Below are 71,158 nucleotides of genomic sequence, written 5' to 3' on the forward strand. Positions count from 1 at the left end.
AAATAGAAACAAAATAAAACAGATTTGAATAAAAAGATGCCAAACCAAACTTTACTAAGACAAAAGATTTGATGCCATATTTGACCAGATGTTCCAAAAGGCCCTGGTTAGTCCTATTTATACCTTATCCTACCACCCTAGATTTTCTAGAATGTTCTTAGGTGGTAGGCTCTACCTAGATAACTGCATTAAATTTCTTTTTTAGAAGATTTTATGATAGGCTCTATCTAAATAACCATCTTAAATCCTTTTTAAAATATTCTATGGTGGATCCTATCTGATCAACTAACCTAACTCCAATTCTAGAAACTTCTATGCTTCTAATTATCTATATAATTATCTTATCTATACCTTGTTATAATTAATTCTCTTCTACTAATGCGGAACGTCTTTATTTCACTCAGGATGGTATTTCCAAATTGTCTCTTGGCAATGGGTGAGATTTTGTGCAAGTTCCCATATTGCATCATGAATGGGATAACCTTTCCACAGAACTTTGCATTGAAGTTGTAGAAGTCCTTTGCCACAAAAAAAATAGCAATGCTCCAAAACGTTGTCCACTTTATATTCTTGTTGGTCATCAATTACAACTAGTGGTGGTGGTGGTTGGTGTTGATCCAAAAAGTACTTTGGCTTGATATAAAATTACTTCAATTGTAAAACATGAAAGACTAAATAGACTCAAATATATAGTGGAAGCTTAAGGCAATATGCGACATTAAATATCACTCCAAAAATTCAAAAAGGTCTAAGCCACTGAGGTGTTAATTTATAGATTTGGATTGATGTAGCAAGTGGCAAGTTGGCATTATAGAGTAATATCTGATCACCTTTCCAGAAGATCTTGTATTGCCAATGGTTATCCGCATACTACTTCTATCAATTCTGTGCAGTAAAGATACAATGTCATGCCTCTTATAAGGCCATTATAAGCTGTTGTATAAATTCTTCTTTTTTCAAGTTGTTGGTGTCAATTGGACAATAGAGAATTACTGGTGTAATTGAATTCTGACAGATATTAAGAAAAAATGGCGAATAATTGGGACTTGCTTGAATATTGTCATTGTAAGCAAACTCCAAAGGTGTGAAGTATTCATCTCAATCATTATAATCAACCACCTTAAATATCCAGAGCATATCCTCTAAGGTCCAATTTACATACTCTGTTTATCCATCTATTTGAAGATGAAAGGTTGTAGACTAGATAAGTTGTGTGCCTAGTAGCTTGAACAAGACTTACCAAAAATTTCCCATAAAGCATGGATCTTGATCTAAAATGATGATATGAGATAATCCATAGTAACAAAGATGATATCAAAGTTGGCGCATCGCCGCCAAGTGAAGTTGCTTCAAGAATTGATCCACAAAGATGGCAATCATGATATAATTATGATACATTTGTGGCAAATACATAACGAGATCTATAGTCACCTGCTCCCAATATGCTATAGATAGTAAAATTAGCTATAATAATTCAAAAGTTATTACGTTACATACTTTATTACATTGATATGACTCGTAAGAGCATATAAAGATTTGAACATCACAATCCAAATCTGCCTAAAATCATGTCCTTGGGATCCATTTTTAGGATCTTCTCTTGACTTAAATGTCTAGATATTGGGATGTCATATGCTTCTTAAAGTATACATAGCTAGAATTTAGTATTTTTGAGTACATAAATTTACTTCTTAAAATAGAACAAGCCTTCACTCAAAGTATAATCTTAATATTGTATATTTTCCACCTTCAATCGATTGCTAACCATCTTAAAATAAACATCCCATTCCGTAGCTTACTTCTATTCTACCTCTTTAGTTAGATTTGAAATCATACTACTAATGGTAGCAACTTTTACCTTTTCTTCCAATTTGTCTTTCAAGTCTGGTCTTGATGATAAACTATTTGGCACAGTATGTTGTCGCCTTTGTTTGTATTCAAGCTGGATATCAAAAAGTTGCAACTGTTCGTTCCAAAAGATGATGTCGTAATTTCATATTTTATAGATACAAATCATATAGCAAGAGTTGATGGTCAGTCCAAACAATCACTAGCTTTTCTAATATATACTGTTGCGACACCTTTATAGCGTGTACAATTGCTAATTACTCTCAATCACGTATAGAGTAATTGCGCTCTGTCCTTCTGAGCTTGCATGATTCATACGCCATAGGTTGAAGGCCCCTATCAAAGTCTTATTGAAAGACAATTTTAATAGCAAAGTTGAAAGCATCAATGTCAAGGGTAGAAGGGAGATTAGGATCATATCATTGTAATATTGAAGCAGTATTGAGTCTTTCTTTCAACTTATCAAAGGCATTTTGCTACTCCAGTTTTCATTCAAATGAAACACCATTCTCTAATAGGTTTGTTAATAACGCAGCAATGTGAGCAAATTGCCAAACAAAATGGTCATAATATCTAGCAAGGCCTTCAAATGAGCAAATTTTAAAAGTATTCTTTGGGGTTGGTCAATCCTCCACTACTCTTACCTTATCTTACTCCATACGCATGCCTTTGGAGGACACCACATATTCTAAAAAGATGTCTTTTGACTTCTAAAGTTCATATTTTGATTGCTTGTAATAAAAGCAAATATCTTGCAACCAACATACCACCTCTTATAGGTATTACTCATACTCTTCAGGGATTTTATAATATATAAGGATATCATCAATGAAGACGACTACATACTTATTGAAAAGATCTCAAAATAATTTGTTCATGTAACATAAAAGAGGTTGGAGCATTAATAAGGCCCAAATATAAAATTAACTATTTGAAATGTCCAAAGTATATATAAAATGTCATCTTTTCTACATCCTCTCTTGTAATAGGTATTTTCTAATAGCCACTCTAAAGATCTAATTTACTAAAGATGGTCGCATCTTAAAATTGGTCAAGAAGATCATCCACACATAAAAGTAGATATGTATTTTTAACAGTCTGCTTATTGAGATCTCAATAGTCAATGTAAAAGTGAAGTCCACCATATTTCTTAGGTGCAAAGAATATAAGTACTCCCTAGGGTGATATGTTTTCTCAAATGAGGTCTTTTTCCAAGAGTTCGTCCAATATCTTTCACAGCTCTTTAAGTTCTTTTGATGTTAGGCAATAAATTGGTCAACTTGGTAATTTGGCTCCAAAGAATAGTTTTATTTGAAAAGGGGCACCTCAATCAAGAAGTATACCACTAAGTAGGTCAATTGGAAAGACATCCTCATATTTCCGCATGAGTTGCTCTGCTTGTTCTATCTCTTTGGTAGTCTTCTCCACCACTAATGTAAGATTTGGAACTACCATATATATTGGTTGCTCATGATGTAGTTGCTTCTTCATAAAGGTTATTTCTATAAGTAAGTCTTTGATTATAAATCATCTTTTATCTTCATTTGATGTAGAAGTACAAAGAGTCACCTTGCGTCTTTCATTTTTAAAAGAGATTATCTTTGCTATCCAATCAACTTGCTTATTTTTCATTTCTAGCCATCGCATACCAAGAATAACATCATATCTTAGCTTTGTCACTTTGAATATCTCTCTTAAGACATAAGTGTCCATCAATCTTAAGATTTCTTCTTTACATGTCTTCCTCAATATGTTCTCTCGGTCATTTGCAAGATATATACTTCTTCTTTTGATTTTCTTGATTTTAATTCTAAGTCAAGTGGTAATTTCAATTGAGATGCAATTTTTTGTAGAGCCATAATCTAGAAGCACTCAACATTGTTGTCCTCTTAGTAGTCTCGTTAGAAGTACCAATCGACTCTTTTTATAGTTATCCAAGGCTATATCATTTGTCTTTGAGAGGCAATAGCTACATCTAATATTGGCCTCTAGTGCCTTCAGTGAAAAGCCTTGTTTTCCTACTCTGATTCATTATCAACTTGATGAGTTTTAAGACTATGAACTTGCCTTATCTTGCTAGTACTTGTACCTTGATGTTTTAGACAACCTCCAATCTGATGGCCTAGCTTCCAACAATAGAAATACAATCCTTTTTTCATCAATATTTATCATCTTTATAGTATCAATGATCTTTGTAAGGCATCAATTTTCATTGGCATTGATTATTAAGCCATAATATTAGATAGCGATATTACGTGCTATTTAGCTTGAGAATGCACTAGATGTCTAGCTGTAGAAGATAAAATGATATTTTGTAAGTATCCAAGTAGTCTAGTGGGTTTCAACCATCTAAACACAAACTATTTCAGATTTCAATGTAAAAGCTTAATCCCAATACAAAGTGCTTAGAACACTATTTTTGATAGCTTCTAAATATTATAAGCACAGATTCTTTTGTTATTTGTTATTTTTATTTTTATTTCATTTTTATTTATTATTTTTTTTTTATTTTTTAAACCCTAACCCTAGATAATAAGCCTCGACAAGCTGTAATTCTCAATTTGACTGTTCGATTATTGTGAGACTTCTACCACTAGTATCTTTACAAGTCTTCTAAATGCTCAAGAAATTCAATCCAATCCAACTTACAAATTGTAAGAAAATACCGTAAATCCATGCTGAAGTTCCTTGACCGTCGCCTAGAAGATTGATGACAAACTTTAACTTGCAATTTCTTCTTCTCTGACTATTAATTCTCATTCAAACTTTGTATTCAGCTCCATTATTAAGTCTTTGACTAATTGCATTAAAATTCACCTTATTCCAGCTGGTACATCTCAGATATTACAAAAATCCTAAACAACTCCAATATGCCAACTTCTGATACCTCTTTACACTAATGATCAAATATCCTCTATCCGTACCATAAGACTAATACAAATTTTTGCATGCACTTAGTATACTCAACTATCTAGATATCTCTAAAATTTCAACTATAGATATCTCTCTAATTTTACAAAACAGTCAAGAGTACTAGCCTTTTTTTTATTGCAAAAATCCAATTCACCAATAAAAACACTAACTTTGAGCAATGATTGCAAAGTCCTCTCAAATCCTATGAAATCCAATTCTACACCTTTCGAAGGAGCTTGAAACTAGCTTTTTGACCCCAAAATCTCGATCTCCGAATGCCCTCTTCCTTTTCCTCTCCTTTCCTTTAATTCTGTGAGGTCTCTTATTCTTCCGCCCTGGATTCCGAATTGGATTAACAGACCCGCTTCTATAGAATTTTTGCCTCTAAGAGGATCTTTCTATGGAAAGGACGTTTCCCTGAAACAGCATAGAGAATAGAATAGCTTGAAATGGAATCGAAGCCTTTGTATTCGGGACCTCATTGGGTTGCCCAACCGAGTCAGGTCTCATACTGGATAAGAGGCTTGTAATAAGACCTGGATTGGATGTCCTCGTAATTGGGTCAAATTGGCCCTTCACATCAAACTCACCCGAATATTGAATTGGTTCTTTCTCCTTTTGCCGACCTGATAAGAACAACTCGGACTCATTCCATTCGATTTATTGGAGAGTCTTGAGGACCTCGATTTATCCCCTCAATTTTTTCCTGGCTTTGGATCTGTTGATCCCGATTATTGAAATTAAATGGAGCATTACATTGTTGATAAGTATGTCAGGAATGCTTGCTATTCCCACACTGGAACTTAATTGTTATTGGCTTTGGGATAGGGACATTCACTAGCATAATGACCAATCTGTCTGCAACAAAAACAACAAAGTGGTCTTCTTGTACCCCCATCAGGCATATTGGGTGTTTCCATCGGTATATACCTACTAGGCTTGTTCCATGTAGGGTTAGAAAATGATCCCGGTCGTCCCGTTGGTACGGAGGATACTTGATTTGATGATGCCAGTGGAGCATATGCTGTTGTCACGTTTGATAGTACAGCTTACAATGGGATGACATTAACTGGCCCCTGAATATTGGCACTAGAATTGGCCACTGTTTCTAACATCCAAGATGACTAAATATTAATAAATCTTTTCTATTTATATTTTTGCCATATAGACATATTACAACACGATAGTGGCATAAGACTTCATGCTATAAGTCATGCTCTATAATTTTTGAAATCTATAGCATTGACTTTCTTTACAATTTGAATTGCCTCTTCAAATGTTTGTAGATTCCTTAATTCCATGTCTTGCTAGATCCCAGATTTCAAACCTCGTAGGAATTAATCTATTATCTTTACTTCCAAAATATTATAAATTTGGAGATATAAAAACTTAAATTGCGAGACATAATCTTACACCAACCTAGCTTGTGTAAGATTTGTCAAGTAATTATGAGTTATCTTGTCCACATTGATGGACCAAAATTGATTCTTAAACTCAGTTTCAAATTCCTCCCAGTTGCAAAATCTACCTTGAGTTCCATAACTTTGAACTCAATGTCGCCACAAAATAGCTGCCGCATCTCTCAAACAACTTACTGTATATATAATTCCTTCAGTGGTATTTGTTGTAAATAGTTGGAGGTATTGTCGCATATTCAAGAGCCATTGACATACATCTTCTTGTCTTAAATTTCTAGAGTATGTACTAAGCTTATTCAATTTTAACCTAGTAGATGTCAATTCTCTTATCCTCAAGGCTTCTATTTGCCCTTGCAAAGCAGCTATCTGGCCTAAAAAGTGTTATATTTGAGCTTCCATTTGGAATTGCTTTTCCATATCTCCCATATTATAATTTCTCTACTAAACTCTACTATTCTAATGTCTTTTCACCTCTCGATTGACTTTTAAAGAGTATCTCGTGGTAGCCTCAACACAGTATTCAATGTAACCACAACTATTGATCTTAGAGTAAATCATGACTATTGACATGCTATCAAAAGTAAACAATCTAATACTTACTCTGGTACCAATGAAATAATATTAGACTATCTCAAAAATTCAAAATCCTTCCAATCCACAATAATATAAGGCCACTTTATAAAATAGGATAAAATAGACTAGAACAAAATTGAATAAAACTAAACAGAATAGGACATGAAAGACAAAACTGAGTAAATAGAAATAGAATAAAATAAATTTGAAGAAAAAGATTCAAAACCAAACTTTACTAAGAGAAAAGATTCGAAGCCATATTTGATTAGATGTCCTAAAAGGTCCTAATTAGTCCTATTTATATCTTGTCATGTAACCCTAGACTTTCTAGAATGTTCTTAGGTAGTGGATTCCACCTAGATAATTGCCTTAAATTCTTTTTCTAGAAAGTTTTATGGTAGGCTCTACCTAGATAACCACCTTAAATCATTTTTAAAATATTCTATGGTAGATCCTACTTGATCTACTAACTTAATTCCAATCCTAAAAACTTTAATGGTTCTAATTATTTATATAATTATTTTATCTGTATCCTGTTACAATAATAATATTCACTAAGGCCTAAAAATAAGTAGACTTCATAAGCATCCTTGAGGTTGGTCAATCTTCTACTGCTTTCATCTTATCTTACTCCATATGCATGCCCTTAGAAGATACTATATGTCCTAAAAAGGTGACTTCCAACTTTTAAAGTTCACTCTTTGATTGCTTACAATAAAAGCAACTATCTTGTAATCAACGCAATACTTCTTATAGGTGTTGCTCATACTCTTTAGAAGTCTTATTATAGACTATGATATCATTAATGAAAAAAAGTACATACTTATCCAAAAGATCTCGAAACAATTTATTTATGTGAGTCATTAAGGAGGTTGGAGTATTAGTGAGGCCAAAAGATAAAACAAGTCATTTAAAATGTCCATACCACATACAAAATGTTGTCTTTTTTATATCCTCCTTTACAATAGGTGTTTGCGAATAGCCACTGTAAAGGTCAATTTGCTAAAGATGGTTGCACCTCAAAGTTGGTCAAGAAGATCATCCACGTGTGGAAGTGGATATGCATTGTTGACAGTCTGCTTATTGAAGCTTTAATAATCAATGCAAAGTCATAGTCTACCATCTTTCTTAGATGCAAAGAGTATAAGTACTCTCTATAGTGACATGCTTTCTCAAATAAGGCCCTTCTCTAAGAATTCTTTCAATATCTTTTACAGCTCTTCAAGTTCATTTGGTACTAGATAATAAATTGGCAAACTTTTCAGTTTAGCTCTAAACAATAATTTTATTTGAAAGAAGGTACTTTAATTAGGTAGTAAGCCATTAGATAAGTTAGTTGGAAAAACATCCCAATATTCATGTATGAGTTGTTCTGTGCATTCTGCTCCTTTGGTTGTCTTTTCCACCACTAAGGTAAAATTTAGAACTATCATATGTATCAGTTGTTTATGTTATATTTCTTTCTTCATAAAGATCATCCCTACAAGTAAGCTTTTAGCCGCACATCATTTTGTTACCTTACTCAATACAAAGGCTTAGAGAATCATCTTGCATCCATCGTCTTTGAAAGAAATTATCCTTGCTAGTCAATCAATTTGCTTATTTTCTATCTCTAGCTATGGCATACCAAAGATAACGTCATATGTGAGCTTTGTTACCTTGAACTTCTTTCTCAAGACATAGGTGTCATTCAACCTCAAGATTTCTTCTTCACATATCTCACTTAATACATTTTCTTAGTCATCAACTAGGTTATTATTTCTTTCTTTGATCACTTTGGTTTTAATTCCAAATTAGTTGATAATCTTAATTGAGATGTAATTTTTCATAGAACTGTAATCTATAAGTACTCAACATGATTGTTCTTTTAGTCAATCTTCTAGACATACTAGTCAATTCTTTTAATAATTATTCAAGGTTATATTATTTGTCTTTAAGAGACAACAACTATCTCTAATACTAGCCTTTGGTACTTTTACTAAAAGCCTAATTTCCCTACTTTACTTCTTTATCACCTTGGTGAGCCTTGAGATTAAAAAATCTACCTTGATTTGTTGATATCTGAATTTTTATGCTTTAGACAATCTTTGATTTGATGGCTTGGCTTTCGACAATAATAATACAATTCCTTCTTTGCCAATATTTGTCATCTCTCTAGTATCAATGGTCCTTGCAAGGCGTCAATGTCTATTGACATTGGCTGTTGTACCATAGTATTGGCTAATAGTATAAGATTTTGTCCTATAGATTGTACTCTATGATTTTGGAAATCTATAGTACTAACCCTCTCTGCAATCCTAAGTCCATCTTCAAATATTTGTGGATATCATAATTCCACTTCTTGCTAAACCACAGGTTTCAATCCTTCTATAAATCAATCCATCATCTTTGCCTTTGAAATGTTGTCAATTTAAAGATATAAGAACTTGAATTAGGAGATATAATCTTACATTGACTTAGATTGTATAAGGTTAGCCAATTGATTGCATGATAACTTCTTCATATTAATGGGTCTAAAATTGATTCTTAAGTTCAATCTCAAACACCTTCCAATTATAAAATCTACCTTGAGCTCAATAGTTTTAAGCTTGATGTTGCTATCAAATTTTTGCCATACCTATCAAATAATTAGTTGCATACATAATTCCTTGAATGGTGCTTGCCTCAAATAATTAAAGATATTATTATATATTGAATAACTATTCGCATACATCTTCTTGCCTTGAAGTTTCAAAATATGTTTCAAACTTACTTAATTTCAGCCTACTGGATGTAAACTTTTTTGTCCTAGAAGCTTCCATTTGTCCTTACAAAGTAGCTATTTGGTCTAAAAGGTTTTGTATCTAAGCCTCTATTTGAGATGGCTCTGCCATATCTTCTATGTTGTAATTTCTTTGCCACATTTTGCTATCAAAATATCTTCTATCTTTGTAATTTTTAAAAGTAGTTTATCATAGCTCTAAAATAATAATGACTGTGACCACAATAATTGACCTTTAACTAGACAATGGCTATTAATATATTATCAAAGAATAGACTAATATTCACTCTGATATCAATGAAATAGAATTGAATTCTCTTAAAGATCTAAAATCCTTCTAGTCTATAGTGACATAAATTCCATCACAAAATAGAAAAAAAAAATCAGAATAAAATTGAATATGAAAGATAAAACAAAGCAAAAAGAAATAAAATAGAATAGAATAGAAAATATAGACCAAATTTTATTGAAAAAAATGGACCAAAGCCATATTTGACCAAATGCCTCAAATGGCCTTAGTCAGTCTTATTTATACTTTGTTCAACCATCTTGGAACTTTCTAAAATGTCCCTAATAATGGACCCCATCAAGATAACCACTCTTCTAAAAGATTTTAGAGGTAGATTCTACCTTATTAATCGCCTTTAGTTCTTCTAAGATGTTCTGTAGTAGATCTTATATAAACCACCAATCTGGTCCCAATTCTAAAAACTTCTAAAAACTTCTAAAAACTTTCAAAATATGGTCTCAATTACCTATCTCTATGCATCAATTATATAATTATCTTACTCATGCTCTATTATATCTACTATGTATTCTAATTATATTTATTTGTAATTGGACTTTACTTAGATTATATTTAATTATATATAGACCTTCTGCAATTGTGTACATACTGTACTATACTAAATTTTTTGAATATTTTAATTTCTTTTTAGATACTTCTAAGATACTAAAAAGATATCTATTTGATGCTTCTTAAGATGCTTTTTATTTAGAAATTTATATTAGATTTTCTATATTATATATAATTAATCTATTAATTCTATTTTATATGTATCTAGATTTTTTAGCTAATCTTATATCTAATATTTATACTTAATATTTTAATTATATTTTTTATCCTAAAACAACTTGTAAGTTATTTTGGTGATTTACAACATCCATAATAATTGAAGATAGTTCTAATACATATGTTGGATTAGATCAAATTAAATATGTCAAGAATGAAATCTTAAATAGTTGATCAACTCACCATTGCATCCTACAACATTCAATGCCTTGGCAAAAGACTAGATGAGACTAAAAAAAAGATAAGTTAAGGATTTCTTTTAAAATTACTCACTTCAACAAGATATAATACTATTACAAGAGCACAAACCTACCTTTGAAGAATATATATAAAACAATTTTGACATCCTTAAGGATAGTACCTTTTAAAATGAAGCAATACTTTTAGCATTAGATAATAGCTACTCAAAAAGAACATATATTCTAACATCACCAAAAACTCTCTATTAATCTTTGTAAACATGGCATCACAATCAAAGTTAGAATATAATTTATTATATTATAATTACTACAACAAGAATAAATTGGAATAATCAATATATATGGATCCAATAATCCATGTCTAAGGATAAGCCTATGACTAAAAATCTCACAATTCAAACTACCGAAAGTCAAATAGATACTAGTAAAGAACTTTAATAGCATAGAATCATTAAAAGATAAGCTAGGAGGCTTACTATGAACTATTTGTGGACTAGATAAGGTAGAATTATGATTGAATAAGATAATCCAACTTGAGGTATAAATTATATACAACTTAAGAAAATTTTAATGAACTACAATAAAATCCTTCATATATGATAATAAAATACCAATACCAAGAATGATATGCACAAGAATTGATTGCACTTATATATTAAAAGATTTTATTAAGAAAGGAGATATGATAGGAATATGGTTCAAACACCTTCAAATTTTAGACCATATGAGTATCTTCAGAAAAATAAAAGAGAAAAAGAGAAGACTATTCAAGATATCAACCTTTGACAAACAACAACTCATAATAGAAGACGAGAAGAAAGTATTCATTAAAGCATAGAAAGAAGAAATTTTAGCTTATAGTACCTAGAGTTAGAATTATAGAATAATTAAAGCTCTATATACAATTTAGAGCAAGAATCTTAAAGTTAAAAAATATAATAAGAAGGAATAAGTAAACCTCAATAAAAACCAAATCAAACACATAACAGAGATTGAATAGGTACTTTATGATAATTAAAATGATTAAAGAGCCAAAGAAATATTGAAATTTTTTTAACTTCACTTACAAAAAATAAGGCACTAAAGACTATAGAATCAATTCAACAATCAAGCTACAAAATAGACAAGAATTGGGAACATGTGTATAAAAAAATTCCTTGATTTTTTTAGTACATAAAGTATAAAATATTCTAGGATTAGTAAATTTAATGATAATATCTACATCTTACAAAGACATAATGATATGACAACATATTAACAAAGGTTTTATTTAAATTATAAAATAAAGACCAAGAAGTGGAAGAAAATAGTATCTTTATAGAAGAATGTATTGACAATGCATGTCAACTAATAACAAGGGAACAAAATATAAAATTCCAAAAACCAATAGATATAATAAAAATTTAGGAAGTAATCAAAGATTTACTTATAAGTAAGGTTCCAAGCCTAAATCAAATCTCATTGAAATTCTTCCAAACATATTGAGATATACTGAAAGATGACATCAAAGCACTCATTTAAGAGGTCTTCACTACATACAAGCTAATCTAATGCCTAAATATAAGTAATATTATCCTAATTTCTAAAAATATGAATTTATCTTTTAGTACAAACTATAGACTAATTTCATTATTAAGTTCTATTTATAAAATTATAGCCAAGGTTATAGCAAATAGAATATTTTCCATCTTATTAAATAGATCAAACTTTAACAAATTAGATTTGTAAAAAGAAAGAATATCTTAGACAATGTCTCTTTAACAATAAAAGCCATGATATTGACAAAAAAAAATCAATAGATCTAATCTTTTTGCTACTAGTTTTCAAGAAATTTTATCATAAGATTGATTAGACTTTTTTATAGTAAATTCTATAAAAAATTAAAATTTTCAACATAATAGATATAAATCATAATATTCCTATACACAAAAGCCTTAGCAATAATATCCATAAATAAAAAATAGGAACAAGTCTTTGAATTATAAAGATTGATTAAACAAAGATACCTTTTGATATCTTACATATTTCTTTTAGCTATGGATGTATTTGGATATATGCTTGATAATTCAAAATATGAGATTAAAAGATTCAAAATATCAAATTGCCTATAAATTAGCAATAAAATGTTTGCAATTGATATTACATTATTTTTTCTAAGAGAACTTTCAAATCTTATAAGAATAATAAAAATCTAATATATATATATATATATATATATATATATATATATATATATTATGCAACATCAACAAAAAAAATTAATTGGCACAAAACCTTTGCTATATGAGCCTACCTTTGGAAAAGAATATGAATATGAGGAAATGAAAGAAGGCTCATCTAAAAAAATACAAGAGAATATATACAATAGCTAAGTTTTTCAATGGGCTATAAAATCCCATAAAAAGAAAGACACAACAAGGTTTTGAACTAGATTTTCAAGCATCTTATTAAATGGAGCATACAAAAATTTTCAATAGTTGAGAGGAAGCTAGTCCTCAACCAAGTAAGCTTAGCCTCAATTAGTACCTTACATTTGATTTCTAACTATCTAACAACTTAATGAAAATTACACGTGCCATCTCTAAAAACTTCTTTTAGAGTGGCATTACCACACACACTTTCTACACCAAGGTCAAATGAACAATGGTAATTCATCAACACATGTATGAAAGTATCAAGATAATAGACCTTAGCATACAAATAAATGTATTTTTACCCATATTAATTAGCTAAAAAATCATACTAAGGACAAAACCATAGAAGATACTAATGTGTGATAGATTAGTTTATAAAATATTTTAATAGTGATCATTGATATAAATCCAAGTATTGGATCTTATAGAATGTCAAAATAAACTTAGAAGGCTCACTATTATGGCAAAGCACATTAAAATCATGGATATCACTGATAGAAAAATTATAAGTAATACCACCCAAATACATTGACAAGATATAGAAATAATCCATTTTCAAGAATAGGTAAATAATTGATATAAAAAGATATATATGGAACTCAAATAAAAGTGATAATTTTTATAGTTGAGTAGACAATGGAATTACAATGATTAAAGACCTATGGAATGAATCCAAAATAATTGATATAATGAAGCAAATCTCAATTGCTTCATCTGTTTTCCATGAATTTCTTTCTAGTATTATCAACTCTTTTTAAATATATCTTAGAATCCAAACTGATACCTATCTTTTAATCTTTGAGAATAGTATTCAGTACATGTGATTAAAGAGATAGTTGAAGTATATCATTTTTATAATAAAATTCCAAACAATATATATAGAAATAAATACATTGTAAATTCCACAAAAAAATTGATGCTTATTCATTTAGGATAATTCAAAATTAAAAATAGAAATTATAAAAGAATAAGAGTGCCATACAAGATGTATCACCTGAGATCCTTAAAAAAATTCAATTTTATAGAGTTAATAGACAAAGATTCAATAATTTGGCTCAAGTCACCTGATTATTAAATTCATTAGAATTAGACCATTCTAAATGGTACTAAAAACTACAATGAGTCTTAGCAATAGTCTTATTTTATAGATACAAAATAAAACAAGATTATAGAATTGGCTTAGATAATATAGCAATAAGCAACAAAGCTAATGGGGTACTTAAAAGCCACTAATTTACTAAGTCACAACTCAAAGAATTCTATGTAGAACTCTTGCATCTATACATTCTTACTAAAGAGGCCTTTTTATAATGATTCACCTTAATACAAAGGCTATCTACAAGAGAGTGGTAGATGATTATGGGCCACAATGGCTATTGAATACTATACAACAATGAAACAATTGAAACCATCAAACATCTCTTTTAGAGATGTCTATACATTTTGATAATATGGAAGCATTATAATATCATTCATATTCATAGAGGTCTACAACCAGAAAGATATTACATAGACATCTTTTATTACTCACTCAAATTCAATAGCAAGGAAAAGATGAAAAAACTTGCTAATAGTATCAAGTTGTATAAAGACATATCATTGCTAGTCTTCTAAAATCTTTTAATATAGAATATATGAAAAATAAGATGAAACCATGACAGACACCACATTTCCTTCTACACATGTATAATTTTATATTATGCTTGAAAAACTATAATACAAGTAGACATAGAGGCATGGCAAGAGCTCCATAAATACACCTAAAGTTGAGAAACCTTAGACTAATAAATAACATTATTCTTTAAAATATGAATGGCACATAATAATTTTGAAATATGGATCCTATTTATATAGAAGATACTTCTATTGGTAGATTACTTATTCTAAGGACTGATGCTCTAAGAAGAAATATTTATCATTGTTGTCGTATTACGTGTGTTCTTGCTTGAAAATACATTAGGCATATAGCTGCAAAAAGTAAGTAGAAATGCAATAATAATCCTACAAAGTCTAATAGAATTTTAAAAAAACTTTAAGTAAACCTTAATAATCCTAATCAAACTTTGATCAATCTAATATAATTATAAAAGAAATTATAAAAGAAACACAAAAAAGTCCTAAACTAACCTCAAAAATAAATAATAAGAAATCTTAAAGAAATATAAAAATAAACCTTTAAAGAAATAATAATCTTAAATGAATAATAAAAATAAAAATCTTAAATAAATTCTAATCATATCTTAATTTAATTTTAATTAAAATCCTTATAAATTTTAATCAAATTTTATATTAAACTTTAATTAAAATCCTAATTTAATCTTAATTAAATCCTAAGTCAAATCCTAATGAAATCCTAATGAACCTCAAATCCTAGAAAAATCCTAAATCAAATCCTAAATAAATATTAATCATATTTTAAATATTAAACAAAGTCTTAACAATCCTATAGTAGATATAAACCTCAACAACTAATGATTGAGCCATTGATATCAACTAAAAATTTGCATACTTTTTAATATCTTATTTAGAAACAAATATAAGAAAGATAAAATTGATCGCACTTACCAATTGAGAGAAATCAAGATAAACTAATCATGTGTTGGGTGGCCTCCTACTCCAATCTAAATATTGAACTTCCAATGCCAATATTTCCTTCTTAAATTGTTGAATTGCTCTTAAATTTAATCTAAATATTTAAAATTAAATCTAATATTCATATTAAAAAAATTCACTTTCATCCAATTAACAGATTCCTAAAGACCTTAAAAACACTTACTAATCTTCAAACTCCAATTTTTGAAACTTCAATCCACAAAAACCTACATACTTCAATCTAATTATTTGATTGATTTCAAAATTTGCATACACATTTATAACTAGCACATCAATATATTTTCCAAATTTCACTCATATATACACCACAAAATTTAAAAAACTCTTATTTTTATAAATATATTTTTATTTCTCAAATCGTCATCCTACCAAGAATATTATTAATTTTTAAAATCCTTCAAAATCTCAATATTAATTTAAATGACATAAAATCAATGCCTAAATATCTCTCTTCTAAAGTGATCTCAAATCTCACTCTCCAATCTATAAAAAAATCCTAAAGTCGCCATTATGGTGTAGTTTTGTGCCTTGGGATCTGATATTGACTTTGGTTGACAACCAATCTTTTTTGGATATCAATTTTTGATAATTTGACGTAAGTTTTATTTTAACCTATTGTTAATTTTTTTTAAACATATCTATATTAATTTCTTATCTCATTTACTTTGATTTGGATCATTAATGCTATAGCAAAGTAAATGAAATTGTCTTCTACAAAATGCAATATTAAGACTAAAATTTTTACTATCTTTCTATTATTTATCCTTATTTTTTTACTACGTTTTTTTACTAGGTTTTTCTATAAAAACATCTATATTTTTATTTTTTACTATATAATTATATTACCATACAACACTGCCCTCAAAGAAGTTGAAGAAAACAAGGTCTTACATGTAGGGCCGTTAAGATCTCCAAACCCTCAAACTTTGATCTTTGGCATACAAATCCATGCAATAATTGGAAATACAATCAAAGATTTTATTACCAAAATAGTCTGGCTATACCTTCAATCTTTTAAAGAATATTTTGCAATGGAACAAAGACCAAAATAAACAATCAAGTGCAATGAATGAAAGACAAGACTATAGCAGATGAATTCCAAGAGCATACAAAGAATGGACAAAGAACTTTGAAAAGAAATAAAAATTTTATTTGATAAAATTGATAATCATCTACTTTACAAATGATCAGGTCAAGAAGACAATTGCAAGGCTCAGGAAAGAATGCTACTTCTTATGCTATAGAAGATGCTCTACCAAGTCTTAATCATATATGCTCATTGCATCTGAACATAACCATGCCTCAATTCCACCTTGCAGATCAATGCTAAAATAGCCACTACAAATATTTCAAATCATAATTTTTTTCAAGTTATTAGATAGTTCATTAGGTAGTAGGTCAATGTGGACAAGTCAATTAAATAATAGTATAAGGTGAGAGCAACATATAGCTAAGTTAGGTACCAATTTTGAAAGCTTAATTTAGATTATAAAAAAAGCTTGTTCCCTTGACGTCAACATCCTATTATTAAGTGAGAGATATCCTATTATAAGAATCATCCAATTTTATTATTTTTCATTCAACATGTTGTGTAGTGTATAGACCATTGGATTTTAATCTTGGTGGAGCTTTTTACTAAGATGGTAGAAGGCTTGTTTAGCATGCAAGAGATATGGAGAGTGATATCTCACTTCTCCAATCACCATATCTGATATTTTTATATTAATAGATTTTTATTTGTCTTTATATAAAAATTATTGTAATTATAATACTTTAGCATAGGTGACTAAAGAAGCATTTTTTTTTAATATATAGCTATGTTGATTGCCTTTCAAATTACAAATTATAATATTTAGAGGTATGATAGTTTAATGGATTATAATAAGATATCTTGTAAAAGAATTTATTAAGATTAATGGAATTGAATCAATATTAAAAAAATAATAAATAAATAAAATTCAATAGTATATATATCTTGTGAATATTTGTGGATTTGTTTCTACATGCAATGTATTTTGTAAAGACTTTAAGTTTAATAACAAATATAAAATATATATTTATTAATTATTTTATAATAAATAATAAATAATAAAAATTATTTAATAGTAGTAATAAGAATTTGAATGCCAATAATGGTCTTGAATATGAATTCAACAAAACGTGTTTATTTTTAAAGATGTAGTTTGAAAGATGCATGTATTGGAAGACAAATATGAAATTAATTAGTAGAATACAAAAAATTAATTCAAAAGATATTTGGTGGGAAGATGGATCAACAACCTTACAATTCTAATACTTTACTTTGGTGTTGGAATAATCTTTGGATGGCCAAAAGTATAATGGGTGGAAAGAGATATAAAAATGTATTTGCAGTATAAAGTTATTTTGTGTGATATTATTTTATTTGAAGAAATATATTATAATATAAAAAAAAGTTGCTAAAGTGACATCACAAAGTAAGCACATGACTATTATGAATGTTGCCACCATAGCTCTGGGGAAAGAGTACTGGGAGAGGCCATTGAGAGAGCGGGAGTTGAGGGACGAGCAAGAATTAACCTATTCGGGGTATTGCATTAATAATATGAGTAGTGTTGCTTTAGTAGTTCTCTATTGTAAATATGTATAATAAACATATATATGAAGGAATCAATTTTTCGTTTGTTAGTAGATTCATCCACCATAAAAACTCAAGAAAGTCCCATTACCAATCAATTAATTACACTGAAAGAATGAAATTGAATAGAACCTCACTAAGGATTGCTTCATTAGGAAGAAATACGGATTTTTTCCCACGTGCATGAGCGGGCTGCCCGAAATTCTTCATTATTAGGATTCAAACTGAGACGGCCGCAAACATGTCGGGAAAGGATGAGATTCTCCCTCATCCGGAAACTCACCATATCGATGCCAGGCTTTCCGAACCTGCTAAAGGACAGACCTGGGCATCATCGAACCTACACGGAATGGTGTCGGAATTCAGTTCGGACTACCTCTGTAGAGAAGGTAGATGTTCCGACCTACTGGTATCGGAAAGGTCTGGTACCGAGGCTGCGGCTAGCACGATGGGAGAGTTTAATCACCAGAGATTTTCCTTGCTAGTGGCGTCGACGATGGTTGGATTTTGGGGGGGGGGGGGATTACTAGCGGAAGGCAGGGCAATGGATTTGGCCCTCGAAATATGAAGCTCAGCAGGCTACGGTTAATTGTATTTCTGTTTTTGAGGGAATTTTCTATTGGAAATGGACAGTTCGCGGGGGATATTCCGCATTGGAGTAAGTTCATCTACGTCATATTCTCACTTGAAGACGTTTTCGAGAATCGCAATGTTCGAAACCCTATTGTTTGGAATGGTCGTCTGAAGCTGAGTGAAGATTCAAGAATTAGCTATAATTTGATACCTGTAGTCTTTCATGACATGAGATTATGCTTCATGCGTGCTTATTCGTTTTGATGAAAATTTGATTGTCCAATTTATGAGCTGTTAGTTTCTTGAATACGAATACTAGCATAACTGAGTACTTGTCGTGGGAATGCATATAGAGTCAGCAGCACTAAACTACGACGTTCAGGAAGAGTAAGTGCATTCCTTTTTTTCAAAACTCCTAAAAATTGGTTTGCTTACTGGTTAACAGGTGGTTCGGACATTAGCAGATGAAGTCTTCAAGATTGTTGGCCGCGACCCACTTACTGAGGTTTGTTCATCGAGATCTGTGTATCAATTCTTGAATCTCGAGTTTGCATTAATACGTTACCAAAAAGAAAAGATATCATAGCGACACAGATGATAAAACTTTTACAAGATGTTGGAATTTTTGTCACAAAGAAAATTTACCGCTGTGTTAGCTTAGTTTCCCAGCAAACTGCAGCTTTGTGAGAAATGGAGATGATTGGTAAGAGGTTAGAATTGAAGTAGTGTTGAACGAAGCGACTCTCTAGCCTAATACAGTTGCACTTCAGTTTTGAACTCATTGTAGAGAACCTCTACTTTGACATCCAGACCTTGTAATATTTTTCAAAGCTTCAGCGGGGGATTTCATTGTTGCAGTTGGAATTGCTTCAAGATTTGCAACTGTGACGAACTGTCTGTGCTTTTACTTATTCTTGCATTTAATTTCTCATCTTATGGAAGTGTCGTCGTGTTTGGTGGATTCATTTTGCAGTTAGTAATGCCTGAATGAGGATTATCATTCGGGAACCATTTCGACTTCGAACGGGATTCAGGAAGAGCATGAATCTGGAAGCATCGAAGGTCATGGCTCTTTTGTCGTCACCGTGTCTAGCTCCGTGGTGTGCTATAGATCACAACCACGGTTATCGAGAGAGAGGTATAACTTCGTCGTGGGCTCTTTCCAGGGGCTCTAGATTTTCCCTTGGAAAGACATTTGATGGCAGTGTACGTTCTCGATTCTTTGATAAGTTTGGAAAGGAGTGGGCTAGGTACTCCCAGTCCTTCGTCTGCAAAGGCTTACCTGAGAGGGCACCAATCTTCGAAACAAGTAGGGACAGAAGTTTACCAATTTCTTTTTCAAGTTGGATACGAAACGATCTTACTAGGGCTCATCTCAGAAGCCTTGCCAGGGTTTTGCGAGAAGATTTGCCACAAGGACCCAGTCACGACGATTCGATGACTGTGGAGGGGGGCATCACAATCCAAGGTGGCCAGTTGCTAGTCTATGGACAACCCCTGCTGAGGAATGTGCCTTCCAACGTGACCTTTACTAGCGAATCTAATTTGCATGGTGGCTTTCTTGGAGCCTCTTTCTCAGAGAGCAACAGCCATCATGTGGTCCCGCTTGGTGTTCTTGAGTACGTCAGCTAATCTCAAATCCTTCCCCTCGTCCACAAACTCATTTAACCTTTATGAGCGTTGAAAATTGAGGCTATCCACTATGGATGTCACGGACGTCGAAAACCTGTATAACTTCAGTGGTATTTGTGTAAAATATCATACAGGGAGGTTCGCTTTTTATGCTGCTTCCGCTTTAAGCTATGGTGGATGACGCAAAGAATGGGCTCGTGTGGGCAAGAAGTACCATATGAGACTCAATTCATGCTCTTGGAAGGTCCTTCAAACAAGTATTCTGTCTTGCTGCCAATTCTAGATGGTGCATTTCGAGCCTGTCTTCAAGGCAATGCAGAAAATGAGCTACAATTGTGTGTCGAGAGTGGTGAGTGTGGCATCAATAGCGTCTACCTTATATATTATTTCCTCCTATCTTGTGGCTCTTGCTCCTCTCTTCTGAGCATGCAATTTAATAATTTTTAGTTGGTTTTCTTGAACAGGAGATCCGGCTGTCGTCACAAATCGTTTAGATTATTCAATTTACATGCATGTGGGCAGTGACCCTTTTGAGGTCATCGAAGACGCTGTTAGGTGTGTCCTTTTTGTATTATCCTTAGCCTTAATCTAATACATCAGATATAAAGTTACGTAGTTATTGAAGATTTAAATGCTTTCCAGCGGACCCTCTTCCAACTTTAACATACTTATGCTTTTGGTCGCTAAGTCTGCTAATCAAATTGCTTTTTTTTTCTGAAGAAACTTTGATTTCTATTCACTTGGCTAGGGCTGTCGAAGCGCATTTGCAAACATTCGTTCATCGTGAAAAAAAGAAGGTGCGTGTGCGCATTAAAATTTTAACCTCTTTTTTCTTTTTCTTTCTTTTTCTTATTTCTCACCTTACCCTCCATTAGGCGCAGGGCCTCTGAATATATGCGAAGCATGCATTATCTGTGCGCTTCAAGGTTTTGGGTTATGTACTAGATCTTTATTAGGCGTTTCTAAAATGACATTAAGTAGACTAAACCTCTCCGTTGGTGGGCTTGATGATGGCTTATGCTATAGCGTTGAGTGTCCAGTGTCCAGTATAGATAACAGGTTGTTGTTGGTGCGGCCAGATTCCAGGCATTTTGGACTACTTTGGCTGGTGTACATGGGACGCTTTCTACACGGATGTTTCAGCTAAGGGCGTAATGCAGGGTCTTTCAAGGTACATTATTTTCAGTTTCTAGGTGTTGTGCTTACGAAATTTGACCTGCTGTTCAATGACAAAGAGGAATGAACTACAGCTATCTAAGATAGCATGGCATTCTTATCTTATGCTAATTCATTGTTCAGTTTGGCGGAAGGTGGAACACCAGCCCGGTTTCTGATCATTGACGATGGCTGGCAATCTGTTGCGGCTGGCGACGAATCAGCAGGACAGTCTACGGCTGTTACTCAAGGCACCCAGTAAGCATATGTATCCAAGTTTACATCTTCAGTTTTGTCTATTCACACTATCTGCACTGCACTAGTTATACTCTTCGATTTTCACTCGTTTTAGATGGATGAAATATCAACTTAGCCTGCACTTCTTTCTATCGATTTCAGCAACCTGGAGAGTTGGGATTTTGAAATGAGCAGTAATCTTAGAGTTAGTCATGAATTAGTGCTGAGTTAATGATCCGTAAGTTTTTAGTTTCATTGTCACTAATTTTACGAAATTAGAGTAGAGAATATGTTTTGTATTTTGCAGTCATAATTTGTGAACTTGATCATTTATTGCATATGGCCCCATTATATTGTTGCAGGTATGCTAGCAGGCTCACGCATATCAAGGAGAATCACAAATTTCAAAAGGATGGAGTTGCTGGTTCTTGGCCAGAAGATCAAAGCCTAGGACTTCGGCACACTGTTCTTGATGCCAAGGCCAATTTCAATCTCAAGTAAAACAATTCTGACTTTCAGACCCTCAAACACCATATTTCTCCAAATTGACGGTATTTGGTTTAAGCATTTCCTAAAAATTTCCGACGTTCAGCAGAAGAATAAACAGACATTCCTGCAAAGGGTATTTCCACTTGGTGTTAGAACAGTGTGAGCAATAGTATTATAAGTAAGTTTAGATTCATATGTAAACTAGATTCACTTTTAATACTCTGCTGACATCACTCCCCAATTCCAAATGGGAATGATTCGTCCAAGAAAATTACAACCATTGAAAATTACTTGTGTGGTTCTTAGGTATGTGTATGTGTGGCATGCGCTGGCTGGTTATTGGGGTGGAGTCCAGCCTGGGGGATCCAATACCAAGATATATGATTCAAGCCTTGTTTATCCTGTTCATTCTCCAAGTGTGTTGGAGAATCAGCCTGACATGTCGGTTGACAGTCTCACTGTGAACGGCCTGGGCTTAGTCAATCCAACGGAGTTCTTCTCTTTTTATGATGAGCTTCACCGCTATCTAGCAGACGCTGCTGTAGATGGCGTCAAGGTTGATGCACAGAATATTTTCGAGACACTTGGCGCAGGACTTGGTGGCCGAGTCAAACTTGCGCAGCAGGTTCATCAAGCTTTGGAGGCTTCTATAGCTCGCAACTTCCCAGAAAATGGATGCATCAGCTGCATGAGCCATAGTACTGATAATCTTTACCAGTGAGCTTTCACATGCAGCTATTCACATTTTGATCCTCTTTTCCTATGACTTCAGATTCCGTATTTATTTTTGTACATGAAGAAATTAGGTCACATGAAGTAATCGTGTTGCTTAGGATGACTTCCTTTTTGTTAGATTCGTGTGTGTGCGCGTGTGTTTTTTGTTTTGTTCTCTTCTTCTTTTGTCTTTTTTTGGTCTTGTTTTGTTTTGTTTTCGTGAACTATCTTCATAGACCCGTCAGAACAAAACCTGTGCGAAGATGAATGGGTGACTCTAAACGAAACAAAGTGAGTTTGCGTTTACATTGCAAGGTTGGGTATCAAAACGGCAGCGTGGTTTTGATAGATGGATCTGTCACTTGTCGCAGCTCAAAGCAAACAGCGGTGGTTCGAGCATCAGATGATTTTTGGCCTAGGGATCCAGCTTCCCATACTATCCACATTGCATCAGTAGCGTATAACTCTCTGTTCCTTGCAGAATTCATGCAACCAGACTGGGACATGTTCCATGTAATCCTCTTATCTAAATCATGTTCTCTTTTGGATCCTTTTGTACTGGGTCACTGCTCACCAGAAATATTTCCTGGGTAGGTCAAAATAAGAGAGTAGCCTTATGAAGTAAGGACCTGGGTTCAGCTTAAGTAAGCTCAAAGACACGTGAAGCTGCATTGATTTTCTTGTACACATAAAATGGTCCTGTATTGTTTTAGAAACAGTTATGAATTAATTGCTGGTTTGACATCTCTTTATGTTTATGTGAGCAGAGTCTGCACCCGGCAGCAGAATATCATGCTGCTGCCCGTGCTGTAGGAGGATGTGCAATTTATGTAAGGTAAAGTACTGAACCTATCATAAAAACTGTATTGTTTATGTGACTCAATTTTTCAGAGGAAATGCAGTAAGGAAGTTTCTATAAACACAGCTTCTGTTGATTGTGCACAGCTAAACTTGCAGGAGTTAATGGTTTGGGTGCAGTGACAAACCTGGAAACCACGACTTTAATCTCTTGAAAAAATTAGTGTTGCCCGACGGCTCGGTACTGCGAGCCCTGCTCCCAGGCCGCCCTACCCGTGATTGCCTCTTTTCCGATCCAGCTAGGGATGGCAAGAGGTGATTATCAATAACTTCCCAAAGCTTTTTCATGACGCTCAAGATTAGTAGATTATTCACATTGTCTCAAATGTCTATGCTTGAGAACGTTACGCAAGTAGTTCTCTTACGTCTATTTTATTGGCTCTCAGAAGTGACGTCTGCGTCACAATGCTTTGAATATCCACCTAATATATATCCACCTGTGCAACCTTTGTGTGTAGTTTGCTGAAGATATGGAACATGAATAAGTATGGGGGGGTGATAGGCATATTCAATTGCCAAGGGGCAGGGTGGTGTAAATTGGACAAGAAGTACACAATCCACGAGATCAGGCCGGATGCTATCTCAAGTAGTGTCCGTGCCGCCGACATTGACCGCTTGGCTGATGCAGCACCAGAGGGCTGGGATGGTGCTTGTGTCGTTTTCAGCCACCAATCCTGTGAGCTTGTTAGAATAACTCTTCACGCAGCGTTACCCATTACGTTGCGGAAGCTAGAGTATGAGTTGTTCACTGTGGCTCCTGTGAAGGTTTGAGTCCATCTCTCCTGAGCTTTCTGTTATGGTGCCTTACATTGCCAATGCCTCGAGAAGAAATAATTACCTTCTATTAGTATTTGTTGTTTTGTTCATCAATGTTTTCTACGATTAACGACTGCCATGGCTCTGCAGAAATTGGATACCGACCTGTCTTTCGCACCTCTAGGACTCATCGAGATGTTCAACTCTGGGGGAGCATTGAAAGGACTTGACTTTGACACACAAGGCAAATCAGTGACCATGCAAGTGTTTGGGTGGGGAACATTCGGGGTCTATGCATCACAAAGACCACGAGCTTGTGCACTGAATTGTTCAACAGACATCCCCTTGAGCTATGACCAAACCTCCGGTCTTGCTTCAGTAAGTCTTCCTCGAGGAGAAGAAGGCTGCTTGTGGACTGTGACTATCACATTCTAGCATCCAGAACCTAGACAGTGCAGACCTCGAAATCTGGAAGGATGCTCCGCACAAAGTAATCATCCTTCACATTGTGCTTCGATCACAGTTGAAGTTAACAAAATTCTTGGTAATAGAAATCGACTGTATTGTGAACCGATTCACTTCTATTGGGAATATTTTCCCCATCTTACCGAAACGGAAATTTCACTACTATTTTCCAGACCACAGTTCCTGAAAACAGTGGTTTCCATCCTCCCACCGTCCAAGTTCTCATGAGATCATTCCTCATCAGCTGTACTATCGTTTTTATCCTTGGATAGCCCTACTTCTAATTCTGATCCATACCCACGCAGGGAACGGCAGGTAGGATTATTCTCCCTGGTTCCGATCATTGCTCCACCATCAATCAATTACCTCCAGCCACAATCGAAACTTCCAATCCTGTAACAACGAATATAACTTACTCTCCTGGGCGACTAGCATCGTGCCACCAACACGCGAGAAACATACTCAGGCTGACACGAATGGACCCGAATCTTCTAAACGATAACTGCCTTCGAGAGTGGAATGAGGTGGTGTCAGCAACAGGCGCCGCCAAAAAGAACAGTGAGTCTGGGTTTCCCAACAATTCAGCAGGGAACTAGTGATAATCAACCCAAGCTCAAGGGGCATGTTCCCGTATATCCGGACTTCGAACTGCCTGCAAGTACAGAATAAAACTTACTGTGCCACAGATCCATGGTGACGGCACGTCGGAGGTGCCGCTATTTTCAGAAACAGCAGCATGTCAGGCAAGCTGAAAACACTCCTCATTCCTCTTTTTCAGTGGGGGTCGTGCTACTGCAGACAAACTCGGATCCCACCACTGAGATTAGCATCAGTCACTTAAATTAGTTTCTGTGCCGACGATTTGCCGTTTGAAGCGATACTTTATTCCCTGCTTGATTTCCAATTCGTTTGAGACAAATACACAGGCAAAGTTTGTGATAGATAGCTTCTCATGGCCCATAAGCTCTGCAGATTCTTATTTTTGAAACAGTGGGGGTGAGAACTTCCCTATACTAAATTCATCCCTTGTGACTTAGTGTTGGTGATTTTATATGTAACTGTCCTGCTGGGGAGTGAATAATGGGTAGGATGGACACCCCTTACTCTTGGGCCAAGGAAAATCAACCCCCAAATTAGGACTGGAGGAAATTACTTGAAACCGGTTCAAAATCAGACTTCATCCACATGATATTTCAGGCAAATATGAAAGTTTCGAGTGTGCCCACAAATGGAGAGCCAACCCAAGGATAGAGGTGGGAAGGTTAAAGGGAGCCTCTCCAACTCTCCGAGAGAGGAAGTTGGAGGAAATGTATGTCAATTGTGGGTTTTGTGATTTTCCAAAAACAAAACATTGTGACAAAGTTTATCACCAATAGGGGGTTTCAAACATGGCACTTTTGCAAAACCAAATAACGAAGATTCAGCACTTGATATTTTCATGATCACTCAAAATATCAAATCCAAAATATCACCTTTCAAACTTTATTACCTATTTATTTTTGGTGAAGTATCACTTGATATTAGGTGGTGTAGTATGGAGTCAAAGAGGGAAGGTAGCTGAGGCAAGTGATGGTTTCTGATATTTGACCCATGCCTCTTTTCATATTTTGGTTTCAAAATCATCCACTTTACAAAGTCGGTGATTTGCTGAAATATCGAGTGATATTTTGAAATATCACAAGATGTTTTGACCAAATATCAACCATAAAGGCCATGTTTAAAATCCCCTAATATCAAAATGATTTGAATCTTAGACCTCCAAGTCCAAGGTTTTCCTTAATGTAATTTGACCAAATTTTACAAGGTTTGGATTGAATTCTAAAGTTATTTAACAAGGGGATTGATTGTTTCTTGCTTGTTTCCTTGAGACAACAAAGAAGTAATAGATCCAAAAAAATTGACTTTATCCTATGGGTAAAATTTTGTGAGACTATGACCATCCATTGACTTAATGTAGGAGTCATTTCTCCAAACTATTACACTTGTACCTAGGTTGTATTGGATATAGATATCCTTAATACAACCATCAGCAATAGAGTTTAGAATTTTGTATAATTTGTGTACAAATGGAGCAAGCCTGGGTATTATATGAAATCTACACAATAGATTTTAATATCTCAACAATTTCATGTCGATCCCTACAATATATAATTTTTTATTTATCGTAACTAAAATTGTAAAGAATGTCAAAGGTTGGAAGCAACTTCTTTTTATTTTTAAAAAATTTGTATATTGATCCATGTTTGGGGTTGCAAATTTGTCAATATTAATATAGGCTTACAGACACCTAAACAGTAAAATTATAAATAGGGAAAAATAATAGGAATAAAAACAGAAAATGAATAACATTTGTGATTTTTGAACTCGTTGTTGATTTTTTTCAGTTACTATAAAATAATAAAAATAATCGTCTTAATTTGTCTCCGTTGTTTCATTGAATACAGTATATTTAATGTTGATTTAATATTAAAAATTTGTTCCAGTGTTCATCTTAACAGTACTCTTTACTGTAAAATTTGGTTGGTTTTGTTGATTTATTTTTTTAAAAAACTAATCATGTGAGAAGACAGACTATGATTTTTTAAAAAAAATTATTTCATTTATAAATAATAATAATAATAAAAAAACTTGTGTTAATGTGGATGTTTGAAAATTTTATATATCTATATATATATATATATATATATTACTTTGTACCAAAAATTATTTTGCAAGGAAAAGGTTAAGAATTTGTGATTGCAACCCTTACACTAAAGTTCATTCAAGAAAAATTAGCATGAAAAATTCAAGTCAGAGACTTTCAATGCATTGATGGACGTGTTCATGAAAATATGTTTCACTGAAAAACCATCGAACTATGTTTGATTTTGATTATATAGAAGAAAAAGCAAAGGAACATATCTTAGTTTAACTTCAAGCCCATACAGCACTGAGTTTATATACACTCTTCACAATATTCCCAAACTAATATAAACAGGGCAAAGTAGAAACACCTCAAAAGAATAATTTCCCGGGCAGATTTCCAACGGGCACCCAAAATTTTCCAACATATTCCTTCTTTCCGCTGCCCGAGAGAATATTCCACGAATGTATGACGTGGAGGAAAGATGCTCCCGGGTCTGTGGAGGACCGGCCCCGCCCTTCCCGGCCCTGACCATTTCTTCCAACACGGCACTTCGATCACATTCAAAATGTATGAGATGCATATTAGTAAACGGGATGGTGCTTGGTTTCAGTATGTTCCAAATGCTTCTAATATTATACTTATTATATTAATTAGTGTTGGAAAAGGCAAAAACGAGGACAAGTTGTAATGTGTTTATGTGTACCATATAGAATGACGATGTTGCGTTGGATAATATAATAAGGCAGGCGTCACTTACCATGTCATGTCGGTTCTCGAGTGTTTGTGGAGCTTTTGCTGCAACTACAATTTTCTTGAAGCGCTAGACGGGCCTCACTAGGCTCACTGAGGAGCTCCGACACCGAGAGGGTCTTCTCTTTCGGCGCGCTTTCGGTGCTTTGAGTGATCGGTAGTCTTCACTGCCGAGTTGTTGGATTGGTTGATTCGGAGCGCTCGGTTTTTTTTACGTCTCCGCTGAGTTGAATTAAGGCTGCGTTGGTTTGCTGGTTGTGCTCATTCTCCTCTATACGGGAAGATGATGTGGATTCCGAGGGGATTTTTTCTCGTAGTTCGAATGGGAGCGTTCCGTGGTCGTGGAGCAATTGTAATTTAGCACTGCGGACAAAATTGAAGAGCTCTGAAACCTACGGGGATTGTTGTTGTTGTGGTGGTGGTGGTGGTTCAGGCGGTCTGATTTGTGTGAAAGTGATCAAGAAGTGCATTTCTAGAAAGTGTTGGATCGTTGGTAGTCATTTGCATGTGCATGTGGTTGGAGTATTGTGAAGATGAAATTGGTGCTGTGATACTAAGATCTTCGCGAGACGATTAGCACTTATGTGCGCTTCTGAGGAAGTTTGAGCATTTGCTTTCATCTCCGTAGTATACATTGAAGCATGTCGTGCCAGACAGCAAACTTTGAGTTTAACGGAAGGACGCAGTGCGCGCTGAGAATGCAAGTGAAATCTCACCCTTAGCGTGCGCAGCGAAGAGTGTGCCTTGATTATCTTTTGAGCTCATTGCCCGTCATCTGCCCTCTTAAAATCTCAAAGACTCGTCCTGTCACCAACATTCTCCACGGCTGTAGTTCTTATGAACCGAAGCGCTAGAAAAATCTGTTCTCGACCCGTAGCTACTGCACTTGAAGTGCAAGTGTTTTTGTAATCGATTAATTTTGTGATTACTTGTTTTTGAACGGTACCTCGTTGTCACTTTGAAGTAGTTCTTGTTACGATGAAGTTCGGGAAAAGCCTGCAGAGTCAGATAGAAGAGACGATGCTGGATTGGAGACCACATTTCATAGCTTACATAGAGCTCAAGAAAAGTTTGAAAACGCTTCAGGCTCCTGTCTGTTTTTCTGAGGCCGCTTTTGAAGAAGTGGCGAGCTCATCCCTGGAAGTAGCGGATCAAAATGCGTCCTCAGCCGTGAACATTGGAGGTCCGGCTCCAGGTCAACGGTCTTTGTTGTACAAACGGCTCAAGAACAGTGTGAAATTTGTCGACAATGGACTGGTGATGGAACAAATGTCCTCTCCAGACGACGGTCCATTGGAATCGGCTGCATCAAGTGTGGAGCAGTTCTTGGAGAATGGATTTCTCGGAATGAATGGTGTGATAGAGAATAAAAGGCATGAATTTGTGAGAAAAGGACATAAATGAGCAAAGCTTGACGATGGGACTACTCTGGTCTCCTTTCTGGAGACAGATTTCATGACCCTCCTGAATAAGGAATTGAACAAGTTGAACGTCTTCTTTATAGAGAAGGAAGAGGAGTATGTTATCCGCCTTCAGGTGCTACTTGCTAAAAATGTTGTTTTGAAAACACTCGCCCTCGATGCTCTTAAAGTAATATGGAACGTTCAACAATTTCACAAGAATTTGGTATGGTCTTGACTTGCATACAATTGTCTTGATTTCACTGACTGGTTTTTTTTTGTTTTAACACGCAGATGCGTACGTCAGACTCTCTCATCATGTTCGTCAGCCTCTTTCTCTTTTTCAGTATGTGATAGTGATGCTTACTTTTCGAGCATCTGCTGTGTGCACAGAGGCTGAAATACAGAATTGAGAGATTGAAGAAAGAACAAGCAGCCAACGACGGACGTGTTAGAGGAAACTGTGGGTATGAAGATCTTTTAAAGATTTTGAGAGACATTGTGGCTTCTCACGGCGAGATGGTTCTGTTGGAGAATTACAGTTCGCTGAATTATACAGGTAAATAATTGGCATCGCAAGATGTAACGAAGTCATTAAGCTTTTCAGAGAAGTGCTTTTATCTTCTGTCTAACTTCCCCCAAATATATTTTGTCTCGAGGTTATCTGTTTGAGAGAGCTGATCTACTGGTGTTTCTGTGTCCAGATCTCGTAAAGATTATGAAGAAGCATGATAAAGTGACGGGCACTCTTCTCAGGTTGCGCTACATTCAAAGCGTGCTGCTGCAGCCGTTTTTCACGACGGAGCTTCTCTCGAAATTAGTACGAGTGTGAGAACAACTTACAATCACTTGTCCCGATTTCACCATGAGTCTGTTCGTAGTCAGTTGAAGCAGGAACACAGTACACAAGCATTTTCTACGGACAGCAGCAATAGTCAAGCACATCCTTACATTCCTGGAGACATTGTGGAAACTATCTTCAGGAGCATAGTTGTGGCATTGAAAACAATGAAGGAAATACGAAAACGTTCAACACCAAGTATCTTCTCGCTGCCACCAATGAATCGAACTGACAGCGAAGAGATGTTCGGGATTTCGGTGGACCAGAGCTTAGTCCATCCAGTTACTGTGGACCTTTAGGCTGTTAGTAAAGCAAAATTTCTTAGGATGAGATATTTTCTAGAGATCTTGGACCAGGAACTCTGAGGTATGTGTGCATTGCAGATAGATCAGTTTCTCAATCTCTATCAAGCACTTGAGCCAAAAACCTCTCACCATGTCTCAAATATCAAGTTCTAGAATGTAAAGATTTGTGATAAGTATTCTAGTATTGGACTCATCACTGACTAAGAATTAGACTTTTTATTAAGCTAGCTTAGTAAATGTTCAAAAAATACTTACCTGTTAAGCTACACATAAATGAAAACAGCGAAATATTTTTTGAACATTCTTTTGGAACGGAAACGATGAAATCATTTTTTACTTCTTAAATCACAACTAAACCAATGTAGTGTTCATAGTTGTTTTTTTATTATGGCTATCAAGTGCTTTCCCATCCGTCCATCGAAAACCCAAACAAAAAGAGCGATCACTGATGGATAGTGCAAAAAATGTAGCCGAACAATGATGTAATGTTATTCTTCTATCCTTGAGGCCCATGTTGCAATATGGAATATAAACTACCAGACCTGAGAATACTTCACATTGCCTCGTTTCCAGGTTCATGTTCCTAAAAACGTCAAACTAAAGCAAATGTGAAGTCACTCGGACGTCCAGAAATCTATCACCACTGTGTACATCCTATCAATTTCAAGGTCTAGAAGGGGGCATGGTGGCCATTAAGTAGCCACAATTTCTTTTGGATATGAGGACTTTTAGGGTTGTCATTTCCTAGGTTATCGAAGATGTCAGAAATAACGCAGCCACATGCAAGTATTGAACTACCAAGTGATGCAACTACCTTGCCGTCATCTTTCTTCTAGGTATGAGGCTCTCCCTCTTCAGGAACTCTTTCTCAAGTTCATTCAGTCCTCGTCGACTTCCATCAGGTTCCGCAACGAAGCGCTTCCCACCCCTTTTACCTCTTTTTCCCTTCTCACCCAACTCTTCCACGAGATAACTCCATCCACCAGGTGGCCTTCGTCTACTTACAATGTCCGTCTTTATCATCCCGGCTATCTGTGACAAGGAAACACGCGGAGTCTATTAGATACCAGAAGTTATCGCAACGGTGCAAATATTTTAGATTAAAAGGGCTCAATATAAAACAATAATGAATGTGAACAACAAGAGGCAGAGAAGGCTACTAAACTAGCTATTCGCAAAAACCTGTGTAAATACAACTGGCTTTTTCGAAAAAGGAAAAAGGGAAAAAATCTCGACAGGAGGAATAGAACTCTGACTGTGAACTTTGTGAATGTCCAAGTAGAGATTGGACTCCTTGCTTGGTTATCCGGCACCTGACCTGCTTTTTGTTGAAAGACATTCGTCGCTCGAATTCATGCAGCATCATCTCGTCTTCTTTTGCCGACAGCTCGTCCCAATCTGGACCCTCACCATCTTCTGCAGCCGAATTCTTTATTGTTGGGCTGGTGCGTCTAATTTTGACGTGGCGCTCCCCATCAGCAGCTTCGTAGGTTCTGATTCACACCTCGAAGCAAATAAAATCATGTTTTAAGAATGTAAGCACGCACCCTCATCACATGTGTGTGTGTGTTTTGAAGGCAACACTTTGAGAGGAGCTTTGCTTCATTTTGCTCCGCAAACACCATAATTCGGCTACTCTAAACATAATTTGAGGAAACAACACACCGAAGGGATGACTACTGCAAATATCGTTGACTGCAAATTGATTACTTTCACACCATCACACTTTCGATATTATGCATCAGTGCTCACAGTTAAAAGCGGAAACACTAACCCATCAATTCTCGCGAAGTATTCTTCAATGTCTGTATCCAGGGGACTCCCTTGAGCTGCTTCTTCCTGCTTTTCAATGTCCTTCAGCCATATAATAGCATGCACACGCTGCTTACGTATGCGATACTCTTTAGCTAGCCTGTCAATTGTCACAGGCTCCGGATTATCGTGGAAAGACCTCCATATTCTCTCCTTCACAGGCTCCGACAAGCGACACGCTTTATAATCGGGCTCTACACCAGAAAAGTTGTATATGAACGGTGTTTGAGCGATCTGAACAGAAAAAAAAAAAAAAAAAAAAAAAAAAAAAAAGGTTGCCGCGAAAGTGTCAATTTTCATAATTATTCAACAATTCTATGGTTTAAATCATTTAATAGTAATCGGTCCTAGATCAACTATCCTTCGAGTTGACACTTGAGCCTAAAGCTTCAGCTCACCAAGTAGCAACTATTGGGAGTAAAACGCCCTAAAATGAAAGGCCAAATCCATGGGTATGAACAATGTAGGAACATAATTTCATCATAAGAAATGTTGTTGATAACTTCGCTCTTCCAACTTTCCAATGATTGAGCTGAACATCTGCCTTAGGACCAACCAGGAGAAAAATCTGAATCATCTACACCCAAGTAAAAATGTAGAGATAGTTTCTACCTCTTCGTCACTAATAATCTCCCGCTTTCCTCTGGCAGGTTTCCCGTCGGGATCACCCTCACCATCCTTGTTCTCGTCACCTAGTCCTCCCCTCTTCTGAAAGCACCCAGGGCCGGTGGAGATCTGCCTGTACCCTCGCAGCAGCCCCGAGAAACTCCCCTCAGGCGCGATGCCAGCCAATTGGCGGGCACATCGAAGCAGCATGATCGTGCCTACGAGGAATACGAAACCAAATCAACCGCGCTATCTTCCGAAAAGGGATTCTCACGCTACACCATCGCTCGGCAGCCCCGCCAATCGCAGCAAAAGAAAATCACGACAGCTTCAAAAGTGGCTCACGAAGAACCCTAATCGGTCCACAAACCAACAAAGAAAGGTTCTCTGCAAAACTCCCTCTTCATTCAGAAATCGGCAACCGAGGGGAACGAAAGCAGCGGGGTCAGCTTCCAAAGACCAAAACCCTAAACCCCATGGCACTTCGCGGATGATGAATGAATTGTTGTATAACGAGGAGAAGCGTTCATCGTCTTTTGTTCAGGAGGGTTCATGCACAATTTGCTGAGGTCCCGCATTGTTTCGGTGTTGCCGAAGCGATGGAGGTTGCAGTATTTCTTTTGTTGTCTGGAGGCGTCGTTGCGCTGTCGAGTTGAATAATATATGGCTGAATTATGAAATTTTAGACGTTGATTTGATCTTAGTAGTCTTGCTCGTTTCAGTCATTGAAAACTCGGACGATTGGAACTTTTACAGGTGATAAATTAGTTTCTGCGTAATGGCTTTGAAGTTGAAGACATTTACCCGTGGCTGAAATTTTTAGGGTTGCATCGATCGACCCCTCGCACAGAGTTTTTCTGGTACAGCTGATTTGATTGCTATGGAGAATCGAGTGCATTACATCCACCGCGTGGTACGGAGTCGGGAGGAGGAGCACTTTGTGACCTGCAGAATGCGTTAGCTCGCACTTGTAGATTCATTTCTAACCTCCTGCCGTTTTAGGCTCGGCTTTAAGTGGCGTGATGTTTCGATTGTCATGGAGAGGGAATAGTACGCGCTGTAGGTAGGATTTTCTGTCTTCAATTCCCTAACAATGCTGAGACAGAAATCAAAGGAAGGAGTCAAACTTCAGCCATGGCATGCAACCAAAATTTATGATGATCAAGGCATTCTCCGATCATCCCGTCAACACAATTGAGCTGACTGTGAGGCGGTCTAGAGTAGGTTTGAACTTTATACAGCATCACATCGGGACTTCATTCATGAATTAAACCGCAGACACAGAAATCGTAGCTCACAGGAGTACGTTACGACATGCCATGTGCACTACCAAACTGTACTTGTGTCGGAAGGAGATATTTCTTGTATGTCGCTGGCAGAGTGTCTGGTGACGATCATGGTTCGTACATGTATATAGTGCAATCTTAGTCACCCGACTACAAGTGCTTTACACGACGGGAACCGAGAGGCGAGATGAAGGATTTGTAGGAACGTTTGGCGTAAGCAAAGAAAAGGAAGCCATGAACATAGCATAGAGCAAAGGCATCCGTGCTCCTGGTGCCTGTGGTCCACCATAATTTACTTGCGAAGCGCTTGTAATTTCCAACAGATCGAGGAAATTCGTGCTTTATGTGGGTTCTAAGTAATCAATTCTTACTGGTATTGTGATCTGTAAGTGCTATCCAGGATATCTGTAAAGGTTACGCTGGTTGATCATTTTTATTTAAATACAACCTGAGATAGACTTAACCAACGTAACCTTTACAGATAACCAAATACAACGTTGGTTAAGTCTATCTCAGGTCTTTCTGTGTGAGTAAATTTTAAACTATTTCACAAGGTGTACTTTAAATGGTATTAACTGTTAGCCATTTTATTTCAAGCCAGTCTCTGTCAGATATCACGTTAGTGTAAGTGATGGTGAGAGCATGATTTGGGATAGGATTTGAACATAAATATACAATTGATTAATATGCTTTTTTTAAGAAAATAGTGCATTTTTAATTATGTTAGTGTATTATATCTTGGCAGGTAATGATTTGAAATTGAAAACATATATGAGTACTCTTATATGAAATATATTGTTGAAATTTTATAATGTTTTTATTAAATTAAATTAAATTAAATTATCTTAAATAATAAAATAATTTTGAAATAATAAAAAAAGGTTATAGAAACAAATGTTACATAGATTTGAATTTCAATTATGTTATAAACAAATATGAATGACAAAGGAGCTGTACCAAACTTCTATTAGTATTAAACCTTACAACTCGTAATTTAATGGTTTTATTTAAATACTGTCACAACTATAATTTATGTTTCAGAATGGTTACTTATTTTTAAAATTATAACAGTTATATTCTTTAATATATTGTTTCTAATTTAAATAAAAAAATCAATCCAAAGAAAATTTAGTATTCAATTTTTAAAAATTAAACAACGAATTATTTTTCTAAATATTATAATTCTTTCAAAAATAGAAGAATGTGTTTTTAAAAATAAAACATAAATACATGTATGTGTTGTTTAAAAATAAATTTTAATATGCTTTCTTTTTAGATAATTTCAAATTGAATTAAAGTATTCTATGTTTTAATGATGTGATATCTAATATTATACACTAATTATTAAATCAAGTATTATATTCTAATAAATCATAGAAACTTATAAGGTGAATGTATTATTTTATTTTAATTTTTAAAACACTTTAAGATTAAATTGATAGACATTCAATTGAATTTAATTATGTTAAATTTTACTTAAAGCTGACAAGAACAAGAAAAGCAAAAAATGTTATCAACAAGCGAATTATAAAGAAATTATCTTTAATTAATATATTTTTATTATTATTTTAAACATAAAAAATATATATGATTACTTTCTTTTAATAATTTTGGTAACTCACTAATAAAGTATATTTCAATATCATCAAATCAATATTTTAGTAGTTTCTATAAAATGAATTGAGTATTGTCACATGACAATTAAAATTTAGTGGTAATGAAGACAAATTATTGCTAGCTTTTGCACCAGCTAAAATTTTGAAAAGATCAACTTAAGGCAAGAAAAAAAACATATACATATATATATATATATATATATATGTGTGTGTGTGTGTAAGTAAAGGTTGTTGGAAGCAAGATCTTTTCTTATTCCTTAAGTTTCCTGTATTTAACTTTTTTTTGATTTCGTTTTATTTAAATCAGTTAAAGGTCCACATATGCTTAGGTTTTAAAGCATAACAAAACTTGTTGTTGCACCTTATTAGAAAATAGATTAAATATTTAATTCTGGTATTAAAATTTGAAGGTGCTAATTTTAAATCTTAGATATCCTTAAAGACATACATTATTAGAGAAAATTAGTCTTCAATTAGAAAATAATCATTAAACATTAGAAAAAATTTTATGTATGGACTTATATGATTTGTATAGTAGGAATATTTATTGATATTATTGCATTTTGTTGCAAAAAGATTTAACTAAAATTTTATAAATTAAAATAATACTATGTATTAAACACTTTTATAGGCAATTTTTATTAAAAGATATTAAATTTACATAAAAAACATTCTTTGTTTTTTTGACTTATATTTTAAATATTGAAAAATCATTAAGAGAGCAAAAAATATTTAAAGAATTTTATGATACTATTTAAGAATTTATAAACAATTTGTAACTTAGTAGGACCTTTTAAACCATTTTGAAGACTAAAAATTTAACCTTCAAATTATTTAAAGATAATGATCATTAACAATTAGAAAAATTAAATTAAAATTTATAATTTATAATTAAAAATTTTGTTATAACTAAAAAAATTACAAATTTAATCTTATAATTATTTAAAAAAATAATAATAATAATAATAATAATCAAAATAAGTATTATTATTATTATTATTACTATCTTATCTTTTAATGAGGCCAATATAATTTTTTTAATAATCTAAAAATAAGATTATATCTAAAAATTTTGAATTTAAATATATAAATAGAGTAAGAATAATTTCTTTAAAATTATAGCATGTTCAAGTAAATTTTATTATAAAAATGAAATTTTGATCTCTTTTTCGAAGCATAAATTTTAATAAATTAAATTACATGTAATTATATAATACAAAGAAGAGTTGTTACACAAACTTGATCATGTCTTGGAATTCAAATGGAAAATTTAGAATTTGAAATAGCAATGTTTTCTAAAATTTAAATAAGATAGAAAAACTAAAAGAATATGATCCAATTCTCATTGTTATCTAATATATCCACACATACAATTATTCTTTTATCTTTTAAAAACAACATCTCTCATATAAAGCAATTCAAGAGAATAAACTAACATTATAAACCAAAGGAGACAAAAACCATCTCTAATTAGTTGCATATCTTATTTTTTTCAACAAAAGTGAAACAATAACTCAACTTTTGATCAATGAAAGAACAAAATTTACATGTTAATGCTGCAAATTGCTGAGAGTAGCATGGCTAGATCACACTAAGTGTGGAGCTTAAAAGCAACTTAATGTGGAACGGCATGCAACATGGAGTTTCAGGTTATATGAAGCTTCGAAGAAAAGGATAATTCACAATAATTAGCATATAATATTTTTTTTCATGGCCAACCGCATGATTTCCACTAGTGTGTATATATACATATATATATAGACCTACCTCATCCATCAAACAAACACACACAATCGCACACATTCACAATGGTCACCCAATCTAAATATAGATGAACCATTTAGATGAGTCGTTGAAACCAGAGCTCTTGTCACGTCGCCGCATTCAAACAAAGCCTGCTCCTCTTCCTCCTCGTCGCTTGCGTGTGGCTTCATCCTCTTCACTTCACCACCATCGTCGCTCCTACCATTTGCAGACACACACTTACACACACATTTACACAGAGAGGAGAGGAGAATAGAATAGAATAGAATAGAGCGGACGAGGAGGAGAGAGTACGTAGCTTAGGCTTCGTTACGTTTCTACCAGGCTCTGCTGGAGAATATATATAATAATAATAATAATTTGTGCTTGTTAGCTTTCGTCCAATCAGACCTGGCCACCAGAAGCTCTTCGAGGAGGAGCTCCCTGCAGTTATATTTTAGTTGCACAACACACACACACACGGATAAATAGTGGTTGAATTTACTTAGGGAAATGTTATTCTTATGAATCATCTTGACTGGAAATTTGGAGAGGAGTGTACTTTTGGTATTGAGAAACAATGCCCGATTGCTGCAATGACACGGCTTGTGTATCTGTCACCGCTACTGTCCTCGCTCGTGTAGTCACGCGCTGGTCTCATGGTCCACTAGTTAGGAGATCTCTAGATAGTCTTTACACGCGGTATTGGTGAAGGTTGGATGTGTAGAGAAGTGCACATTAAGCGCCCGGAGGTTTATGGCTATTTAGGACAATTCTGTTTGTTGCTGCTGGCCTGCTAGCGATCAGGACTAATATTTATACGAGGGAGGTTGATAGGCACGTGCTAATGTGGAGCGGGATGTTTTGTTTAGAAATTTAGCTTGTCTTACGAACACACCTCGTTGCTCCTGCTAGGCTTTCATTTTGTGGCACTGTCCGAAACACGGCGAATTTAGTGTTGAGCGTGGTTGGATTTTCTTACGAAATGTTCTAAAGGTGTCCAAGATTTCTCGCTGGACCTGCATTGCTCCCAGGAATCGTAAGCATGTTTGGATCATATGCTTACGCTGCTTGTGGATGCGGAGCGGGAGCGAACTTGTGGATAGAAGCATGGTTTGGAGATTGTATTTATTCTCACTGGGAACTGACTTCCTTTTGCTTCGGCTTGTCATCAGTCTTGTTCTGGTTAGTTGCTCAAGTGCCACAGTTCATTAGCAATTGGCGCCTGCAAAGTGCGGAAGCTCTTTCACCCTGGTTCCTCTTTCAATGGCTTGCGGTGGGCATTTATTTCCTGCATCTCTTAATGACTTCTATTGCATTTGGATAAGACATGAACCGTCCTTACTGTAGGTGAAGAGCGCACTGTCCTTTAATGGCTTTGCTGTTGGCCTCTAAAGAAAATTCACTCTGTAGTATCGTTGCACTTAGTGAATGTCTGAAAAGCTTCTGTTGCTTTTGGGAGCCAAAGAGCGTCATCTCTTGCGAGATAAAATGGTGTAGGGACAGTGCACACCAGCTCAATGTTGTAAATTCTGATCATGGAAGAAGAATAAGTGTAGAAAAGTGATAGGAAAATGAAGGTTCCCTGAGAATTTTCTATGATCAAGCCATTTACCACTGTATCAGCGGGGAAAGTATGTTTGTTTTATTCATGATTTCTAATCTCTTTTCCTTGTTCTATACAATCGGCTGGCACTGTGTCTTGTGTTGAAGTATTGAGTGTTGAAGGAAATTAGTGGGTTAATATTGCTATCAAACAAGGTGATTGAAAGAGACTGATTCTTTTTTTCTAATTAATTACATTCCTTTTCGCCATATTTAGGGAGATACGTTCAACTTTCTTGGATGTCTTCTGACCGGTAATCAGCTTGCTACTCAAACTTTGTCGGCCAGTTACTTTATGTTTGCAGATTTCATAATTATAAGCCAGGTGAGATCCTCTCCAGCTGATTGTGTTCGAAGACTAAGTGTTACTACATTCTAAAGCTTCGACACCTCATTTTGTTACGTGCGGATAGACATAGCCGGATATTGCATGTACGTATCAATAATCGGTCATGTGGTAATTTTACATGTGCTAACTGTACATTGCCCTGTTGGCTGTAACGATTTTGTTCCAGTACTCGTATTATCAAAAACCAAGTTTTCCGGAAAAAGAACCGCGGCATTCCACAGAGAAGGATCCTGGGATGACGGAGGGGAAGTTAGACGTAGTGTATCGTCTTGTATCCCCGCCTTCCGGCTTATCTGGTGAGAATTAGAGATGAAATCAGGTCCCATCTGTCATGAAATATTCCAAGTAACTATCTTAATGCCGTCGGCTAGCTTAATCGTCTTTCTCGCATTGAAAAGAACGTAACAAAGGATGATGTAGCCTGCTTCTGCGTCATGCGTCATCTACAAAGATCTGATTTCTGTTGCACGACGCACTTGAGATAGCTAACAAAGGAATAAACAATATGCACTGGGTCCAGGTAGAGGTTGCTCTAGAGATATTGAGAATGGCGGTGAAAAACTAAAAGTCTGCCAGAGACATCTGGACAAATATCAGAGTGGGAAGGACACACGGCTCCTTACAAACTATACATGTGACGTCACGAATCCGAAGTCTAAATATTCCAATAGACCTGACTTGACAGCCTCAACATCCCCTTCCTTGAACAGGGAGCTACGACGGGTTATTATGCAGTATGGCTTGGAGTACGGTCACCCTGCTGGACCACTTCTGAGAATATACCATGGCCCTCTAAGAAAGCATCGTAAATATGTTGGAATAGCTGCTATTGCTAGCGTTGTTTGTCTAGGAGCTACTGCGCTTAGTTTGGGGTCAGGCAATCAGTCTGCTGTTAGTGTGGTGGGATCATCAATTGGAAGAAAGTTGCTGATCATCTGTAATGATCCAAGAGCATTGTGGATTAAAGACAGTGGAACCGTGATTGGGTATGTCTGTGCTCTAACTTTCTGTCCCTTTTAAATTTTTTACTTAGCATTTACCATGATTACATATCACTGAATTTCTACTTGATACATTTTTCTAAGAGATGTAATGAACAAAATCGGAGCAGTTCGCTTCAGAGATAATGGACAACGGTGGTTGCTCGGTCCTTTCTACTCGTTTGGCGATATAAATCATTTGCTCGCAGGCGATGGACATTTTTTATTAAAATGTTCGTAGCCTATTAAGTTGGGGTTCTTCACCATAGTTTGGTTATTCTAGGAACGTAAAAGAATTAATCGTTCTATTGTTCTGGTGCAGATGGGCATCTGCGTCTTTGTATCTTGGATCTCGAATATCTCAAGTAGTCAAAAATCTTGATCGTGGATCTGCGGAGGGATTATCACTTGCTATGGTTTCTTGTGCCATTTTGGCTAATCTCACTTACGGCATCTCCATTGTTATGCGATTGAATTCTTGGTATGTGTGGTGCTCCCCATTTCCACTTCAGTATTAGCCGTTTCCATCCTTAGATAGATGTCATTCTACAATGCACTTCAAACAAGAAGCGATTTGATGTATTTCACTGACCTTTATGCTGTACATCCTGCTCGCGTTTCTTTCTTTTCAATGAAGGCTAGGGTTCTTTGCGAAGGCACCGTGGCTGGTAGGGAGCTTAGGAACAGTGTCCCTCGATTTTTTCCTTCTCCTGCAGGTTGGTTTCGTCTACCCTCACACAGGCATGATTTGCAAAACATCTCGGAAGAGGTCATTTGTATCCAAGGCACTGCTTTGTCGTCACCACCCACTAACAGATTATGCCTAGACAAACCAGTGACACAGCTTGCATCGTTTGCTTCGCAGGCACATTATCTCGTTTACCAGTCTCAATCAAGGAAGGATAAGCTGAGTGAGTACACACCACTGCTAATCAAATGAAACAAGCATGTTGTTTTGGCATTGAATGTAGGACCTTCAATCGGTTTCGAAATATAGCATGTACATAATTATAATTGCTCACTGTAGCATATCACTAGAGCACCCACCATTGGGACGCAGGCTTAGATGAGAATGTTTTCCCAATGATACATTCACAATGCAAATGCACGGTACCATGTAGCTGCCATGCGTATGTTGTAGCTTTCGCTATCTTTGATTCGTTATTGTAATATTAGAATAACTTGGTCACTAGGTTATTGTGAGTCATATATTTTATTTTATTTCCTAGGATGAGATTCTTGTTTGTTTTATTTTATCTTTAGAAATATAATCTTCATAAAATTACAAATTTTCTAAATATTTTTAAACAAAAAATATCAACATATAAAAAATTCTTGGTTTATGATAAAGTTAAAAAAGAAATAAACTGAAATATCTGACACAACCGATTGATTTTTATATTATTATTATTTTTTATTTATCAAAGTGTAATATGAAGGAATTTAGAGTTCCTTTTCTTTTTTATTTTCATTTTTTAAGTAAAAATTCTATAAGTATGGCTTATATATCTAATTTATATTTGAATGTATAGTTAAGCTTATATACCCTCATTTAATATGTAAACATTAAACACAACTTCTCTCTGGTAAAGAGCCTTAGTCAACTAAAAATCTAAATATTTTATATAATACTTGTTGTACTCTTTCATAAAATAAATTTTGTACCAATTTTTGAAATACTTATTATTAATATCTTAAGTACTTTGCTCATTTCTTGGCAATTTCTATTTAAATTAAAAACTAAAAACTAAAATCCATTTTTCATATCTTACAATAAAATCTAAGTTAATAAATTACAACAGGCCATAAATAACAGAAATGAGCTTGTTGCACTGGTAAATAGTTTAATTTTTCTTTAAATAAATAAATAAATAAATAAATAACTAAATAAATTAATAATTGATAGATAAATAAATTTAAAACTATAACTCTTTGTTCTTTCTAAATTTTATTTTTAAAATCTAACCTCATAAACCTATTTTATTTTATTTTACTCTAACTATGTATATAAGTTAAAAGAATTGAGTTATAACTTGTGTTTTGTTGTACAAAAAAATATTTATTCAATTCATATCTAATATAGCTGTATTTATCATTTCTCTCAATTATTTTTCACTTGAAAATCAACATACATAATACATGTACATTTAATTGTACACATATATATTAGAATAATAATAATTTTTTAAAATAGTCTAGAGTGAAAATAAATTATAAAATGAATAAAAACTACTAACATAATTTAAAATAAGGTAACTAATATATTAATTTTGATAATTTTCACAAATATATGTATTTTCAATAATTATGGAATTTTTTTGGCAATTTCTACGACAACTTTTCAAAATTTTGTAGAAAAAACCTTTTTAAGAAGGCCCAGCATAATTTTCAAAGAATGACATTGTTCATGACATGTTAAAAAAAGTGTATTTCACCTCAACTTTTCCCCTAATGATGTATTTCTGGGTTTTTCTAAACTTAAAGTCAACCAAAGGATTCTTAATTGCAACCGATCATAAACTATAAATATTGTAGCTACTAGCCTTCTCGTTTGAGCATAAAGGGTCCTTAAAAACTGCATCTATTTTGCCTCAAATTAATTGCTTTAGATTTAAAAGCGTAAGTATATATATATATATATATATATATATTATAATTTGCTCAAACTTTGTAAGTATATACATTTAAACATTTTTTTAGATAACAATTCTGTTTCGATCTTTTGCAAGAAAATTTAATTTTTATTTATTCTTTTCTTTTTCATATTATTTCATGAAAAAGAAAAGAATAAATGATAGTGTGCAGCTTTATATGTAAATGTTGTATATATATATATATATATATATCTTCATAAAATGCAATATCATTGAAGCCCCACATGTCAATTGTAAGGCCCAATTTATGTTGCACTTTCAATTGTGGTCCCTTGGGAAAGTAATTTTGTCTTTGTCATGGTTGCTTTAGAGTTTCAAACTGTCTTTATTATAACGAATATTCTCCGCTCTTCACTTTACCTTCACACTTTTTGGAGCTGTGCCCTTAAAATCCCTTATTTTACTTTATCACAGTTCTTGAAAGACTCTTTGCACATATGAATAAATTTACATGTACTTTTCAGAACTTATACTGAAAATATTAATAATGAATAATAAATAATAAAAAACCAGATGTTTTTTCCAAAATAATGACAGGCTTGAATATTTTTTATAATCTAATTTAGACATTTTGAAGTGAGTATGGGTAAATCGTCATGTTCTTACCCAAATGGATGAATTGAATTGATAACACTCAAGATCGACCAATTTAGTGCAAATGATAAGTGATAAATATATCGTAGATGACTTGAAATTTGATGCAATATCAATTTTCACGTATTTCAACAAGATACTATATTATTCATTACCCCCTCCCCAATACACCCACACATATATATATATATATATATATTCTTATTTGCGTGACAGGCTTGTAAAAGAGAACAAGATTATTGTTAAACAACAGTTTATTGAAACTAACGTGTTCAGCATTCAAACAAGGAGCATAATCAGTCTATTTTGACGTTCTTGCACCAAAAAAATGCACTGCCGTACAGAGAAGCAAGTCAGGATGAAAAGCATATTCTTTTACATTTTGTGGACAAGAAGCAAGAAACAGGTTGGCTCTATTTCTTATCACCTATATTGTGAGTGGAAAGATGAACAATTCTTAGCGCATGGTGAAAAGTATCCGAACATTCTTTCTGAATGAGGGCAACACTCAAACAAAATGTCTCTACCCTGCAGAACACAAGCAATACTAAAAATCAGAAGATATCAGAATGTTCACATTCTGAACCCAGCAAAGCAGAGAGCCGGTCGTCGGATGTTGGTCAACAACTTGATCTTCATGGGTCACCAACCACGACGTGTGAAGAGACGTGGACCCATCCTTGACCGACTCGACAAAGCAAGGCAGCTTCTTCAGAATAAACTTCATCCATCATTGAATTGGAGTTCAAGTATCCGATGGTTTGAACGTATTCCTGCCAACAAGCTGCAGTTCATGTAAGACACAAGTTGGATTTTCAGGGAAATTCATGTCCCTCAGGGTGCCAAAGGCTCTCTGCCAGTGAGAAATAAAGCATCATGCATTGGATTTCATGCATTTATCAGATACATGCGTATCAGGCATCAGATACTCTTCAAAATCATCTAGTTTCTTACAGGTTGGAAGACTGAGGATTTCCAGGCCTGAGTAGGAACTTGTGCATATGCTCTCAGTCCTCAGAGTTCCCTGTGATCGACATCAGACAACTGATATATATATATATATATATATATATATATATATATATATATATATAAATGTGTGTGTGTGTGTCCGAATCAGAACAACAAATCAGAATTTTGAAAAGAATAAGTAGTTCTGAAGGGAAAAAATTATACATAGTTTACAAAAAACCAGAATCGAGTGCGGCTTCCCATCCTCTGTTCAGAGAAAACCCAGTTCTGTATCAGCAGAAATTTACTAGATCCACTGTACACACTTTTTCACACCTAGAACTGAATGAATAACAGTCGAAATTCATATATGGACACAGCTGTCGTGACTCAGCTGCTTTGATGCATCGTTCCTGTGAAGGCATACAAGATATAGTATTCATGTACAAAAGGCTGACGAGATGTCTTCCTATCCTCACAATAACATCCAGACTCCAAAGTCATCACTTTCGCTAAAACAATTGTTGTGCTCCCTTGCCTGCTAAATAGCACAAAGTAATATACTTAAAACCAACACCCACACCAACAGAAACTACGTAAACATCGCCAAAAACCTAGAATAAATAATATTCTAAATCCTACAACTAAATCAGCATTCTGAACAATAAAAAACGACAAATGCACAATTTGTGCAACGATTCACTCTGCTACGGACAACTATTAAAGTCAAAAACTTTGAAATAAACCAAACAAAGATAAAAGGGTCCGCCTACGCTTACATGTGTTCTTGTAAAACACTCCGACGATTGCCAATGGCGACGAATAAATGCAACTCCTGTTCAGCTGTGTGACCAGACAAAACCATCGAAGATGCACACCACAGAGCAGAACGCTCTAAATAAATTTCCAGAAACGAATGAAAAAATCGCTGAACACCAAGACCGAACACGCCAATGTTTGAAACACCTCATCTGAACTCAACCACCTGGTAACACAAATTAAACCAAATTTATTCAACGCTGGAGAGTAGCCAAACCCGACTTCATGATTGGGTAACCTTGACGCCGTATCTGATCAACGCCACCACGCTATGACTTCCAAGAAAAAGCACCAAATTCAAACGCAATTAAACTCACAGCACCTTGAGCAACACTTCCATTAACACCACTTATCGCATCCTTCACCGCAATCACCGACACTCCGGATTAAACCACATCCACACTTGCAATGAAGGTCCCGGCCAAACCTCCCTCTCTCCGCTCGTCCGCAGCCACCAGACCGGCCCCCGCCACCCCCACATCTCCCGCTACCCCCCGTCCCGACGCGCAGTCCTCCTGCACCACTGACACTGCCTCCGACCCAACTTCACTCATGCTCGATGGTCCTACCCCACCCTCTTCTTCTCCTCCTCCACCCCCTTCCTCTCCTACCCCACCTCCCTCGCTACCCGCTCCCTCCCGCATCTCCGCATCGTCCACCACTGTCGACGTGCTGCTTTCCTCCTTCCCCACCGCTACACCCTCCGCCACCGACGACCCCCCTCCTGCCACCCCTTCCACCTCCAAACTCATGCCCTCGCCTGCACCCCTCTCCACCTCCGCTGCACCTCCCTCCCCTTCTCCCTCTCCCTCTCCAACACCATATCCGCCTCTAACTCCGTCTCCGTCGCCGTCTCCCACATCGCCCAACCCCGACGCTCCCACTGCCCCTTGCTCCAGCTCCTCCCCATGCCCATGCCCATGCTCATGCCCTGCCTCCTCCCCGACTCCTGCTCCTCCCTCCGCCCCCATTGTCTCCGCATCCGACATCCCCACGTGCCCACCCTCGTTGAACGACATCGCCGTGTCCGTCAGCACTGCTGCCTCCAATATCTCCTGCAGGTAGTCCGGCCTCCGACCGTCCGCCCCCACGCTCCCGCCCTCCATCCCCCCCTCGTCCGCCGCCACCAGCGCGTCGAACAACATGCTCGCCTCGTCCGCCACCCCCACGCCCCCGAACTCCATCTCCACTCCCTCCATCGCCTCCTCCTTCCCTTCCCCGCCCGCCTCGCGCTGCTGCATCGACTCCTCCACCGCATTCGCTATCGCCTCTGCGTCCGCATCTGCATTGCCCGACGCCTCCAACCCCTCCATCGCCATCACCCCACCCTCTCCCACATCCACTCTCGCACCCGGACCCGCACCAACATTCGCATTCACATTCACATTCACATTCGCACCGCCCTTTCCCTCCTCCGCCATCTTCACCTCGTCCCGACTCGCCCTGCTGTCGATGCGCCTCAACTCCTTGTGCGTGATCGACCGCGGTCGAGTCTGCTGCTGCCGAAACTGCCCCTGCACATGCCCATGCCCATGCCCATGCCCATGCTGCTCCTGCGAATTCGGACTCGGCCCCTTCCCATGCACCACCTGCGTCCCCTCCGCCCCCCGAGGCCGTGACCTAACTGCCTCCGTGCTGCTGCTGCTCACCCCGCTCGACGGAGTCTCCGGCTTCACCGACGCCTTCCGACGCAACGGCGTCATGCTCCGCGATATCCGCGGACTGCTGTTTATCACTCTGTGCAACTGCCGCGCCAGCTCCCCGTCGTCCACCGACCCCGCGCCCCCGCGCCTGCCCCCGTACCCCTCCTCCACCTCGTACTTCACCTCCCCCTTCGAGCTCCTCTCCCGACGAGGCTCCGAATGCACGTTGATCTCCAGCCTCATCCCCCTTCCTCCTCCTCCCCCTCCCGACCTGTTCTCATTCGCATTCGCCACCTTCCTCCGCAGCTCCGCCCGGCACGCCGCCTCCGCTCTGCACGCATGCGCTGCGGCCTCCAGCGCTGCCTTTGCAGCTGCGGCTGCCTTCACGGCCGCGCTCGCCTTAGCTGCTGCGTTCGCCTTCGCTGCCGCTGCCACCTTCGCCGCTGTCGCTGCGGCGCTGCGAGCCGCCACGGCTGCTTCTTGGGGTGACCGTCCCTCCAACTGCACCTGCCCCGGCGACGCCACCTTCCGGGGAGCCACCATGCTCCCCGCCCTCCCCTCTCCCGCTGCGTCCGTCCCTGCCCCCGACCTCTGCCTCTCGAATCGAGAACTGTCCGGGTGCCTCATCATCCGCGGCTTCTTCAGCGCCGGACTCAACCCCTCCAGTCCCACCACCACCCCCGCGCCTCCTGACCCTCCTGCCCTCGCCTCCCCGTGATGATGATGCCCCCCCGCCCTCCCCGCCCCGCTCGGTCTGCTCCGAGCTCCCGTCACCCCGTTCGCCTCCCTGTGCCGCCGCGCCGTGTTCACGCAGTCCACGCACACGTACGACGCCGTGTCTGCCATCGCCCCGCTCGCCTTCTGCTCGCACTCCGGATGCACCGACCGCCTGCATCGACTGCACACCAGCCACATCGACGGGTCCCCTAACAGGCTCGCGTCGTGGTACATCGCCAGGCAATGCGGGCAGAACATGCTCTTCGAATACAGCACCGCACACGCGCTGCACAACCGCAGCGACACCCCGCCCCGCTTAATTCTCCGCATTCCGTCGCTCTCCACCACGCTGCACCCCATGCAACCCCCGTCTTCCAGCTTGCGCCCCATTCCTTCGCCCCCGACGCCCGCCCCCTCGCTCCCCACCCCCACCGCATGCCCACCCCCCGCGCTCGCCGACACGGCAGGTGGCGGGGACGTGGGCAGCCATCCATTCTGCTTCAACCCCGCCAGCAATCGCTTCCGAGGAGGAAGCGACCCTCCTTCCATCAACGCCCGGGGTGCTGCCGCTCCCGCGCTGTCCCCGGAGTCCAGAGGGGCCACTGCTCTCACTCTCGCGTCGGTGTCCCCCATGCCACTGCCCTTCCCCCTTGCACCACGCCGGACCCTTCACAGTGTCCAATAATCTTGCAAACCCTGTCGTTGTCGCTCTCACTGATGGAGACTATATTAGGTTCGGTTGGTATAAGCACCACATTGCAATGTTGAGGAGGAGGGGGAGTACACATCCCCTTCTGCTCGACTTTCTGATCGTATCTGTGGTCTCCTTGCCAACAACCCTCCTCCCGCCGAAACGAGTTGCTCACTTCTGCCAACAACCAACTTTCACTACCCTGTGATCGTAATCAAAATCGGCTATAAGTCTTCGGTCATATCCACAGTGGAGCGTCTCTACTATGGACAGTTGCGTCACTACGTATCCATCGTCCTTCCGTCGCGTCAAATTCTTCGCTGTGTCTTTCACCCGACTGTTGTCAACCCTCTTACCCTCATCCAAATGTCCTGCCCTTAAGAACGTCGGCAACGGCACCGGTTCCGAATTCCTCACAGCATTGCAGATTGCCTGACCATAATCATAGCGCTTTCAGCAATCACAAGCATCGACTGAAACAGCTCCGCGAGCTCCGACCCCGTCACCTCTACGCTCTGCCTTCAGTCTCCGCATCACACAAAATTCCCACAACCCCTCATCCTATCAACCACTCCAACAGGCTCGAACCCTAGTACCACGTCGCGAGAGCCAAGTTCAAACAAATGAGCTCCGCAAGGGAGCGGGAGCAAGAACCCAACAGACGAGCACCTGGGGGCAATTCACGAGGTAGCGTCGAACACGCGCCAAGACGGGTACAAGCACTCCCCAAGCCAAAACTGAGACGACGATGACGACAACGACGACGACGACCGGGGCGCCATGGCTCCATGTCGCGACGCGTTGGGGGTGCGCACCGCGCACGGAGTCGTCACCCCGGGGCTCGAAATTCTCATGGAGCTTGCTGCAGCAGCGGCGAGCACTCGGATGAGCAGCACCCTAACTCAGGGCCAGGAAAGCGAAGGTGGGTTCCGTGGCAAATCCACCCAGCGATCTGTCCCAATCGAGCTCTTCGCAGCAACACCAACACCACCAGGAGCAAGAGAGCAGGAGCAGGAGGTGGCAATGGCGACAGTAAGTGGTGGGTCAGTGGCGGTCACGTCGAGGGGATGGCCTCTGGGCCTCTGGGTTGACCTGATGGTTCCCGTCAGGCTCGGCAGGTGAGGCATCTATCTCCCTGTGATCCAGATGCTTGCCCCTTTTGAATATTATTATTATTATTATGGTTTTGTGTTGTGTTATGACTCTGCTGTTGGCATGCCCTCATCTATTGCCCCTCGTGATGCCCTTTCTTTTGTTCCATGCGCAGACTCTGCGTTTTTCCCCTTCTCGAACCTTCGACCCAGAAACGGCGTCCTTTTTTTTTTCAAGTTTACTGGGGTTTTGAGTTTTTGCCTTCCGAACCATGAATTTTGCAACGACGAAACTGTGTTTCGTACACTGGAAGGGTTGTTACTGAAGAGTTCTTCTGTTTCTAGAATAGATGAATCACATTACTGTTTCTGTTTTTGAGACGATTGTGTTAATAATAACACGCAGTTTTGACGACAACATGATTCTTTTACAAATGGAGAATGATTACTGACTTAAGGTCTTATAGAATGTGAATTTCATCGTATTGTGTGTGTGACAGTTCCTCATGCTGTTGTTATGTTACATCATTCACGAGTTTCAATGAGAGAATCTAAAAAGTTTTTTTGTCTTTTCTGTTCTTTTCATCACAGGCAACTAGTTCACGTCTGGAATTTTCACAGAATAAGCAGAACACCTCCAGCAGTCGTTTTTTCAGTTATGCTATTCCAAGTTTTAAATGATTTAGTGTACAATAGTGATGGGATTGTAGAATACAGAACTATAAAAACTAAATTGTTGAAGAAATATTTACCTATACATGTGGTTGCGTGTATATATACACATATACATATACACAATGTTTTATTTTTCATTTAGAGCAATTGAAATGTTTTGCACTCGTTCTCTAATGTCGACGCTTTCAGTGGCACACTTCACAACCCATGTAGGCAACGACCAAGTCTTATTTTGGAGCTAAGTGAAGCCAACGTTGAGTCAATGGCACACTCAGCAATTGGGCCTGTACTAATTAGGGATGGCGTAGACACAAAATGAGCGATCTCCATGCACTTCAAGCTCCTCTGATGCACTACTTTTAGGTTTTCGTCTGTCCGCATCTCCTTTAGGGCTACTGTTTGCGTACACGAGCATGTCGAGAAGTAGCGGATTGCGGAGCATGTTCTGATTCTCCCAGCAGTATTGAATTTTTCGCAGGACTTGAGGTGCTGGAGCTGTACTTGTCGCTGAAAACCCTTCTCGCACCCGTCGTTTTCGGAGGCTGTGAAGATGAATCTTAGCTCAGGGATTGGGTTGAAGCTATCTAGATATGTAGTCAGACAGAATGTGCCGCTGCTCTCTGTCACTTGCAATTTCAAGCTGTCTGTACATGATTTGCGAGGCGCAAGGAGTGGATTCACGAAAGGCGAAGAGTTGCTAGCGAATTCGCAGAAGCGAGAGCATTTCACGTGGCCTGGATCGTTTCGCTCTGCATCTTCTTCCTCGCTACTCTCCACCGTAAGGTGTTCCTCAACTGAGAATCGTGGTAGTGTGGTCAGTGGTTCCTCAGCAGAGGACCTTGTGTCGGATGAGCGGGACGGTACTGAGCAATTGGGAAGGAGGAGGTTGGTATTGTATAGCAAGCCGGGCTGCTGTCTCTGCGACGCTTTGAAAGAGAAGATGCAACTTGCGTTTATGCTAGGAGGCGACAACGATCTATCAGACGTTGAGTTGGAGGTAAACTCGTGACAAGTAGAGCCTTGTTTGTTAACATGGCCACTTAACTTAATCGTCATTTTGAGAGGAAGTTCACTAGTCACAGCACAGATGGGTCCTATTGTCTCCTCAAGGAATTCTGGAAGGCTCATGTTGGGTGCACTTCTTAGCTCTTGCAGTTGCAGAATGATTCTTAATTTACACCTTGGTGCGCTGAAGTAGGTGAGAGATCTTACCACCAATGAAGAATGGGAAAGGGCGTATCAATATGAGATTCCTGTCTTAGCACGTCTGAGAGCGGATAATTCAGAGGTTAAGTTCCTCTGCCGTTCCTATTCGTTTTCATGAGTCTCAACATGGTGATCTCCTTACTTTGGATTTTCGTCTTGGTTGCGTTTGATTCTTCGCTTTAAAACATGGGTGCCGAACCACAATGTTGCTGTATGTTTGCACATTGATTGAAAGGATACTCAACCATGTCCTCACCTAATGCAAGGCTTTAGACATATTCAGTCCTCACACTTAACGTTATGTGTGCAGCAAGTCATTCCAAGGTTTTCTCCCAGACTTACTGTTGAGCAACTTCAAAAGAAGCTTGCTGCCGCTTTGGACTCCAAGAAGTAAAAACATGGTGAATTCGTGCCAAAGCTCGTTAGTTGCTTACAGGTCTATTCTTTGAGCATCAGAGCATTTTTATTTTGTTTTTTGTTTTTTTCTTCACATTGTAGTGACTCAAGACGAGGAACCAGTGTCCAAATAAGGATGGAATTATTGGAGAACCTGCGGATGTAATCTCTTTTGCAATGTAGGTAGGCACGCAGTATTGGGAAGCATGTTCTAACAGATTGGACAGCACATAGATTCGTTCAACTGCATAAAGTTCTTCCATTAGTGAGCAAAATGAAAGCTAGCATTTCATAATCAATACTTATAACTTGAGTTTACAAATTGATGTTGGTCTATCCCTATGCCCAATAATCTCTCCTACAACCACGATACTCAACCTTCATTTCTCGTATTCATAACAGTTACAAACCTCCGACCTAAGCATAATAACGTCACATGCGCAGAGAAACTTTTTATTGTTGAAATTGTATTGCAAAGAATTGTAGGGGAGTGAGAGAGGGCTTCACTGGCACAACCTCTTTCTCATCGTATGAAAGAGGTTTCGCTTTTAAGTTACGAGGCTTCAATTGGAACCTTAAGAAGGATACATTCTCCATCAATGAAGATAGCACTTCGGTGATGCATACACATCCAGGACTCGCAGCAAGTGCTAAGGATCAATGACATAGTTGACCTAAAAAGTGCTAACATAGGCAAGGTGCCCTCTTGTAGATAAGATTCCGAAAGAGTTGAACCTTGCAATGTCTAGGCAATACACACGTCGAAGAATTTGAATGTATTCCCTGTTCTGCGAGATTTATGCTTCGTGCTGCTGCAGCTGATTCTTCTCATATGCTTCACTGTTACTCCGCATTGCTTGGCATAATGGATCGTAACCCTAAAACAGTTCAGAATCATCTGAATGGCCTCACCAGGCACTGAAAGAAAAATACGAAGGAGATTGAATAAACGGTGAAACAAAAGATGGTAGTGACAAGATGAGATTGAACAAATATGGGTGCGTGCAAAAATCCATTATCTTGACATGTATCTTCAATGAATTCATGAAAGAATTGTGCAACAGCAATGATGATCGAGCACAGCAAAAACCACAAACTCGCATCATTATGAAAGACCTGTGAGGATTGCTTCCTAGGGCAACACCTCGTCACTCCCAATTGGCTTCCAGTTGAATCATCAGTCTCCGAGGTTTCACATTGAAACAGCTCTTAATTGAAGCAGCTCTTCATATTTTGCTAAAAACCCACATTTTAAGAATGTAATATGTGTGCGTACAAATATATATACATATATAGATATATATATATATATATATATAGAGAGAGAGAGAGAGAGAGAGACTTAAACCTTCACAAGTGTTCACTACAAATGTTATGTGGTTTTAGCATCGTTGCTTTACTATCTTGTTATTGTTATACTTCAAGTGGAAGTAAATAAAACTAAAAACATGATTTCATAATCTAATTTTTGATACAGTGAAAAGTTGGATATAGTGTTTTCAACGAATATTTTAAAAATGGACAAATTCTTTAGTCCTTTATGAATTGCAGAGTTTAACAAATACAGATCATTTAATGAAATTTGTATAATAAAAGAATGTTGGTCAAGAGCATTTAAGATCAATAAGTTAATTTCAAAAGTAAGTAGAATATGGTATCCAAGATCAATAAGTTAATTTCAAAAGTAAGTAGAATATGGTGACTTATATTTTTATTATTCGATCAAATAATTATTCTCAAAAGAAGAAACTACTCTTATGAATATTAGTTATGAAATAAATAAATATAAATTACTTATAAATATACTATTTTTTTAAAGCTTCTTGTACTCTTCAAATAACAAGAAAAAATACAAGAATAATTTGTAATATTTTATATGAAATTAAGTTAGTGAAAACCATAAAATTGAATGTATTTTCACTCATTAGAAATTCATAATAAAAAATTTTCTTTTCATGTGTCTTAATTTTTTTATTAACCAAGTATTAATATTTATTTCTATACAAATTTTTTAATTGATTAAAATAAAATTTGGCACAAAAAACTCAAATTCATATATATATATATATATATGATTTTTTATTGCAAGATTATTGCAACAATAAAATCTTAAAAAATAAATATTTACAAAGGTATTTTTAGAATTTACATATTTATGATAAGTCAAATATTTATAAGATATTTCACAAATGTGTATAAGAAAGCTAAATTTTTTTTAGAAATATACTAAATTTTAAAATAATCAATTTAAATATATTTTTTAATATTAAGTAACTTTAAAAAAAACAATATGTATTATAATAATAATAAATATATATTTACAAAATCTAAAAACTTAATTTACTTTTAGAAAATTTATTATTAAATATTTATTCTATTTATTCGATTTAATTTTTGATTAGATTAAACAAATCTTCAAGTTTATATTTCAAATTTCAAATTAATATTTTTAATTAGAACCCAAAGAAAAGATGAACTATCAATCATTATGAATATAAATAAGATATATATATATATATATATATATATATATATATAAACATATATGCTAAAAAATATTCATAAAAATTCTTGTTTGAAGTAACACAATATGGAATTTATAATATAATATTTTATTTATAAGTATTTAATATTATTGTAGTCTTTGCATGTATTTAATTATTTCCAATATAATATCTAAATTTTATATATTTATAATATATATATATATATATATATATATATATATATATATATGAATGAATATTTTATAATTTATGTAATTATTTGAAATTTATATAAAAAATATTTTTTTATTTTTATGAGATTATATTTTCTATTTATAGTATAAAATATTTAAAAGAAATTTTTATAGGAACAAATTATCTAAAATAAAATAGAATAAAATATGTGTTTTTGGAACAAGTATCCAAAATAAAATAAAATACATATGTTTATATATAGTGACAAAGATTTCTATTTATTTTTATTTCATGTTTATATATATATACACACATACACACACACACACACACACACACACACATATATATATATTTATATATATATATATATATATACATACATACATATACATAAAAATCTACCCCACTTAATTTATAACCTTGGTGAATGGAGCTTTAAAAAAATAAAAATAAAAAAAAACTTTGGTCTTTAATTCTTTTGTATAATGGTTTTAAAAATCACATAATTAGAAGTGAGATTCATATGGCTATTCATGTTATTAACACAATTTATGGATGCTGTAAATATTGTAAATCAATATTGTTAGAAAAATTTTCAAATTAATCTCAATAATCATAAAAAATTTAAACACTTTTTTTGAAGTTGGAATTTATTTAATTTCAAACTTTTTGTATAGATTTTCTTTTAATAATCTTCCTTGAACTTAGTTTTTTTGGTATCTATAACAGTAGCTAAAATTTCCTTAAACAAATATCATGGGATCAACTTAATAGTTTTTTGGAGAGATTGTATTTATACAAAACCATGTAGCAACTTTGGAGTTTTGTAATATTGAGTAATTTCACTTACCACATTTTTCTAACATTATAAAACAGATAAGTCTTGTGTAGCTATATTCATCTTTTATTTATTTTGTACAAAATATGCTAGTGGATTAGTTATATATGAATTCGTGGTTAAATTTCAAACCTCCAAAGCTACTGAATCACCAAAATAGATATACAATATATATTCTTTCTTCTACCATGATTAAAAATCTAATTTTTCATTTCTACTTTTAAAAAGAAATGAAAGTGATTTCTTCATATGTTTTAAAAATATAGTTAACTTTTCAATCAACTACAAATATTTGTCTTCTTTTTGAGATATTCACTATCTTATTTGATTAAAGAAGAGAGAGATGAAATACAAGATGGATCTTCATAGACTCTAATAAATATAATTGATAAGCAAAAAGATTGACTTATTTATAAATAAAAAAGATCTAAGCCTACAATAGTCCAACTTATCACAACAACAAATAGACTTGATATTACGATGAAGTAATCATACCTTGCCATCCATGTTGAATTGTGATTATTCCTTGTAATAGGCATCCGCATTAATTTTTTTGTCATTTTTGAGCTTCTTTTAACTATGCCTACATTGTTACATATAGCTCTAAGAAATAATTTACTAAATCTTCTGCCATAGGATTATTTATTTTTGAAAAGTCAAAAGTATCAAGCTTTGGATGATAATCATAATTGGCTAAGAAAGATGTTTCTTGAGTAGAAAAATGTATCAAATTATTGTATATAAACTTTGTCAATGGCAAAAGAGTTGTTCAATCATCTTGATGATAGTTGATGGTTCACCTCAAATACTGCTCTAGAACTTGATTCATTCATTTTATTTGCCTATCACTTCGAAGATGAAAAGTCAAAGAGAACTTTATATCTACCTTTAAAATCTTTTTTTTTTTTTTTTTTTTTTTTTTTAAATCTTGATACAAATTGAATTTTTTTATCTAATAAAATATCTTTAAGTAATCCATAATAATGATAGATGTTTTCAATAAAAAGCTTAGTTGTTACTTCATCTACAATAGATTTTATATATAATATAAATATAACATCTTGATAAAATGATCTAATATCATGAATATAGAATCATATGAACTTCAAATTGAAAGATTCGTGATAAAATCCATGGAAACATAAGATCATAGTTGTTTTGGAATAGATAATGGCTAAAAAAGTCTATAAGATTAATAATAAGGAATTTTTTATCTTGAAAAAATGTCATATGATTGAACAAAGTCTTTCATAGCCTTTCATATTTGAGGCCATCAAAAATGATTTAAAAATAGTTCTAAAGTTTTGTTGCAACTAAAATGTCATATCATTTGAAAGTTGTGACATGCTTGAAGAACTTGTAAATGTAATTCTCTTGTTGAAATACATAGGTGACCTTTAAAATACAATATATTGTTCTTGAACTTGAACTTGAAAGTATCATGAGACTTAAAAGAAATATACTTGATATCATGAACAGAAGAATCAAAGGACATACTTAATTGGATTTCTTACACAAAAATTGAATTAACAATCAATGTTAATTTTATTGCTTGAAGGTGAAAATGCTCTAACTTTAAGAAAACTATTTTTTATTGATCAAAAGATGCATCTCCTTATTTTGATGCAAGATAAGAATATTTAGTAAAGATGTCTAATAAATCATATTATTTTTTGAATCAATAAGTGATCTTGAAAATAAATCTTAATAAAGACATGCTCTAACAATCTTGTCAATGATTCAAAACATATACCAACATGAAATACTTGAGGTTCTTATGATTTATATATACAATAATTAGACTCAAGGTACCTTCTAAATAATAATATTTTTTGAAATAAATCCATGATTGTAAGAAGCTTTTTATTATGGATCTCATAGTTAATTTTGATTGCTATAAATTTCTTCGAATAAAAAGCTATTAAGTGAAGCTTATCATCTCCTTCCATTTGTAACAAAACAACACCTATAAGAAGGTCTGATGCATCTATTTCCATAAAAAATGCCTTGAAAAAATTAACTCAATGTAAGATTGATGCAGAAATAAATGTTATTTTTAAATCATACTTTTATTTAATTGCTCTACTCAAATTTTCCTTTATATGTTAAATGTATAAGAAGAATCACTACTTGAAAAAAGCTCTTAATGAAGATTTCATATTGATTAAGAAATTCTAAAAAATATTACATATCTTTAATTATTTTTGAGATCTTCTAATCTATGATAGACTTGACTTTCTTAGGATCTATTATACAACCAACATTTGAGATGATGTATCCTAAAAATTTAACTTGAATAATATGAAATATATAATTTTTAATGCATATCAGTGTCATATTACAAGGCGTTTGGCTTAAAAATGCACCGGGCACCTAACTGTGGAAGATAAAAGGAAAATTGCAACAACAAGTCCTAAAAATTTTAATATATTTTTAAATAAATTATAATTGAATATTAGCAAATATAATCAAATATCAATTAAATTCAATTAATATTTCAAAAGAATTATATAAGAAATACAAAGAATTCTTAGAAACCTTTTAAAAAAATCATAAAAAAATAATATAAAAATTCAAAAAAAATATATTAAAATAGAAATCTTAATAAAATATAAAATTAAAAATCTTAATTAGATCCTAATGAAAATTTAATCAAATCTTAATCAAATCTTAATCAAATCTTGATCAAATTCTTATCAATCCTTAGTCAATTCCTAAATAAGCCTTAATCAAATCCAAGACAAATCCTAATCAAATCCTAATCAAATCCTAAACAAATCTTAATCATATTTTAATCAAATTCTAAATAAACTATACTCAAATCCTAAATAAATCCTAATAAAATCTTAGACAAATCTTAAATATACCCTAATCAAATCTTATTCAAATCATAAATATGCCCTAATCAAATCTTAGTCAAATCTTAGTCAAACTTTGATCAAATTCTAATCAAATCCTAGTCAAACTCTAAACAAATCCTAATCAAATCCTAATCAAATCTTAGTCAAATCCAAGACAAATCTTAAATAAGCCCTAACTAAATCCTAGACAAACACAAGTCAAACTCTAGTCAAATCCAAACCAAATCCTAAATAAATCCTAATCAAATCCTAAATAAATCCTAATCAAATCCTAGACAATCCTAAATAAGTCCTAACCAAATTCTAAATAAATCCTAGTCAAATCCAAAACAAATTCTAACCAAATCCTAATCTAAACCAAATCCTAATTCTAAAAAAATCTTAAATCAAATTCAAAATCCTAATCCTTACTCTAACCAAATCTTAATCCTAACAAGACCTTAAATCAACTCAAAATCCTAGCCCTAATCTTAAACCAAATCCTAAACCAAATCCTAATTAATTCCAAATAATCCCTATAACAGATTTAAATCTCAATAATTAATAAATGAACCATTAATTTTAACTTAAATTTTGCACAACTCTTAAAAATTAAATTGACAACAAGTACAAAAAATATTAAAAATGATCAAAATTACCAAATAGATAATAACCTCAAAAATTTGCTTAAGTGTTGATAGGCCTCCTTCTCTGACCTTGATGCCAATGTCTTAGAGCCAATTTTTCTTGATTGAAATATTAATTTGCTTCTAAACTTTATACACTTGTTAAAAATCAAGCTAAATACCTTTGTGATAAAAATTACCTCAATCTAATTAGCAGATTGACAGATATCTAAGAAAATCTCACTAGTCTTCAAAATCTAGAATTCCAAGATTATAACTCATAAAAACCTTTATGCTTTTCAATCTAACCATTTGATCAAACTCAAATTTATAGTAAACATTAAGCACAACTATATCTACAAATCCAAAAAATTTCACTTGTAGATCTATAACTAAACACTAGAAATTGTCCAAAATGTCAATCTTATTTTATTTTCCAAAAATCAGAGTCACTGAAAACAACATTGATTTTGCAAAGCTCTTACAAAGTCATTATCTATCTAAAACCCTCAAAATAAATGCCTATAAAAACCTTATTAAGTCTCCTATCAAATTCCATTTTCTAATCTCCAAAAGAACCTTTGAATCATTGTTGAAACTTAATTTTATACCTTAGAGTCTGCTTTCAACCCAGGTTCATAACTGGCCCTCTTCAAATATCAATTATCTAGTTATTCTAGATAATTTTTGCTAAAATTTACTCTTAACTTCTTCTTAAAGATGCCTATATCATTTATTTTTTCAATCTACCTTATTTTACCTTATTTATGGACCTACAAAATAAGTAGAAGCTATTTTTCTAAAAAAACAGCATTACTATTATAAGTTTTATTATCTTCCTATCTTTTATCCATATTTTTCTACTTTATCTTTTAACTTGGCTCTTCTATAATAAGATCCATATTATTATCTTTCACCTTATGGTCGTGTTATAACATGATATTGGATTGTATGTTCTTCATAGATCTATTTTTGTATAGATCTTCACTTGATTCAATTGATCAAGAAATCATGAAATCAAAGATAGATGATACTTATTCTTGATGGTGATCTTATTAAGTCCTCGATAGTCAACACATATCCATAAATATTTGTTTTATTTCTTTAGAAATAAGATAAAAGTCCTAATTAGAGATTAAAAATGGTATATGAAGTTCTTAGCCAGATTTTCAGCAATATATTTTCTAAGTATAGCCAACTTGTTTTGTAATAGACTGTAGATTGGTCCAAATGGTGGTTGTGCTCTATTTTAAAGATTGATAGAACAATCATAAGAATGATGCTTTGAAAGATTATGTACATTCTTTTTTATCAAAATTGTCTTCATAATCTTGGTATTGACTTAAAATGCTACTTAAAATCTTTTTTCTATCAATAATAGATGTGGCATATATAACAAAAATTAACCCTTCTTTTGTAGCATGATTAAAAACTCTTGTACTTATTAATAATATTGTAAATGTATTAGTCTTATGGATTTTTATTTGACTAGTAAAATCTTAGATTAAACTACAAGAAAAATCAAGGTTATAATAAATTTAATCTATTTAAGAATTATAGTTTTTAAGCTATAATAATCCTAAAATAATTAAGTTCAAAGGAGATCTAATCACATTAAATACTACTAAATTATTATAATCACTAGTTGCTACTTTTAAAAGAATAATTTCATATGTTATATGTTCAAAAGATAACAAACGACTATTTATTACTTCTACATGCATAAATTTGGTTCTCTTAATTAAGGATATATCTTATTTTTTTAACAAAATCTTTGTCTTTAAAACAAACTAAGGCTCTTGAATCTAATAAAGTAAAGACTTTGTGATTTTTTGGTTTTAAAAAAAATTATATTGTAAAATAAGGTGATGTCAAAGACAAGAAATCATTGAAAGCAAATAAATAAGTAAGACTTTTTTAAAGAAATATGATAAAATAGAAATATGAAAGTATATAGATTAAAAAAGAAACTGAAATGGCTATTGCAAAAAAAAAAGAAATTAAAGACTCTTAAAATTAGACTAGAAGCAACAAATGAATTGACAAAAGAAAAAAAGACTTTATTTTTACATCTATATATATTTGATTACTTAAGAACTATGTGGTAGCATTCTATAGGACTTCCAAAATGTATTGACTTTGTATAACATGTATTTTAACTTGTAAAGCATGTTTTTTACATGGACACCATATAATTAGCTTGTTCCATAAGCTATTAACATGTATGGCATATAGTTAACTTGTTGACTAAGTTTTTAACCTATCAATCAATTATAAACACATGTAAAATCAAAACAATGTTTATAAAGCTTTTAGAAAGCTTTTTTAAAAGATATTATGAAATTAATTTAGTTTTATTTATTTCTATTTATTTATATTATTTAAGTAATAATTACAATAAATATATATTCGTAATATAAATCTCTTTTTTAAAGACAAGTTCTACGAGAAGTGGTAATTACATGTTGAAAAAGTCTAAGATACAACAAATTATATTTGATACATATTCTAATCTTTGTTTTCTTTGAAGGTAGTTAATAGGTCCTTTCAGCCATCGATAATGTTCTATTCCAAGATTGAAAGACCACCTTATTTTTTGATCATTGTTGAGACCTTTGTAATTTCTTTCAAACAAAACATTTGTGATACCATCATGAAATATTCCTACCGCCAATAAAATCACCAAACAATTGGACACTCTTCTCAAGTTGTGATATCAAATACATTGTATCTTGCCATCTGTTTGAAGAAAAATATGACATTCTTGAAGGCTGTGATAATTGCAATGTCTTATTCAATAAGTCAAAAATAATAGCTCTTCAATTGAATCTACTAGCTATTGGTTTTTCATCTTCATAATGCTACAATTACACAAAAATTATAGTCTATGATAGAAAGTAGAGTGCAATCTTTCATAAGTTGTGTTTCTTATATAACAAAGGTTTGCTATTCTTCATCTTGATTTTGATGGATGTTGTTGATGAAAATCTTTTACCTTCTCTACTGTATTTATAAGATTTTTTACTAACTTCTATATACATTCGCTACTATCATATTTGTAACAATGAATAAGATATTTCAACCTACTTCAATATTGCTTTGAGTCTAAGACTTCTTCTACCTCAAATTCTCTATTATAACTCATTTCTATAGAAGGTGGTGGTATTTGACTTTTTTTTTGAGGAATTCATTGTCTTATCTGATTCTAAAAGAAATAAATAAAATATGGGATGGATTTTCATAGATTCCTTTAGGTATAATCAATAAAGCAACTAAATCGATTCTTTAATAAATAGAAAATGGTCCTATTCTATAATAATTCAACTTGTTATAAAGGCAAATAATTTTAATATTATGATGAAGTAATCATACCTTATCACCAATGTAAAAATAAGATTGTTCATTGCAATAGGCATCCACATTGCTCTTTTGTTGTTCTTGAGCTTCTTTTAGTTGCACCTTTATTATTCTATGCAGCTCAGATAAATGATTTTTCAAATATTTTGCTATAATATTATTAACTTTTGAAATATTGAAAGTATTAATTTATAGATGATAAATATAATTAATATATATATATATATATATATTATATAAAAAATATACCATATTATTATAAGTAAATTCTACTAATGGCAAAAGAATTATCCAATCACCTTGTTAGTAGTTGATGGTACACCTCAAATACTACTTCAAAACTTGATTTACATACTTTGTTTGTATATCAATTTGAAGATGAAAAGTTGATGATAGTTTTATATCTACCTTTCGAATCTTAAAAATTATTTTTCAAAATCTTAATAGAAATTGAGTTTTCTTATCTAATAATGTTGTCAAAGAAAAACTTGAATGTTTCTTCTCCCCTGATAGATTTTGTATATGATATAAATTGTGCCATTTTGGTGAAACAATCTATTATCACAAATATGGATACTTAAGAACTTGAGACTATAAGATTTAAGATAAAATCCGTAGAAATGGAAGACTATGGTTGTTCAAAAATGGATAATGGCTGAAGAAGTTCGTAAGGTTGATGATATGGAGTTTTTATTTTTAAACAAATATCACAAGATTATACAAAATCTTTGACTACTTTCTATATTTAGATGCACCAAAAATCCTTAGATATAAATTCTAAAGTCTTATTATATCTAAAATATCTTACTATTAAAAGTCATGATAAGCTTCAAGAATGTATAATCAATCTTCACCTTTTCAAATATGTTAGCATCTTTCAAAATATAATAGATTGTTCTTAAATTCAAACTTGGAAGTATCATAAGACTTTGAAAGATTTCTCTTAATATCACAAATAAGAATATCAAAATACATACTTGATAGAACTTGCTCAATGAAAGTTGAATCAATAATTACTACTAATTTTATTACTCAAAGATAAAGATGCTTTGGCTTTGAAAGAATTGATTAAAAGTAGCATTTCTTTTCTTTGGTACAAAATAAGATTATTCAGAGAATGTGTTTGATAATCATTTTTTTTTTTTTTTTTTTTTTTGTTAATTAATAAGTAATCTTAAATTTGAATCTTGACAAAAATATGCTGCAATAAGTTTGGAAAAAATTCAAAATATGTGTTGATATAAGATATCCAAGATTCTTATGATCCATATATATAATGACTAGATTAGGAGCGCCTTTTAGATAATGGCACCATTGTTGAAACGAATCCATGATTGCAAGTTCTTTGTCATAGGTCTTCTAATTAAACTCGATTGTTAAAAATATTTCTAAAATAAAAAGCTACTAGGTGAAGTTTATCATCTATTTCCATTTGTAACAATATAATATTCAAAATAAAGTCTGATATATGTATTTCCATAAAAAATAGTTTAAAAAATATTTAATAATATAAAATTAGTACAAAAATAAAAATTGTCTTCAAAGCTTTAAATACTACTTTTAGATACTACTTTTTCTTTTTGATTCCATTGAAATTTTTTTTTACAAGTCAAATGTATAAGTGGAGTTGCAACTTAAGAGAAGTCTTTAATGAAGATTCAATCTTCCAATCCATAATAATTTGACCTTTGTTAGGATCCATCATAAGTCTATCATTTGAAATGATGTATCCTAATAAATTGATTTGAATAGTATAAAATACATACTTTTATATCTTGATATAAAATCTCGCATCTTTTAGTTTTTGTCACATATAATAAACATAAAGTTTAAGTTGTTTTATATTTTTAGAATATATTAAAATAATTTTTATATAATAAATAACTAAATCATCTAAAAACTTTCAAAAGACATCATATACTAGATGTTGAAAATTTGTTGGTACATTTGTAAGTAAAAAATCATGATATATTTGAAATGTCTATATCTAGTTCAAAATGCAGTTTTTATTTCATCTACTTCTTTGATGCATACTAGATTGTATGCTTCTTGTAGATCTATTTTTGTATAAATCTTAGCATGATTCAACTGATTAAGAAGTCTAGATATTAAAGGTAGCAAGTATATATTCTTGATGGTGATCTTATTGACTCTTTGATAATTGACATACATCCACAATGTTGTATCTTTTTTTTTCACAAATAAAATTAGAGCTCTTGCTAAAAAATTTGAAATGGCATATGAAGTTTTTGGCCAAATTCTCTTCAATGTATTCTTTGAATTTAGCCAACTCAATTTGTGATAAACTATAGATTTGTCTAAATGGTGGTTGAGCTCCTTCTTGAAGGTTAATTGAATAGTTATATGAATGATGATATAAAAGAATATCTGCATTTTTCTTCTCAAATACATCTTGAAAATCTGAATATTGGCTAGAAATATCATTTGAAGTCTTTTTATCATTAGAAACAAGTGTGGTATAAATGACACAAGGTGATCTTTTCTTTGCAGCATGTAAGAAAATTCTTGTACTTATAAATATAGGTTTGATTATATTAGACTTATGACTTTCTACTTAATTAACTACACTCTTAATTATACTTTTAAAAAAGTTAAGACAACAAGAAATCCAATCTATTTGATGATTGCACTTTTTTAATCATAATAAATCTAAAATGACTAGATTAGAAAGAAATCTAATGATATTAAATACTATAAAGCTATTATAACCATTAATTACTATTATGACCATTAGTTATTATTTTTAGAAGAAATATTTTATGAATAACATTTCTAAAAGATAATAAACGAATATTTATGATTTTTATATGAATTTTTTTTTCTTTACTAAAAATATGTCATGTCTTTTAACAAATACTTCATCTAAAAAACAAGTTGACGCTCTTAAATCTAGTAAGGTATAGGCTTTGTAATATTCATGTCCTAAATTAATATCTATTATTAAATAAGGAAAGGATTTTGAGAAGAAAATAAAACCTTTATTAGATATTGTATAAGATTTTAGCCACATGGTCCATATTGTAGTTAGACAAATTTATTTTCTAACATAATGTCTTCTTTGATAATTATACTTTTTATTTTATGATTGTGTCACTTCTTTGGATAATATTAATGAATTCCTTCAGTTCTCTACAATTTAAACATAATCATTTTTTATGACAATCAATTTTGTTTTGTTTTGTTTTGTTTTTTATTTTTTATTTATTTATTTATTTATTTATTTATTTTTAGTCAATAAGTGATTTAAAATTTATTGCATTAATTTGCATATCATCTACTTTTGAAGGTATGTATTGAAAAGATGTTGATGTTGCCAATGAATTGTAATAATATTGAGATCTATTTATATAATTTTTAAACCAAAATTCATAAAGTCAATTATTACACTTTATAATAAAATCAATTTTTTGACTCAATGTTTAAAGATTAGGTGAATTGAGCATTAATTTTTTTACCTTATATTATATTTTATAAAAAAATTGGCTAATGAGTGCAGCATCATCCCACTTGATATAAATCGCAAAATGTTAAAATTGTAAAACATACAATGTTATAGATTAATTTTTTTCTTGTAAAATATAGATCTTTGTTATAATACAAACAAGATTATATTTTCCATACATAGATCAAAACTTTGCCAAGAAAGCTTTCATATCCAATGTTGGATCACTTATTTAAAAAAAGATAAAAACCTTGATAATACAAAACCAAAAAGTAATATCCTAATAAATCTAACTTGTGATTTTGGAGTTACATAGCTTTGAAATTGAAGTTCAATTGCCAGCTGTACTTTATTCATGAATCCTCAAAAATTTGATTTTGTACCATCAAACTTCTCAAGGCAATTTTTAATTTTTTAGCTCTTGAATGGTATTACACTATAGGATAAGGGACATGTTTTGGTACATATATTAAAGTAGCTCCAATCATCTCTATATATCTACTTTCTATCATTTTTATTCTTTCTAATGGTGTAAATTGAATTGATGCATTACAAGTATTAATCCTTTCAATTGTTTTTGTATTTATATCGTTTCATACTTTGTTTTGATAAGCTCTGCTATAATAATACTTAAAAAAAAAAAAAAAAAAAATCTAATATTTTTTAAAATAATAAAAAATAATAATAGAAAAGATACTAAAAATAATATGAATTTAAAAGAAGGTAATTTGAAACTTTTAATATATTTATGTCTTATCTAAAGAAAGAAATTATCCACTTTTAATCAAGAAAAGACAAAGCTTTGATATTATAAGTGTAGTCTTATCAATTTGTTAATGACAAGAACTTGATGAAAGCAAATAAACAAGTAAAATTTCTTCAAAGAAGTATAATAAAATAAAAAATAAGAAATTATGTATTTTAAAAAAGAAATTGAAATAGCTATTGCCAAAAGACAAGAAAACTAAAGACTCTTGAAACTAAACTAGAAGCAACAAAAGAATTGATAAAAGAAAAAAAGACTTTTTTCTTGCCTTTATATATATATTATCTATGTATGAACTATATAGCAACATTCTATAGGACCTCTAAAAAATATTAACTTTATACAATACATATCTTAATTTGCAATGCAAGTTTTTTATATGGACGCCATATAATTAGCTTATTTTGCAAGCTACTAATACATATGGCATGTGATTAACTTGTTGATGAAGTTTTTAACCTTTCTATCAATTATAAACACATATGAATTCAAAAAAATATTTATAAATCTTTTAGGAAGCTTCTTTAGAAGATATTATGAAATTAATTTTTTTAAATTAATTCTATTTATTCATATTAAGTCAATAATAATCATAGTAAATATATGTTTACAATAGGTAAGGGATATAAGGAGAGAATAAGATCTTTACCAAGGATTATGTAAGATTTCAACTACATGGTCCTTATTATAACTAAAAAAATTTGTTTTTTGATACATTGTCCTATTTGGCAACCATACTCTTTATTTTATGATTGCATTGCTACTTTGGATAATTTTGAGCATAGTGCTTGGATTTTCCATAATATAGATATAAATCTTCTTGTCAACAATGAATTTTTTCTTGTTGAGTAAGAGATTTAAAACATATCTTGTCATCTTGCATAGGCTTTCGCCTAACTAAATAAGCTTTCAAAAACTTAAAAGGTGTCAATATGGTTTGAATTGTACTTCTCCAATCAAATCTTTGTTCTTAGCATATTTCCAAGAGTTGATTGTCACATGCAATGGCTTGAACAATAAATTATTCCAATGAATTTTTTTTGATATTATCAATAATAAATCTTTAATATTATCTTTTAATCCATATCAAAATTTATTGATAAGGGCTTTGCTATTTCAATCTACATTGTAAGCAAGATTTTGGAATTTAGAAAGATATGTAGTAATTAAAGATAATTTATGTTGTAGCAATATAAGTTTGGTCTCTATTATCCTTTTTTGATCATTTTTTCTACATGTAGCCATAATTACTTCCAAGAATGACTTCAAATCATAGAGTAGTCATGAATCTTTTTCTATCAAAGGTGCAAACCAAGAAAGAATACTTTTCAATAGAAGTGAATCTATGAATTTAACTTGAGTAAATCCATTGAATTATTAGAAAAGATGCAATCTTAAATAGAACTTAATTTATTGCAAAAATTCTTAAAATTTTGATCTTGTTCCATCAAACTTTTCTAGCATATTAATCCTTGCTTATTTTATGTTTATAGAAATAAAATCAAATCTCTTTGTGAAGTTGATCTACTTGCTTCTTTTAACTATACAACTTCTTGGCGTAGAGTGAAGACTTCTTTTATATATGTAAAAATAGTACTTCCATGATTTATATAAAAAATCTATGAAATTTTTACTCTTAGAATATTAACTAATTTATGAAGATCTATAATAATTACAAATCTATTCTCACTTTTGTTAAGAGTAGTATATATAATTTTTTCTTTGTTAGACAATTCAAACAAATTCAAAAAGTTAAATAAGAGGAAGGTAATTTATAATCTCTAATATGAAATAAAAATTTCTATATAGAAGGTTAATTTATTAATTTTAAGAAAATAATTAGTATTAAAAAAAATTAAACTATTTGTTTTATGATACATAGTCTCCAACCTTCAAAACAAAATAATAGAAGGAGGATAATCTACTCACTTCTAAAAGAAGATAAGAATAATAAATTAGCACTCTTGTTAAACTATTCAAGATATAAATTTCAAAAAAATAAATCTTCTATATACTCTTGTGTCACTTGAAAAGATTAGTAAATCACTCAAAGATGATAATATATTGTACTATAATAGCTATTGTAAAAGATAAGATAACTAAAAAACCTTGAAACAAGACTAAATATTAAAAAGGCATTGATAAGAGTGAAGAAGGCTTCACTATTGCTTCTATATTTATTATCTAACTATAAGCTATGTAGCAATATTTTAAAAGACCTCCAATACATGTTGACTTTGCTAGATATATTTTTTAATTATAAGGCAAGTTTTATATATATATATATATATATATATATAATTAGCTTATTCCATAAGCTACAAATATGTATAGTATGCGATCAACTTATTGAATAAGTTTCTAATCTATCAATTAACTATAAATACATATAAAGTCCAAACCGCATCTATAAAGCTTCTAAGAATCTTTTCTAAAAGATATTATGAAATTAATCTATATTTATCTAATTCTATCCAATTATATAGGTTATTATTGGATTAAATATATATGTCTACAACAACATGAAAGTGATACTAATAGCAAAGTCATTGGTCAAATTATTTATAATAAGTAATAGAAATTACTTTGAATTACACTTGCTAGACAATTATCTATTATATGTCTTATATAAACTTTATAAGGAGCTAATTGGTATTTTACTTATCATTGTAATAAAAAGGATAAAATTACTTGTCTATTTTTTGCATATTTTTATTGTATTCAACTTGTAAAAAAATATCATTTCTTTGTTGTCATGGATTGTATATACTAAACAAATAGGTTTAAAATGCCAATGTTATATGTTGTAGGGATGACAAGTTTCAATACCTCATTTATTATTGGTGTTGTTTTTTTCCAAGAAGAAACAAAATTCTTTTTTTGTTGGACATTAACTCAAGTTTAGTAAGTATACCAAAAAATTCAATCCATTTGTATAGATGTTGATAAGAATTTAATATTAATAAATACCATTGAATTAATATTTTTTACTTCAAATATATTACTCTATATTATAATATATATATAATTTGTTATTAAATTATAAAAAAATACTTTTTAAACAAAATAGAGTTAGAGTAGTCTTTATTCTTTGTAAATTGAATCAGTGTAATTAATACATATTTTGTAGAGCTTTTTGATATTGTTGTTTATGCAATTATTGAGTACTTAAAAAATACTTGGATACTACATAAGAAGAAATTTATTAAAACTTGGACAAATAATCTACTTCACCTTGGAAGTGTCACTACATCACAAGTAGAAGGTCAACATTTAGCATTAAAATCTTACTTAAAAGTCTTCACCAAAGATTTTAAAAAAGTTCATATTTCTCTCTTTTACTTTTTTAAAAATACAGCAAGAGAATTGAAGGCTCAAAAAAGTTCAAAAAAAACTCATATTGTTCATGAATACAATATTAGTTTCTTCACCAATATTGTAAAATGTGTATCTTTACATGCTCTTAATCTTGTCCTTGAGTAATATAAACAAGCAAGAGTAGGAATTGATGAATACAATTTCTCCTTCATAAGGGCAATAACAAATATATTAAGTCTATTATATAAGCATTAAATAAGAATTTTATTGAGAAGAAGAGATGTTTGGTCAATTAGTGATTTTTATCAATAATACTACTTAGTAAATACTCTAGACCAATTTATTCCAATACCACCTACAATTACATTTTATTTTAAAAGTTTATGTCTATTTTATGCTATTATTAGCTAAATTTTTGATATTTTATTTCTTTACCAACAAAAGAATCTATATGAAAGATTAGTTGAGCTTTCAATAAAATTGTGCAATTGAAAAATCCACAAGTAAATTACCCAAGGGATAGACGACAAGGAGCAAGAAATAGAATCAAAAGTAATATGTATGCAAAAACTTTAACACAAAAATTTGTATTATAGTTTGAA

At 33.7% G+C, this 71,158-nt stretch overlaps 7 protein-coding genes and 1 long non-coding RNA gene across 11 annotated transcripts; 5 read left to right on the forward strand and 3 right to left on the reverse strand.

The window, feature by feature from the left end:
- Nucleotides 1–18,921: 18,921 nt before the first annotated feature.
- On the forward strand, nucleotides 18,922–25,471 carry LOC112276063 (putative galactinol--sucrose galactosyltransferase 2). Of its 4 annotated transcripts, XM_090246476.1 has the most exons (16): nucleotides 18,928–19,087; nucleotides 19,448–19,507; nucleotides 19,976–20,140; nucleotides 20,394–20,621; nucleotides 20,769–20,983; nucleotides 21,099–21,189; nucleotides 21,383–21,431; nucleotides 21,714–21,805; nucleotides 21,934–22,047; nucleotides 22,389–22,523; nucleotides 22,822–23,232; nucleotides 23,601–23,742; nucleotides 23,997–24,064; nucleotides 24,208–24,342; nucleotides 24,546–24,852; nucleotides 24,994–25,471. In XM_090246476.1, the coding sequence occupies exons 4-16, from the start codon at nucleotides 20,440–20,442 to the stop codon at nucleotides 25,276–25,278; spliced, it is 2,226 nt and encodes a 741-aa protein (XP_090102602.1). In that variant the 5' UTR covers nucleotides 18,928–19,087; nucleotides 19,448–19,507; nucleotides 19,976–20,140; nucleotides 20,394–20,439; the 3' UTR covers nucleotides 25,279–25,471. The 4 variants fall into 4 exon arrangements, with proteins under 4 accessions (XP_024362800.1, XP_090102602.1, XP_024362803.1 ...); XM_024507032.3 differs by having other exon boundaries at nucleotides 18,922–19,087; nucleotides 19,976–20,621; XM_024507035.3 differs by lacking the exons at nucleotides 18,928–19,087; nucleotides 19,448–19,507 and having other exon boundaries at nucleotides 20,008–20,140; nucleotides 20,382–20,621.
- A 4,191-nt stretch (nucleotides 25,472–29,662) lies between these two features.
- On the forward strand, nucleotides 29,663–31,224 carry LOC112275827 (SPX domain-containing protein 1). The gene is made up of 5 exons (XM_073530769.1): nucleotides 29,663–30,038; nucleotides 30,135–30,220; nucleotides 30,478–30,643; nucleotides 30,789–30,840; nucleotides 30,966–31,224. The coding sequence occupies exons 1-5, from the start codon at nucleotides 29,663–29,665 to the stop codon at nucleotides 31,222–31,224; spliced, it is 939 nt and encodes a 312-aa protein (XP_073386870.1).
- Nucleotides 31,225–31,697: 473 nt separating this feature from the next.
- Nucleotides 31,698–34,009, reverse strand: LOC112275473 (protein GAMETE CELL DEFECTIVE 1, mitochondrial). The gene is made up of 4 exons (XM_024505810.3): nucleotides 33,655–34,009; nucleotides 33,005–33,276; nucleotides 32,549–32,723; nucleotides 31,698–32,262 (listed from the first exon to the last, which is right to left on the reverse strand). The coding sequence occupies exons 1-4, from the start codon at nucleotides 33,856–33,858 to the stop codon at nucleotides 32,041–32,043; spliced, it is 873 nt and encodes a 290-aa protein (XP_024361578.1). The 5' UTR covers nucleotides 33,859–34,009; the 3' UTR covers nucleotides 31,698–32,040.
- Nucleotides 34,010–38,776: 4,767 nt separating this feature from the next.
- Nucleotides 38,777–42,434, forward strand: LOC112275652 (uncharacterized). The gene is made up of 7 exons (XM_024506196.3): nucleotides 38,777–39,569; nucleotides 40,116–40,223; nucleotides 40,414–40,543; nucleotides 40,768–41,233; nucleotides 41,550–41,708; nucleotides 41,865–41,943; nucleotides 42,093–42,434. Exons 1-7 carry the CDS (start codon nucleotides 39,339–39,341, stop codon nucleotides 42,165–42,167), a joined length of 1,248 nt encoding a protein of 415 aa, XP_024361964.1. The 5' UTR covers nucleotides 38,777–39,338; the 3' UTR covers nucleotides 42,168–42,434.
- Nucleotides 42,435–45,610: 3,176 nt separating this feature from the next.
- Nucleotides 45,611–50,309, reverse strand: LOC112275828 (uncharacterized). Its single transcript, XM_073530770.2, has 4 exons — nucleotides 49,966–50,309; nucleotides 46,568–49,728; nucleotides 46,206–46,411; nucleotides 45,611–45,964 (listed from the first exon to the last, which is right to left on the reverse strand). The coding sequence occupies exon 2, from the start codon at nucleotides 49,236–49,238 to the stop codon at nucleotides 46,632–46,634; it is 2,607 nt and encodes an 868-aa protein (XP_073386871.1). The 5' UTR covers nucleotides 49,239–49,728; nucleotides 49,966–50,309; the 3' UTR covers nucleotides 45,611–45,964; nucleotides 46,206–46,411; nucleotides 46,568–46,631.
- On the forward strand, nucleotides 50,077–51,032 carry LOC141044836 (uncharacterized). The gene is made up of 2 exons (XM_073530624.2): nucleotides 50,077–50,414; nucleotides 50,564–51,032. Exons 1-2 carry the CDS (start codon nucleotides 50,077–50,079, stop codon nucleotides 50,661–50,663), a joined length of 438 nt encoding a protein of 145 aa, XP_073386725.1. The 3' UTR covers nucleotides 50,664–51,032.
- A 171-nt stretch (nucleotides 51,033–51,203) lies between these two features.
- On the forward strand, nucleotides 51,204–52,986 carry LOC112276140 (uncharacterized). Its single transcript, XM_024507197.3, has 3 exons — nucleotides 51,204–52,059; nucleotides 52,261–52,350; nucleotides 52,579–52,986. Exons 1-3 carry the CDS (start codon nucleotides 51,613–51,615, stop codon nucleotides 52,660–52,662), a joined length of 621 nt encoding a protein of 206 aa, XP_024362965.1. The 5' UTR covers nucleotides 51,204–51,612; the 3' UTR covers nucleotides 52,663–52,986.
- Nucleotides 52,927–53,945, reverse strand: LOC141044837 (uncharacterized). The gene is made up of 2 exons (XR_012216566.2): nucleotides 53,781–53,945; nucleotides 52,927–53,582 (listed from the first exon to the last, which is right to left on the reverse strand). It is a non-coding gene; the product is annotated as an uncharacterized LOC141044837 (long non-coding RNA).
- Nucleotides 53,946–71,158: the final 17,213 nt, after the last annotated feature.

The sequence above is a fragment of the Physcomitrium patens genome, chromosome 23 (assembly GCF_059467195.1).
Source record: "Physcomitrium patens ecotype Gransden chromosome 23, ASM5946719v1, whole genome shotgun sequence".
Classification (NCBI taxonomy): domain Eukaryota; kingdom Viridiplantae; phylum Streptophyta; class Bryopsida; order Funariales; family Funariaceae; genus Physcomitrium; species Physcomitrium patens.

What these genes read in the sequence shown, in the direction of transcription:
- LOC112275827 (XM_073530769.1), top strand. Translation starts at nt 29,663, where the DNA reads ATGAAGTTCGGGAAAAGCCTGCAGAGTCAGATAGAAGAGACGATGCTG. An exon ending in AGTATGTTATCCGCCTTCAG is followed by an intron (nt 30,221 to 30,477) that starts GTGCTACTTGCT and finishes CTGTGTGCACAG; the next exon opens with AGGCTGAAATACAGAATTGA. An exon ending in GTGACGGGCACTCTTCTCAG is followed by an intron (nt 30,841 to 30,965) that starts GTTGCGCTACAT and finishes GTCTGTTCGTAG; the next exon opens with TCAGTTGAAGCAGGAACACA.
- LOC112276063 (XM_024507032.3), top strand. Translation starts at nt 19,990, where the DNA reads ATGAGGATTATCATTCGGGAACCATTTCGACTTCGAACGGGATTCAGG. An exon ending in TTCATCGTGAAAAAAAGAAG is followed by an intron (nt 21,432 to 21,713) that starts GTGCGTGTGCGC and finishes TGGTGCGGCCAG; the next exon opens with ATTCCAGGCATTTTGGACTA. An exon ending in AAGGCCAATTTCAATCTCAA is followed by an intron (nt 22,524 to 22,821) that starts GTAAAACAATTC and finishes TGTGGTTCTTAG; the next exon opens with GTATGTGTATGTGTGGCATG.
- LOC141044836 (XM_073530624.2), top strand. Translation starts at nt 50,077, where the DNA reads ATGGCTCCATGTCGCGACGCGTTGGGGGTGCGCACCGCGCACGGAGTC. An exon ending in GTTCCCGTCAGGCTCGGCAG is followed by an intron (nt 50,415 to 50,563) that starts GTGAGGCATCTA and finishes TTCCATGCGCAG; the next exon opens with ACTCTGCGTTTTTCCCCTTC.
- LOC112275473 (XM_024505810.3), bottom strand. Translation starts at nt 33,858, where the DNA reads ATGCTGCTTCGATGTGCCCGCCAATTGGCTGGCATCGCGCCTGAGGGG. An exon ending in AGATTATTAGTGACGAAGAG is followed by an intron (nt 33,277 to 33,654) that starts GTAGAAACTATC and finishes TTTTCTGTTCAG; the next exon opens with ATCGCTCAAACACCGTTCAT. An exon ending in TACTTCGCGAGAATTGATGG is followed by an intron (nt 32,724 to 33,004) that starts GTTAGTGTTTCC and finishes GGTGTGAATCAG; the next exon opens with AACCTACGAAGCTGCTGATG.
- LOC112275828 (XM_073530770.2), bottom strand. Translation starts at nt 49,238, where the DNA reads ATGGGGGACACCGACGCGAGAGTGAGAGCAGTGGCCCCTCTGGACTCC.
- LOC112275652 (XM_024506196.3), top strand. Translation starts at nt 39,339, where the DNA reads ATGTTTGGATCATATGCTTACGCTGCTTGTGGATGCGGAGCGGGAGCG. An exon ending in ATTTCATAATTATAAGCCAG is followed by an intron (nt 40,224 to 40,413) that starts GTGAGATCCTCT and finishes ATTTTGTTCCAG; the next exon opens with TACTCGTATTATCAAAAACC. An exon ending in ATTTTTTCCTTCTCCTGCAG is followed by an intron (nt 41,944 to 42,092) that starts GTTGGTTTCGTC and finishes TTTGCTTCGCAG; the next exon opens with GCACATTATCTCGTTTACCA.
- LOC112276140 (XM_024507197.3), top strand. Translation starts at nt 51,613, where the DNA reads ATGAATCTTAGCTCAGGGATTGGGTTGAAGCTATCTAGATATGTAGTC. An exon ending in TATCAGACGTTGAGTTGGAG is followed by an intron (nt 52,060 to 52,260) that starts GTAAACTCGTGA and finishes GCGCTGAAGTAG; the next exon opens with GTGAGAGATCTTACCACCAA. An exon ending in TGAGAGCGGATAATTCAGAG is followed by an intron (nt 52,351 to 52,578) that starts GTTAAGTTCCTC and finishes TTATGTGTGCAG; the next exon opens with CAAGTCATTCCAAGGTTTTC.